Here is a 72,089-nt window from a genome sequence, read left to right on the forward strand (position 1 = left end):
AAATATAGAAAAAAAAAAGTTTTCCCCCCCAGAATGCCATGCCCAAATGCCACCGCAATTCAAGAACGACCCACATTCCCATTCTTGTTAGATCAGTCACACTACAATTACAGCTTTGATGTTTTTTCAATGCCAACTTCTGCACGCCATGTTTAGGCAATACTGTTGGTGTTTGTAGCCCTTACTAATCAAAAGCAAATATGATGCATTTTTTAAAATGATTATTTAGCTCAGGCTACTGTATTAGTGAGACACAAATACAAGAGACATAGGGATACTGATACAAGTCTACGTTTGTTTTGGCCAGTTCACACTAAATAGGGTGTATTGGTAAAATAGCCTACTGTAGCAAAATAAAATGATTAATTTCCCTTCTACGGTAGTGTATGTAGAAAGTGATATCAGTAGGCTCGAAGGGCTTCGATTTTACAGTAGAAACATGACGTTAAATAAATAAATAATGACAAGTTGACAGATCATTTCCATGCATCTCTCTTCACTACCACCTACAGTACAGTAAAGACAGTCTCGATTCTAAACTAATTCAATATAAATGTAATAAATATGAAATATGACAACAAATTAAATACTATAATGAATGTTGGATGATAGCTAGTATTTCTAATTAACATTTTGGAACAAACATGTAACGTTCGCCTACAACAAATTGTGTTTTTGTGACAGCGACCTTACAGACAAGTAGGCCAAGCTACAAAACTCAGCCTCTATGAAACGTATTCAATTTGTCAAAGTACTGTAGCAGGTGTTGACTTTATGGGGATAATGTGCATCATTAAATGTTATACAACATTTGCAATGAAAAAACGAAACGGTACAATCTTACATCCGTTTCCAAAGGTACAAATCGTAGCTTGCATTTCTCAGATATGATGAATCCTTTCGGCAAATCAATGTACTGTGCCCACTCGTCCGAATACAATTGAATCATGAATTTACGATGGAGGTCTATTTGGCGTCCGTAGATTGACAAAAACTTTTGAATGAGCACTTCATATCCAGAACCAACAGGCACAGAGGACGGCCGCGAGAACGCTGAAAATGAAAGTAAAACAGGGACATGATTGTTGTTGCTGTGACCATCCGCCATGATTCCAGTAGCTGTGTGTGTGCTGTGGATGCGTACAGAAGCGTGAGGCATTCAGGGAGGGCGCAATTGTACAGAATCTAGAAATGCGTTCGGTAGAACCGATAGGACTGTATAGTAGAGGGAAAGAGTAGCCTAGTGTTAGGCCTATACATTCGATTTCTATGGCTCAAACTTCTGAACATTAAACTATAGACTTACCGAATGTTTTTCCTTGAAATATAGTATTTTTTTTCCTTCTTCAAAATTAGGAGTTGAATTTGATCTCAATTTGCATGTGACATTATTGTTGGCTAAGAGTAATATCTAACTATTTCTCAAGAGTATAATTTCACTTAACACAATTAATTGTATTTTTAATCCAATGTTGTGTGGTCTATATCAGTTTTTCCCAAATCCAGTCCTTGTGTTACACCCTGACAAACTCACCTGATTCAGCTCATTGAGGGCTGATGATTAGTTGACAAGTTGAATCAAGTGTGCTTGTCCAGGGTTACAACAAACATGTGTAATGGAAGATGGAGGACTGGAGTTGGGAAACACTGTCCTACATAATGTGTGCTGTTGGGGTTACTGGAAGACTGGAGTTGGGAAACACTGCCCTACATAATGTGTGCTGTTTGGGTTACTGGAAGACTGGAGTTGGGAAACACTGTCCTACATAATGTGTGCTGTTGGGGTTACTGGAGGGCTGGAGTTGGGAAACACTGTCCTACATAATGTGTGCTGTTGGGGTTACTGGAGGGCTGGAGTTGGGAAACACTGTCCTACATAATGTGTGCTGTTGGGGTTACTGGAGGACTGGAGTTGGGAAACACTGGTCAATAGGATAAAGATTTACACTTTATGCAGTGTTCAAAAAAAAAAAACATCAAATGAAGAAGTGCCATTCTGTCTTCTATTACTGTGATAATAACTGACCGTTCCTAACTCTAATCTGGGTTGATGAAAGTGTATTGTCTGCATGCTTATCTGCTGTCTGTCTGCCACCTCTAATATCCAACCAATCAGTGAATAGACTAGCCCATATCAAGACGCTTCGGTAAAGATGGTCATACTTGAGAGCACTTGGTCATTTTCTATAGTCTGAGTGCCAGTCTGTTTGTGCTGTCATGCCAAACAATGACAGCAATGTAATCGGCAAGAGCACATCTGGGACCAGGCTACATTTAGTTAACTGTGTCTGGTTCAATGGAGACTAACAAACTGAAAAGAGATTAAATAGTTATTGTGAGCCCTCAAATTATGTAATCCGTTTCTAAATAAATTATGTGCTAACCAAAGTTCTATACAAATGAATTAAGAAGCGTTACTAATAACTAAGGTTGCAAAATTCCTGGAACTTTCAATACATTCGCTGGTTTTCCTGAAATCTTGGTTGGAGGAATGCAGGATTTCTGGAAAAACAGGGAATTTATTGAAAGTTCCTGGAATTTTGCAACCCTACTAATCACACAGTACAGGTAAAACCACACACTCATCACTTTTTTAAAACATTTAATCATTCTTCCATGTCATGTTCACAATGGCACAGACTATTCCCGTAATCAGCTAGGCTAAATATGTGTTCTAACACTGTTAATCAAGGCTTCAATGATGACAACGGAAAACACAAATACAGCATATGTTGGACCTCAATGGGTTAAAAACCCGGTGACAGCAGCTTGCAAGGTCCTCCCAGTGCACACAGTAAAAGTACCCTGAGAGAATCAACGCAACAGGTGGAATGGCTCGTAACACTTAAAGCAGCTATAACGCTTTATTACTTGTTTGTAGGCATGCATCAGTCTTGTTATAAGGCCTGTAATATGTCTCTCTATGTATCATGTTTTCAACTGACAAACATTTGAGATGATCATTATGAGATAAGACTTTATCACGGGGGGGTCATACATGCTTATAACATGTTTTACGATGCATTATAACCACATCGTAATGCATTATACTTAACTGTCGGCGTTAAGTAAAGTGATACTGAACAGCTTTTACACAGCGAGACGTTAACAGACTGTCAGATCCCTCTGTTTGACTATTTACTGTTGTGTCCCTAAGACCCTAGCTGTTAATGGAAAATGAGCCGTCATATTTTCCATTTTGGAAAGATGGGTTTCGGGTAAAAGCAAAGATGACAAATGACAATAATATGGAGTGATATTAGTGCCACCAGAAATTTAATCTGAATTGAATAATTTTGAATTCGTATAAGGAAATTGAATCTGAATTGAATCATTTTGAATTCGTATAAGGAAATTGAATCTGGTGGCACTAATATCACTCCATACTATTTATTAGTGACTATTAAGCCTAATCGCATGCTTCCCAGTCGAAAACAGTTTGCGCACATATTATGAGGACATTTGTTGACTTTTTTGTTAGTTTTGGTGTTCGGCATGGTTTCTTTTTTGGCTGTTTGCGCACACAAAATATTTTATCGAGGCATTTCAGTAGCCGAAGTCTTGCCCCTTTTGTCGGTGATTGGTCAACAGTAGGGGTGTGAACTATGGAGGGGATTCTTCAATGAAGCGTTTACTGCCTTGCAATGAGAGAGACGAGCGCGCTAAGCAGCTAGGCCCTACTGTCTCCAGTGCACTATTACGTTTCATGCAAATTTTTCCAATTCATACATATTAGATGTAAAATTGCGCAACTAAGAACTCCTCAGCAAAAAATGTCTAAATTAATGAAACATCTCTTGATTTATCTTCGATTAATTCAGACTATTTTGAGGAAGTGTTTCTGGCTATGTTGTTGCTACAGTGGCTCAAGAGGGACAAAAACAGCAGTAATATTGCCACTTTTTTTTTCTAATTTTTTAAGCAAAGGTCTCTAGGGAGTATGCGAGCACAGATGTTCGCTTCACCTAGCTGAGTTCTGCTAGAAGCAAACAGAACCTATGTATACGGACACCTTTAGTGTCTGAACGATGAGTTGAAAATTGTGGTCCACATAACTCTGAAATGTGTTTTTGAAATTGTATTGACGTATCTGACATACACATATCGGACACACATTCACCCAAATTAAATAGTATCAAATTAAATGATAAACATAAATGCTGTTAAAAACCATTTTACAAAATGTTTAACATTTGTAATAATCAAAGTGTAATTAAACGTTACAGGACAGTAAAACAAGAGATATTAGTGAAGCTAAAAAAATTTTTTGCCCAGCTTTCTGCACAATGTGCGAATTGACTTCATTGCTATCATTCAATGTGCTTAAATTATCTGGAAATTATATTATAATCCTAGCTAGACTAATCATAAGTAGTGTTGTCACGATACCAGTATCGCGATAATACACTGAACAAAAATATAAACGCAACATGTAAAGTGCTGGTCCCATGTTTCATGAGCTGAAATATAAGATGCCAGAAATGTTCCATACACACAAAAAGCTTATTTCTTAAAAATGTTGTGCACAAATGTGTTTACAGCCCTGTTAGTGAGCATTTCTCCTTTGCCAAGATAATCCATCCACCTGACAGGTGTGGCATATCAATAAACTGATTAAACAGCATGATCATTACACTGGTGCACCTTGTGCTGGGGACAATAAAAGGCCACTCTAAAATATGCAGTTTTGTCACACAACACAATGCCACAGTGTCTGAAGTGTTGAGGGAGCGTGCATTTGGCATGCTGACTGCAGGAATGTCCACCAGAGCTGTTGCCAGAGAATTTAATGTTATTTTCTCTACCATAAGCCACCTCAAACGTCGTTTTTGAGAACAACCGCAGAGCACGTGTATGGTGTCCTGTGGGTGAGCGGTTTGCTGATGTCAACGTTGTGAACAGAGTGCCCCATGGTGACGGTGGGGGTTATGGCATGGGCAGGCATAAGCTACGGACAACATACACAGTTGCATTTTATCGATGGCAATTTGAATGCACAGAAATAGCGTGACGAGATCCTGAGGCCCATTGTGAGGCCCATTTCTTTTAAGGTGTCTGTGACCAACAGATTAATATCTGTATTCCCAGTCATGTGAAATCAATAGATTAGGGCCTATCCATTCCAATTGACTGATTTCGTTGAACTAATATATGAACTCTAACTCAGTAAAATCTTTGACATTTTTGCATGTTGAGTTTATATTTTTGTTCAGTATATTTTTGTTCAGTATATTTTTCTTCAGTATAGGAAGTAAGAATGCAAAGGAAACAAAACATGAAGCAGACTAAATGTCTTGAGGAAAACAGTCCTAATGTTGGAAAAAACTGCCTTGTGTTGTCACCCAGTCACATTTGTTTATTTTGCAAGCTATAGCACACAATATCTTACAGAAGTAGGTTTTAAAGGATCATAGAGTTGAAATCTGCTTCGTGTTTTCTTTTTTTTCCAAGGAAAATCTGGTATCGTAGTATCGCGATGATGGTATCGTGACAACACTAATCATAAGGACTTGATATTCACAGTGAACGTCTGACATTGTAAACTATATTCTTCCTTACTTCCTCTGTAGCTCAGCTGGTAGAGCACGGCGCTTGTAACGCCAGGGTAGTGGGTTCGATCCCCGGCACCACCCATACGTAAAAATGTATGCGCACATGACTGTAAGTCGCTTTGGATAAAAGCGTCTGCTAAATGGCATATTATTACCAAACACATAACTGTCAGCGTTAAGTAAAGTGATACTGAACAGCTTTTACACAGCGAGACGTTAACAGACTGTCCGATCACTCTGTTTGACTATTTACTGTTGTATCCCTAAGACCCTAGCTGTTCATGGAAAATGAGCCGTCATATTTTCCATTTTGGAAAGATGGGTTTCGGGTAAAAGCAAAGATGACAATCTGTTGGCACTAATATCACTCCATACTACAAGTGTCTGAAGGAAAAGTTGAAAATGGTGGTCCATATAACTCTGAAATCTGCATTTGAAGTGTTGACATATCTGACATACACATATTGGACACAAATTCACCCAAATTAAATAGTATCAAATGAAATGAAAAACAAACAAATTCTGTTCAACACCATTTGACCAAGTATTCAACATTTTAAATAATCAAAGTGAAATAAATGTTTGGCTGTCCAAACAGGAAAGTAAAACAAGAGGTCAGTGAAGCTAAAAATCACTTAATTCAGCTTTCAGTTCATGATTTTCACACACTGCACAAATTAACTTAATTGCGATCATTCATTGTGCTTAAATTATCTTAAAATTATATTATAGTCCTAGCTGGACTAATCATAAGGACTTGATATTCACAATTAATTCAACATTTCGGACATTGTAAACTATATTCTTCTTCACCAAAACATAGTTCAAATAGCTGTACAAATTAACACTATTTATACTTAGAAAACTCTTAATATCAGTCCCCATTTTAAGTACGCAAAGGGCTGAATTCAGTCAAACCTGCCTTAGCCTCAAAACTGCCTTAGCCTCGTTTATGCAGTATCTCTATTTACCCAGATGCCTAATTACAAAGCTAGGAGCATCTACTTATAAGAGGGGGCCTGCCTGGTATTTTACTAGCCTGGTCCCAGATCTGTTTGTGCTCTTGCCAACTCCATTGCAAGTCAAATATGAGAAACATTGATAGCACAAACAGGATGGCACCCAGGATAGTATTTTACAGTACCAAAACCATGTTGTGTTGTTTGACTGAGGGGGATAAGGTATGTTGATAAGGCATTAACAGTGCAAGGTAGGTTTGACTGAATTGGACCCTTAATGAAGCTTCTCAGCAATCAGCTGACATAGTAAATATAATCACTTTGCGTCACATTCAGACCTGGGTTCAAATAGTATTTGTTTTCTTGAGCTGGGCTTACAATGGAACCACATGAACAGATCCCAAAAAGTTCCAAACCCCGCCCATCTGGCACTCCGGACAGGCTCAATCAGTGTGAGTAAAAAAAGAAAAAGACTACTTGGACCTGGGTTACATTTCAGAGTAACACAAGATGGTAAACACTAACTGGCAAACTGTTGAAGGAGCATGGTGCTTGCAACGCCATGGTTGTGGGTTAGATTCCCACGGGGGGCCAGTATGAAAAAAAAAAAAATAATAATAATAATAATGTATGCACTCACTAACTGTAAGTCGCTCTGGATAAGAGCATCTGCTAAATGACTAAAATGTAAATGTAAAATAATGCATGGTTCCCTTACTGAACTACTGCTGTGCCAGTGGACTGTACTCTCTCTAGTTACTGGAGGACACATAACAAACGTACTTTTGCGAAGCACACCTACTTTCGTTTCAATCATGAGCCTCAACTATTTGTATTTTTTTTTTAAAAACTCATAATTACTACTATTTCTAGCAAAGCATATGGACATTTTACTGATATTAAAACTTCGTATCTACGTTGGTTAGTGTAGTAGGTCGGAAGGAAGAATGTTGGGTGACCAGAGGCGTCAATGGCTATTGGAAACTGTGGGGTTAGTGCCTCCTGAATTTTATCCATTTGTTGTGTTTATACAAAATGACTTGAAAGTTATTGAATTTGGTCATCAGTGCCTCGAACACAAGCACATAACGCCTCTATTTGCTATTCGTCTTTATATCAAGGAGGAACTAGTGACACTTTAGGACACCCCATCCGCAAATTAAATGGCACAGACTGACAGTGGAAGGGCTGATTGTCGAGGTTCACTGGTCTCAAGTCAATTTAGCCTTCTCAGCTGAACCGTCTTGACAATAGATCTAGAAACCGAGGAGGAGCAGGGAGGGAAACCGACACCCCACAAGAACTCAGAGTTTTACCCCCCCCCCCCCATCAAGGTCAACAATATAACAGTGACCCTCCCTTTATTCATTATTAACCCGGATACTCATACCAGACAACATTATTCAATGAGGATTTGTTTTGGGGTTCTCAGTTCTTGGTTCCCATCAAATATATAACACTACAAAGGAGTGGACCCCAATTGACGGTCCCTCGGTCCCTCTTCGAAACAGCACAACTACGCTGCCGTCGTCTCGGTGAACCAAAACTATTGGTGGTTTTAGCTACGGTTAAGACCTATAGCTTCCGCTCGCCAGCCAAAATGCTGCTGTACAGCGTGTCTGTGAGGGGAACGTAGCTCTTCTCTGAGTAATCCAGGAAATAGAGCGGGTCGCAGATTGTTGAAGGGTTGAATCCGCTCTCCACCAGATTGAATTTCTGCTGCTTGAAGGTTCCCGTCATTTCCATTGATTCCTACAACGTACAAGAATAAGATGTGATGGTACTCTTTCATTATTCTGTATCCTGATCTGTATTCTCTGTGTGCATGGCTGTCTGATTATTTTTCAATGACACAAACAGAAGTTAACTTTCACAATCTATATTGTACCATAGAGAGAGAATTTGACACTTTAGGCTAAAATAATTAATTTGACAACTTGGCAAGCAATATTCAAACTCTTGACATATTAATCTGTTGATAATCAAATGCAGAATGTTCGAATAGATTACACAAACCAAATCGCTGCATAATATTTACATAAAAGCTTAACTATACAACCCGTCAAAACTTTGCTTTTCAATGACAAAACAATATGACTGTAATCAGAATTTCTGTTTACTTCCTGAATGGAAACGGAATTGACCCCGACCCTGGTAAGAACTGTATGGAATGTTCTCTACAATGACATTGACCTGTCAGTGCTGTAGTGTACACATGTGACCAGAAGAGGCCACCACCATGCCAAAGTATTTCTTAGAGCTGTTACAATCATTGACATCCCTTTGCAGGTAGGCAAATGATGACCTATTCATTCCTGTCTAATTACTGTCCTACCCTTTGTAAGAGAAGCTTAAGCAAACATTTTACAAACATTTTAAAAAGATAGTCCACAAATCAAAACACTGGCAAAAGTGAACATTAGAAAATTGCCTCTACTTTATCACAACATGTCAAGGAAGTCAGTATGTCAAATGTTCCTTACCTGAAGCCTTATGAAGAGAGGACGAGAATAGCCTGGTAGTTCATTGAGGACGTGGTCAAATAGCTTCTTCCCGCTAAACTCACATTCAGGCCTCACAATGATGGCGGCCATTCCGGCTCTTCCCTCATTTCCTGTGAATACAATGGTGCCCCATTAGTCACTTCGTGTTACTCCAGTTTCAACCCCTTTCATTACGGGTGGCTCATTAAAGATGGACGTGACAAAAGGCCTTTAACTTCAGTTCTAGGCAGGGAGCACAGTGAGACCCAAATGGCACCCTATTCCCTACATAGAGCATTACTTTACCCCTGGGCCCATAGGGCTTTGATCACATGCAGTGCACTATGTAGGGAATAGGGTGCCGTTTGGGACTCAGACCATGACATCTTCCACTGGGTGGTCTAATCGAAACATTACATCAATCATTCATCTCAAATGGGGACAATTACTCTGCAAACACTCCAAGGTCTTTCATGCCACCACAGTGTGTTTGCCAAAGCAGAAGCATAGCAATGGGATCGCAGTATTTTACTAAATGGAATCACACACAGACAGACACGTACACCACACATAGACACAAACACGTACACACACAGAGAGACAGACAGACAGACAGACAGACAGCTGTACCTGGAATTTCCACCCCATAGACATTGGCCTCCTGGATAAAGTCCACCATTCCAAGCACCTCTGTCACTTCTGTTGTTGCCACATTTTCACCCTTCCATCTGATATCATAAATAAGGACATCGAAGAGGCCATGAACTTTTGTCTCTAAGAGTGAGTGAAAACATGTCCCCTAAATGTGTCCCCTAAATTAACAGAAGTATTGTCCAAATTACCTCATTGGTCAGAAAGAGGCACACCCCCCCACACCCATATATTTGTATGTTGAAGAACTGAGCAGTCATGAGCTATGTTGAAGAACTGAGCAGTCATGAGCTATGTTGAAAAACTGAGCAGTCATGAGCTATGTTGAAGAACTGAGCAGTCATGTGCTACGTTGAAGAACTGCGCAGTCATGAGCTATGTTGAAGAACTGAGCAGTCATGAGCTATGTTGAAGAACTGAGCAGTCATGAGCTATGTTGAAGAACTGAGCAGTCATGAGCTATGTTGAAGAACTGAGCAGTCATGAGCTACGTTGAAGAACTGCGCAGTCATGAGCTATGTTGAAGAACTGAGCAGTCATGAGCTATGCCATGACAGTATGCAAATCCAGTCATTATGACATACAGTACTGTAATTCTGCAAAGAGTGACTTGATATCTTTACCATTTCCTTCATCACACGTGTCAGTTGACATGCCTGTCTTAACTCAATGTGAAAGATGACGTCAACCTTCCCAGTGGGCAAAACAGGTTGAAATGACATACTGTAATTTCAATAACAAAACTGTTTGAAATTACATCATTTCAACCTATTTTGCCCACTGGGTCACGAGGTGAGTTACTCATTACAATAACCCAGATAAACATTGTCATGTCAATTCAGATGATTCTCTACCTGAAAGTGTCCCCAACTCTGTCCTTGAAACAGATAAAGTCTTCAGCATCTTCAGCCATGAGATCTCCAGTGTTGAAGTACGCATCTCCCTTCACAAACACGTTCCTCATCAACTTCTTCTCGGTCAGCTGTTTGCTTCCTGCATAGCCAAAGAATGGACTGGAGGCGCTAACCTTGGACAAGAGAAGGCCCGTCTCACCTAGGGAGAAGACACACAAAGGGGAAAGTCTAAAAGTCTGAATCGTTTGATCAGAAACGTTTTCTGAACGTCTGCTTTCATTCCCAGATAAAGTTGTTCCTAACCATGTGACCTGACCATTAAAAAGTACTGGCCCTAATGCGTGTAATGTACAGTGAAAATAATATACCATTGAGTTGTAATATTAACCTATTAACGAAACAGAGCGATTTTAGAGAACGTAAACTAGAGTGGACAATGCAGTTCAACATTGGCCTATAGCACAGCATGAATGTTCTATAAACAATATCCTTCATCTTTAGAAAAGAGTGCTTGAGAAGGAGACTATTTGATCTGTTGACATATATTTTTCCATATGGGTGTAACTATCAAAATTACCAAAAAAGCAGCCAAGAGCCAAACCCAACGTCTTTCAATGACAGCAACGCATGGTGGAAATATCTATTGGTTTTGTTACATTTTTGCTGCGCAGTCAAACAGGAAAGTCAGAACATCCTGACAGGGTCCGTCAAACAATTTACTACTAAAAACAACATTTCTCCCGTCTCAGTTCCGTCCAATCTACCACCACACCCTAACCATTCTCTGGCAACAACAATGCCTTCACACATGCGTTTCATGCATTTTGGCCTGATGTGTTCCAATGTTGTTATGTTTGTCTTGTCTTTTTCTAAACTGCGGCAAACCAATTTCCCATTATGGGATAATAATCTACGATTGTAAAAAGTACAATTCGGTATACAACTGTGAACAACCAATAAACGGTACTACTACTACTACTACATAATAATAATAATAATAATAATAATAATAATAATAATAATAATAGTAATAATAATAATATTAAAGTGAACTACTACTACTTGAGTACTTACCCTTGTTAACGTGTTGACAGAAGCCCTGCTTGTTCCTGACAGGCTCATCTCGGACCATGTCATACCTTACCAGGTCATACTTGAAGAGGAGCTACAAGAAAGAAAAAACATGCGAAGGACTACATTATAATTCATTTGAGTGGTGGGTATAGGGCATTACTAAGATTATTTCAAAAAAACTTTTCAGCCATTGGTCTCTGGTCACATGACATAATGCATTCAAGCTATTCGGGTTTGCTCTAAGCAGGGGTTGGAACTGCAATTATTTTCCAATCATTTAGTTCTGAACAGAACCTTTATTTTTTTCATTCCGTTCCAGTGTTCCGACCAGCAAAATAAAGTTCTGAACTGGTTCGAACCCCCAAAAAAGTAATGATTTATATCATTTTTAAACCTACAGTTGAAGTCGGAAGTTTACATACACCTTAGCCAAATACATTTAAACTCAGTTTCTCACAAGTCCTGACATTTAATCCTAGTAAAAATTCCCTGTCTTAGGTCAGTTAGGATCACCACTTTATTTTAAGAATGTGAAATGTCAGAATAATTGTAGAGAGAATGATTTATTTAAGCTTTTATTTCTTTCATCGCATTCCCGGTGGGTCAGAAGTTTACATACACTCAATTAGTATTTGGTAGCATTGCCTTTAAATTAATTTAACTTTGGTCAAACGATTTGGGTAGCCTTCCACAAGCTTCCCACAATAAGTTGGGTGAATTTTGGCCCATTCCTCCTGACAGAGCTGGTGTAACTGAGTCAGGTTTGTATGCCTCCTTGCGCGCACACACTTTTTCAGTTCTGCCCACAAATGTTCTATAGGATTGAGGTCAGGGGCTTTGTGATGGCCACTCCAATACCTTGACTTTGTTGTCCTTAAGCCATTTTGCCACAACTTTGGAAGTATGCTTGGGGTAATTGTCCATTTGGAAGACCAATTTGCGATCAAGCTTTAACTTCCTGACTGATGTCTTGAGATGTTGCTTCAATATATCCACATAATTTCCCTTCCTCATGATGCCATCTATTTTGTGAAGTGCACCAGTCCCCCCTGCAGCAAAGCATCCCCACAGCATGATGCTGCCACCCCCGTGCTTCACGGTTTGGATGGTGTTCTTTGGCTTGCAAGCATCCCCCTTTTTCCTCCAAACATAACGATGGTCATTATGGCCAAACAGTTCTATTTTTGTTTCATCAGACCAGAGGACATTTCTCCAAAAAGTAAGATCTTTGTCCTCATGTGCAGTTGCAAACCATAGTCTGTCTTTTTTATGGCGGTTTTGGAGCAGTGGCTTCTTCCTTGCTGAGCGGCCTTTCAGGTTATGTCGATATAGGACTCGTTTTACTGTGAATATAGATACTTTTGTACCTGTTTCCTCCAGCATCTTCACAAGGTCCTTTGCTGTTGTTCTGGGATTGATTTGCACTTTTCGCACCAAAGTACGTTCATCTCTAGGAGACAGAACACGACTCCTTCCTGAGCGGTATGACGGCTGCGTGGTCCCATGGTGTTTATACTTGTGTACTATTGTTTGTACAGATGAACGTGGGACCTTCAGGTGTTTGGAAATTGCTCCCAAGGATGAACCAGACTTGTGGAGGTCTACCATTTTTTTCTGAGGTCTTGGCTGATTTCTTTTCATTTTCCCATGATGTCAAGCAAAGAGGCACTGAGTTTGAAGGTAGGCCTTGAAATACATCCACAGGTACACATCCAATTGACTCAAATGATGTCAATTAGCCTATCAGAAGCTTCTAAAGCCATGACATCATTTTCTGGAATTTTCCAAGCTGTTTAAAGGCACCGTCAACTTAGTGTATGTAAACTTCTGACCCACTGGAATTGTGATATTGTGAATTATAAGTTAAATAATCTGTCTGTAAACAATTGTTGGAAAAATGACTTGTGTCATGCACAAAGTAGATGTCCTAACCGACTTGCCAAAACTATAGTTTGTTAACAAGAAATTTGTGGAGTGGTTGAAAAACAAGTTTTAATGACTCCAACCTAAGTGTATGTAAACTTCCGACTTCAACTGTATGAAATCGACATTAAATTACTTCACCAATGGATAGAGCAGCTTGCTAGGGAGCGGGCAAGCTATGTACATGTATTGGACAGACAAGTGTCGTGTAGGGTGTGACATGCGACTGAAATTTTGCGGGTGAGGAGAGCGCTGGGCATCTTGTTGTTATGACATGCATTATCTGAATTAGGCCCACAGAATTATACCTATGGAGGAGCGGCTTCTATGAAGGAACTTTGAATGTCTTTGAACTTCAGAGAGTTGTCTTAACTAACATTGGACCAGAGCTAGCCGTTGATCATGACTCTCAGTTCCATTACATTACACATAATGCCGCCTAGAGTTTTCAAGAGCTAAACCAGAGAGTGTTCAGAGCGACAACAGAATTAAAATAAAAAACACGTCTTACCTTTTTGTAATTAATAACTCTAATGTGAAACGTGATAACTATAGTTTCCTTAACTAGCATTGAAAAGGTTAATCCATTGTTCTCCAATTAAAAATCTCTCTCCCTAGTTTCTGAATCATGCCTGTAACTTCAGTAGGCTACTAGTTATGTCAGTAGACTACTAGTAACGTCAGTAGGCTACTAGTTATGTCAGTAGACTACTAGTTATGTCAGTAGGCTACTGGTAATGTCAGTAGGCTACTGGTAACGTCAGTACGCTACTAGACTATGCTTCGGAGGGAGGGGGAGGGGCAGGTAGCCATACATACTGGTAAATATATGGTGCTTACAGTGGGGGAAAAAAGTATTTAGTCAGCCACCAATTGTGCAAGTTCTCCCACTTAAAAAGATGAGAGAGGCCTGTAATTTTCATCATAGGTACACGTCAACTATGACAGACAAAATGAGAAAAAAAATTCCAGAAAATCCCATTGTAGGATTTTTAATGAATTTATTTGCAAATTATGGTGGAAAATAAGTATTTGGTCACCTACAAACAAGCAAGATTTCTGGCTCTCACAGACCTGTAACTTCTTCTTTAAGAGGCTCCTCTGTCCTCCACTCGTTACCTGTATTAATGGCACCTGTTTGAACTTGTTATCAGTATAAAAGACACCTGTCCACAACCTCAAACAGTCACACTCCAAACTCCACAATGGCCAAGACCAAAGAGCTGTCAAAGGACACCAAAAACAAAATTGTAGACCTGCACCAGGCTGGGAAGACTGAATCTGCAATAGGTAAGCAGCTTGGTTTGAAGAAATCAACTGTGGGAGCAATTATTAGGAAATGGAAGACATACAAGACCACTGATAATCTCCCTCGATCTGGGGCTCCACGCAAGATCTCACCCCGTGGGGTCAAAGTTATCACAAGAACGGTGAGCAAAAATCCCAGAACCACACGGGGGGACCTAGTGAATGACCTGCAGAGAGCTGGGACCAAAGTAACAAAGCCTACCATCAGTAACACACTACGCCGCCAGGGACTCAAATCCTGCAGTGCGAGACGTGTCCCCCTGCTTAAACCAGTACATGTCCAGGCCCGTCTGAAGTGCATTTGGATGATCCAAAAGAGGATTGGGAGAATGTCATACGGTCAGATGAAACCAAAATATAACTTTTTGGTAAAAACTCAACTCGTCATGTTTGGAGGACAAATAATGCTGAGTTGCATCCAAAGAACACCATACCTACTGTGAAGCATGGGGTTGGAAACATCATGCTTTGGGGCTGTTTTTCTGCAAAGGGACCAGGACGACTAATCCGTGTAAAGGAAAGAATGAATGGGGCCATGTATCGTGAGATTTTGAGTGAAATCCTCCTTCCATCAGCAAGGGCATTGAAGATGAAACGTGGCTGGGTCTTTCAGCATGACAATGATCCCAAACACACCGCCCGGGCAACGAAGGAGTGGCTTCGTAAGAAGCATTTCAAGGTCCTGGAGTGGCCTAGCCAGTCTCCAGATCTCAACCCCATAGAAAATCTTTGGAGGGAGTTGAAAGTCTGTGTTGCCCAGCGACAGCCCCAAAACATCACTGCTCTAGAGGAGATCTGCATGGAGGAATGGGCCAAAATACCAGCAACAGTGTGTGAAAACCTTGTGAAGACTTACAGAAAACGTTTGACCTGTGTCATTGCCAACAAAGGGTATATAACAAAGTATTGAGAAACTTTTGTTATTGACCAAATACTTATTTTCCACCATCATATGCCAATAAATTCATAAAAAATCCTACAATGTGATTTTCTGGATTTTTTTTTCTCATTTTGTCTGTCATAGTTGACGTGTACCTATGATGAAAATTACAGGCCTCTCTCATCTTTTTAAGTGGGAGAACTTGCACAATTGGTGGCTGACTAAATACTTTTTTTCCCCACTGTATATGGTGTCGAGTAAAGCTTTGTAGTTAGGTATTGTAGGTAGTTTATCTAGGTAGTTATCGTTGGTTATTGTAGGTAATTATTGTAGGTAAGTATTGTATTCGGCTGAGCCCGGTGAAGCACGAGGCTAGCTAACCCACTACCTGGACTAGCTAGCGGGTAGCTACTGGTAACTATTAGCAACTGTGGATAGTTGTTTCCAATGTTATTTCACGCTTAAGAGTACCTGTAATTATGCCAGCTAGCTGCCTACCATTCAGCTATTTTTCTAACATCATTATCTGAAGCGTTAACGTTAGATAGTTAGTAGCTACTGTACTCGAAATGTAGCTTGCTTGTTGCTACCTGGATAGCTAACTAAACAATAGCTGGAACGACCTAGCGAACAGACGCGAACTGGCTGAATCGATTCAGTGGCTAGCTTTGCACTTAACTGGCTAACAGTAGCTACTAAGGGTAAGCTATAACCTACATTTGTGTTTTGTTTTTACATACTGGTAACCAGAGTCGTTCAAGGGAATTCGGGACATGGGTGACTAGTTAACGTTAGCTTGGCTCTCTCTGTGTGTTCGTACCGTGGAAGGAGGGGTTTTTCGTTGGCAGAGAGCAATGGCTAGCTAGTATGCTAGCAAGCTTGACGCCTTGATAAGTTCCTTTCCTGAGGATGGCTCACCCCTCACAGTTCTGGGTGACTTTAACCTCCCTACGTCTACCTTTGACTCATTTCTCTCTGCCTCCTTCTTTCCACTCCTCTCCTCTTTTGACCTCACCTTCTCACCGTCCCCCCCTACTCACAAGGCAGGCAATACGCTTGACCTCATCTTTACTAGATGCTGTTCTTCTACTAATCTCACTGCAACTCCCCTCCATGTCTCCGACCACTACTTTGTATCCTTTTCTCTCTCGCTCTCCTCCAACACTACTCACTCTGCCCCTACACAGATGGTAATGCGCCGTCGCAACCTTCGCTCTCTCTCTCCCGCTACTCTCTCCTCTTCCATCCTATCATCTCTTCCCATCCCCCCCATTCCTCCCTCCCTGTGGATGATGTCGTCAACCATTTTGAAAAGAAGGTTGACGACATCCGATCCTCGTTTGTTAAGTCAAATGACACCACTGGTCCTGCTCACACTGCCCTACCCTATGCTTTGACTTCTTTCTCCCCTCTCTCTCCAGATGAAATCTTGCGACTTGTGACGGCCGGCCGCCCAACAACCTGCCCGCTTGACCCTATCCCCTCCTCTCTTCTCCAGACCATTTCCGGAGACCTTCTCCCTTACCTCACCTCGCTCATCAACTCATCCTTGACCGCTGGCTACGTCCCTTCCGTCTTCAAGAGAGCGAGAGTTGCACCCCTTCTCAAAAAACCTACACTCGATCCCTCCGATGTCAACAACTACAGACCAGTATCCCTTCTTTCTTTTCTCTCCAAAACTCTTGAGCGTGCCGTCTTTAGCCAACTCTCTTGCTATCCCTCTCAGAATGACCTTCTTTGATCCAAACCAGTCAGGTTTCAAGACTGGTCATTCAACTGAGACTGCTCTTCTCTGTGTCACGGAGGCTCTCCGCACTGCTAAAGCTAACTCTCTCTCCTCTGCTCTCGTCCTTCTAGACCTATCTGCTGCCTTTGATACTGTGAACCATCAGATCCTCCTCTCCACCCTCTCCGAGTTGGGCATCTCCGGCGCGGCTCACTCTTGGATTGCGTCCTACCTGACAAGTCGCTCCTACCAGGTGGCGTGGCGAGAATCTGTCTCCGCACCACGTGCTCTCACAACTGGTGTTCCCCAGGGCTCAGTTCTAGGCCCTCTCCTATTCTCGCTATACACCAAGTCACTTGGCTCTGTCATATCCTCACATGGCCTCTCCTATCATTGCTACGCAGACGACACACAATTAATCTTCTCCTTTCCCCCTTCTGATTACCAGGTGGCGAATCGCATCTCTGCATGTCTGGCAGACATATCAGTGTGGATGACGGATCACCACCTCAAGCTGAACCTCGGCAAGACAGAGCTGCTCTTCCTCCCGGGGAAGGACTGCCCGTTCCATGATCTCACCATCACGGTTGACAACTCCGTTGTGTCCTCCTCCCAGAGTGCAAAGAGCCTTGGCGTGACCCTGGACAACACCCTGTCGTTCTCCGCTAACATCAAGGCGGTGACCCGATCCTGTAGGTTCATGCTCTACAACATTCGCAGAGTATGACCCTACCTTACACAGGAAGCAGCACAGGTCCTAATCCAGGCACTTGTCATCTCCCGTCTGGATTACTGCAACTCGCTGTTGGCTGGGCTCCCTGCCTGTGCCATTAAACCCCTACAACTCATCCAGAACGCCGCAGCCCGTCTGGTGTTCAACCTTCCCAAGTTCTCTCACGTCACCCCGCTCCTCCGCACACTCCACTGGCTTCCAGTTGAAGCTCGCATCTGCTACAAGACCATGGTGCTTGCCTACGGAGCTGTGAGGGGAACGGCACCTCCGTACCTTCAGGCTCTGATCAGTCCCTACACCCAAACGAGGGCATTGCGTTCATCCACCTCTGGCCTTCTGGCCCCACTACCTCTGCGGAAGGACTGGGAAAAAAATGCCCGGAACGTAAAATAACCTTATTAACCGGTTACAGAACCGTATAGATCACCTTCGTTCTCAGTTCTCAGTTCTGTTCCTCGAAAAAAAAACGGGTTATTTTCTGGTTTTCTGTTCTGTTCCCTGAGCCGGTTCCAACCCCTGGTTCAAAGCATTCCTTCCTTACATCTTTACTGTATGGGCCGTTGCACAAGGCCATTGCCATAGAAAGTCAGTATTCTTGAGAAATACTGTATGTGCTGTGGGAGCTTACGTTCCCATTAAACAGCTATATTGTTTCCCTTATGGAATTAAAAAGAAAGGTAGCAAATGCTTCATTTCTTTCGATATTCCATTTTTAGAACGTGTTCGTTTTTAAGTAGTTCCACAAATCTGATTTAATCAATTATCTTCCTGTTGTTGCATGCCCTCTGCAATACGGTACTTCTGTTTTCAAAGCACATATACACAAAAACACCCACACCATGAATACCTTTAATTCCAGGGAGTCTGTACACACACACACACACACACACACCACACACACACACACACACACACACACACACACACACACACCTTCACACACACACAAATCCAGACGTTAGTTTCTTAAGCATTGAAAACCACTCTCTCACACATACCTTCAAACAACTCCTTCACATCACCCCTTTTGCAGTGTGTAGCCTATGATATCAAATATGTGGATTAACCCGTAGCATAACCTCTCTCCTGACTCAAATCCAAAAGCTCCTTTGGTCAGAAAACCCCTCACTTTGGCAGTGTAACTAACGCAATGGATAATGCTAATTTCTGAGCTTTCCAAGAAATGTTTTCCAGTGCTATTAGTGCGCGCGCTAGGCACACAAAGCTCCTCTGTTTAGGGTTAGCAAAACAGGTTGGATTCTGCAACTTCCTTTTAGATAAAACTCAAACCAGACATTCATTCTTAGAGAAAGGCTTGCGTCTCAAATGGCACCCTATTCCCTACATAGTGCACTACTTTAGACCAGAGCCCACAGGGAAGTCTCTGAGGGATCAGTAACACATGAATAGTAATGGGATGAAGCAGAGTAAACATGAATACATGGGGTAATACTTTAAGGGTAACACTTTACGCTGATGTACTGTTTTATGAATGCATTATGTATTGGTTATGAATGCATTAAAGGCCCTATGTAGGTACCCTGTGTTACTAATAAAAGGTTATGCATTAAAAACTTCACTTAAAAAGGGGACATTCCACAGTCACACATTCTGTAGTCATATTCCACAGTCACACATTCTGTAGTCATATTCCACAGTCACACATTCTGTAGTCATATTCCACAGTCCCACATGCTGTAGTCATATTCCACAGTCACACATTCTGTAGTCATATTCCACAGTCACACATTCTGTAGTCACATTCCACAGTCACACATTCTGTAGTCACATTCCACAGTCACACATTCTGTAGTCACATTCCACAGTAAGGGAGGATAAACAAAACTTTCAGCAAAACTAACATCATTGTCTGTTTTGCAAATGGCACCCTTTCATTATATGGTCCACTCCTTTTGACCACTCCTTTTGACTAGGGCCTACAGCGCACTGGTCAACAGAAGTGCACTATATAGGGAATAGGGTGACATTTGGGACGCAAACCTTGTTTACATTTGTGCTTAACTGAATTTAGACAGACGGTACAAATGAATAAAAATTGAAAAGCTGAAATGTCTTGAGTCAATAAAGTATTCAACCACTTTGTTCTGGTAAGCCTGAATGAAACACAGATTCAACCACAAAGACCAGGGAGGTTTTCCAATGCCTCGCAAAGAAGGGCAACTATTGGTAAAAGGGTAAAAAAAAAAAGCAGACATCGAAAATTCCTTTGAGCATTGTGAAGTTATTAATTCCACTTTGGATGGTTTATCAATACACCCAGTCACTACAAAGATACTGGCATCCTTCCTAACTCAGTTGCCGGGGAGGGAGGAAACCGCTCAGGGATTTCACCATGAGGCCAACGGTGTCTTTAAAACAGTTACAGAGTTTAATGGCTGTGATGGGAGGATGGAGGACTGAGGATGGATCAACAACATTGTATTTACTCCACAATACTAACCTAATTGACAGAGAGAAAAGAAGGAACCCTGTACAGAAAATATTCCAAAACATGAATCCTGTTTGCAACAAGTCACTCAATACTGCAACAAATGTGACAAAGCAATTCACTTTTTGTCCTGAATACAAAGTGTTATGTTTGGGGCAAATTCAATACAACACATTACTGAGTACCACGCTCCATATTTTCAAGCATAGTGGTGGCTGCATCATGTTATGGGTATACATGTAATCGTTACGAACTGGGGAGTTTTTCAGGATAAAAAATAAACAGAATGGAGCTAAGCACAGGCAAAATCCTAGAGGAAAACCTGGTTCAGTCTGCTTTCCAACAGATCCTGGGAGATGAATTCACCTTTCAGCAGGACAATAACCTAAAACACAAGGCCAATCCTACACTTAACAAGAAGACAGTGAATGTTCCTGAGTGGCCGAGTTACAGTTTTGACTTAAATCTACTTGAAAATCTATGACAAGACCTGAAAATGGTTGTCTAGCAATTATTAATAACCAATTTGACAGAGCTTTGTGGTTGAATCTGTTTGAAATTCACTGCTCGACTGAGGGACCTTACAGATAATTGTATGTGTGGGGTACAGAGATAATGTAGTCATTTAAAAATCATGTTAAACACTATTATTGCACACAGAGTTGTAAACATTTGTAAAAACATATAATTCCATTTTGACATAATGGGGTATTGTGTGTAGGCCAGTGACACAAAAGCTCAATGTAATCTATTTTAAATTCTGGCTGTAACACAACAAAATGTGGAAAAAGCCAAGGGGTGTGAATACTTTCTGAAGGCACTGTACATCTGGCGAACAAGTCCACCGACTGGCTCATCAAATGACTTAATCATCATTTGGTCTTTATATGAAATTGTAATTTGTTCCTGAGAAATTCCCATCACCACAAACCACCCCAACTTTTCATAAGCCAGCCTGAACTCCCAATGCACTAGCTACACAAGCCGACGGGGATTTGGGGATTTTTTTAATACAATTTGTTCCAATAACTCTACTTTTCCAAGGCGAGATAGTTATTTATGGTCACAGCTACTCCCCGAACAAAGTAGCGTTCGGAAAACATTGTGCCGGATTGTGTTGCATTTTCATAGATGTAGGACAACAAGGACTTTTGTTAAACACTATTATTGCACACATGCAACTCACAACGTGACTTGTTAAGCACATTTCAGCTTTTCATCTTTAATACATTTGTAAAATTTTTGAAAAGCATAATTCCACTTTGACATTATGGATGACCAAAGGACCAGGGCAGTAACAACATCTAGTTTAGTTGTAAATGGAGGTCTATCAAATTCACTTCAACATCCACAAATTATAATCCAGACGAATGCCAAATACCCTGCAACAGAATTTCAGTTACTAGACTAACTAGAGCATTCACAAGCCGTTAGATAAATCACAATGTGTGCCACCAACTGATTTTTTACCTTGTTTTGTAAACTTAAAAAGGTTTTGTAAGTTGGTTTCTGGGTCAAGAGGCTTGAGTAGTGAGACCAGCCTAAGAATAGTTCATGTAAGATTAAGGTAAGATTAATCCTAAGTAACCTTACCCTTCTATACTAGTGCTTATAATGACAGATATACAGAGTATATATATATATATATATATATATATATATATATATATATATATATATATATATATATATATATATATATATATATATATATATATATATATATATATATATATATATATATACACACACACACACATATATATATATATATATATATATATATATATTTATATGTCTCAGTGATACTATATATAGCATTTTGTTGGCATACAGCCCTTACTATGTCGCTGTGCAGGAGGGCACTGTAGCTGCCATGTTGTTTAAATTAGCGTACGTCACAACGTATGTTCCCGATTCTGGTGGCGTAGTCGGTTGAGCGTTGGCCTGGTAAGCACAGGATTGTCGGGTTCAATCCCCGCTCTGGCCAGCAAACCCCCTCCTGACTTTGCTATAGATCACTTTAATAATAGGTTCCAGTTACACACGCACTGAGCATGTGCAAGGTGTGACATAAATATTCCAATTGAAAGAGCAAAAACCATGTAGGAGACTAGGAGTAAATATTTAATTGAAGTTATGTTTTTACAATGCTGAGGTACAATAGCTATACAGTACTGCTAAACTCAACTTGCACTGAATCTAAATGCGTATAGGAGATTCCTTTATTTACAGCTAGTCTCTGCACCAATACATTTACACTTTCAGTAATTTATTGTTTTTATGGACAGCGACAGTGGGACTGTAAAAGGGGGCAGACCGATACAGGAGACAGATACAGGAGACAGATACAGGAGACAGATACAGGAGACAGATACAGGAGACAGATACAGGAGACAACTACCACTAGTCCAAAACTCCAGCACTCTGCACCATTCATCTCCTCTCCCTATAGGTTCTCTTTGTCACCCCACATGCCCCCTGAGATGTAACAGTGATTACAATGCCTACCTAATACAGCATTACTTAACCTATTCTTTAAGTCTAAGAGCACTCAGGTGAAGTCAAGTAGCCATGTTTTTCCTTTTTAAGTCGTTTAAAGCTGCAATATGTCACTTTTTGTGCGACCCGACCAAATTCGCATAGAATCTGAGTTGTGTGAGTTATAGATCTGTTATTCTCATTGAAAGCAGGTCTAAGAAGCGGTAGATCTGTTCTACTTCTATGCTTCTATGTTCTTAATTTGAGTTTTTTTTAATTTTGGTTTTGTACACCAGCTTCAAACAGCTGAAAATACAATATTTGTGGTTATTGAAAATATATTTCACTGCGGTTTAGATGGTACAATGATTCTCTATACTATACATTGTTTGTTTTGTCACATAAACTGAAATTAGGCAAACTAATACAATTTTTGCAACCAGGAAATGGTGTAGCTATTTATGCACCTTTAAGTCCTTGTCTAACCAGAGTTCTGCGTTACGAGGAGTTCAGGGAACTCACTGACCAGTAAAGATGGGCAGTGCTAGGTAATCTATGTTATGTGCAGTAACCATTGTTATGTGATGTTTAATGGTTTAAAATAGTGGCACATAAGTCTATTCCTCGAGGGCTGCAGTGTCCCTTGTTTTCATGCTTTTGAATAAATCAAGTTACAGAAAGGCTTGAGAATCGATTTACCTGGTTTGGTTTGAAATAATTTAATTATTTGCGGACAGTGAAATAACAATGCCCTCAAATACCAGAGTGGTCCATCCTTCCTACCTTGAAGGAACCACTGATCCTCAGCTAAACTACATTGATTTTATTAATTCAATTCAGTTCAATTACATTAAATCACGTCTTCAGTGATTACCTTGAAGGAAGGAAGGTAGGACAGCTTTTCTTTTTGTATTTGAACTGAGCCCATGTTTCAGACAACACTGACTCTGCTGTTTCTCTCTCTCTCTCTACAGTGTGGAGGAGAGAGAGCATTAAGACCGCTTAGGGAGAAGTCAGGCATGTTTTAAACTAATATGGCTCACCTCATAGTAAACCCAGTAATCTTTGATCCTTGTTGGATGAGTGCCAGGAGCACAGCATACACAGACACAGATACAGACAGCACACCACAGACACACACACTGACACAGACAACACACCACAGACACACACACTGACACAGACAACAGACCACAGACACACACACTGACAACACACCACAGACACACACACTGACACAGACAACACACCACAGACACACACACTGACACAGACAACACACCACAGACACGCACACGCTGACAACACACCACAGACACACACACTGACACAGACAACACACTACAGACACACACACTGACACAGACAACACACCACAGACACGCACACACACTGACACAGACAGCACACAACAGACACACACACTGACACAGACAACACACCACAGACACACACTGACACAGACAACACACCACAGACACACACTGACACAGACAACAGACCACAGACACACACACACTGACAACACACCACAGACACGCACACACACTGACACAGACAACACACCACAGACACACACACTGACACAGACAACACACCACAGACACACACACACTGACACAGACAACACACCACAGACACACACACACACTGACACAAACAACACACCACAGACACACACACACACTGACACAAACAACACACCACAGACACACACACACACTGACACAAACAACACACCACAGACACACACACACTGACACAAACAACACACCACAGACACACACACTGGTACAGAGTGAAACAAGCACGACACAGATTCCTTTCCTACTAGTATTTCTAGTGATGTCCATGATGTCATAAACACTGAGGAGGAATAAAGACCATGTCTACGTCCCAAATGACACCCTATCCCCTATATAGTCCACTACTCTGGTCAAAAGTAGTGCACTATACAGGGAATAGTGTGTCATTTAAGACAGTGTTTCCCATCTCCAGTCCTCCAGTACCCCCAACAGTACACAGTTTTGTTGTAACCCTGGACAAGCAAACCTCATTGAGGGCTTGATGATTAGTTGAAAAGTTGAATCAGGTGTGCTTGTCCAGGGTTACAATAAAAAAGGTGTGCTGTTGAGGGTAATCGAGGACCAGGGTTGGGAAACACTGATTTAGGAGACAGCCCATTATTGAAATTGCGAAGGGACCAGAGTTGGGTTTATAAGGATAAATTAACTTTAAAAAATAACTTTCGGATTTAGAGACCATTCTAATATTCTGGATCCAATGTTCAGTCAAGGGCAGTAATCATTATTTAGAACAATTAAATAGTTCATGTTTTTGTATTATATTTCTTAATTAATTAATTAATTAGTTATATTATCTCTAGGTGTCTGAGTAAGTGAGTTCCTACTAGGATGAATTCCATTGCATCCAATGCCCTTGTTCTGTTCGGGGCCAGGTTTATTAGTACTATCATGTCAAGGGCTAAAGAGATTCTCCATCGAGTTTCTTTTTGTCAAGGGCTAGCCTTAATAGGTGTCTGGGAAACATGCCCCTAGTGGGGGCCGACGTTGGGCATGATACAATCAGTGTTTCCGCTAGGATATTTTTGAACAGCGGTGGCAGATATATATATTTTTATTATAATAAAAAAAATGTTTTGCAGTGGCAGCCACAATTTAGCATCGGTGGTGCGCCGCTGCAAAATGCATAAAGGGGAAACTCTGATAAAAAAAATACATAGTTATCTAGAATTAATTTGTTCAAACATAAGCCAGCTTTTGAATTTCCATACAATGGGTTGCCAGGTTGGAAAAACATATTGTAACCTCTCACCTTGTAGAAGAAGTTGGAGCGGCCCACAGCTCCGATCTTGCCGATGTGGTTCATGAAACACAGGTTGCCCTCTGTGGACCCGTAGAGCTCGCACATGCGGATCTCGCCAAAGCGCCGGTGGAACTCCCGCCACACGTCCTGCCGGAGCCCGTTCCCCACGGCCATGTGCACCTTGTGCTCCTTCTCCCCCTCAGCCTGATGGGAAATGGAGTCAATGGCATGTTAGATACAAGCAGAGCCTCTATTTATAACTAACACCGTAAATAATATAGCATGGTTGGCGATAATATACCGTTAATGGTTCAGTTGGTAGAGCATGGCGCTTGCAACGCCAGAGTTGTGGGTTCGACTTCCACGGGGGACCAGTTTGACAAAGTATGAAAAAATGTATGCACTCACTACTGTAAGTCGCTCTGGATAAGACCGTCTGCTAAATTACTTAAATGTGAAATAATACATATATGGATGCCGATCTACTCCTTTTTTGTAGAAATTGCCTGTGAATATAAAGAATAATTGGTAATAACGTTACAAAATGCTTCAGGAATATTCTCAATACTTGAAGTCATCATCAATGTTGGTTTTTATTTAACCGTGGTGTGTATTCCTTATACTGGCTCGGTTTTGTATTTCATGCCTTTTGGCCAAGTCTCCTCTGGGAAAAAGATAGTTCATCTCAATAAGACTTGTTTAAATAGAGGTTAAATATATAAAAGAATACTGTGGTAACAACTATTTAATTTATGAGCAGAAGGAGGTCGGTTTTGGTGGGAAGAGAGCATGACAGGAAATGGATGAAAAAGATAAATGGGTCCTGGGTGAAGTTTCCCCCTAGATACAGATCTAGGATCAACCTCCCCTCCCCCAATCCTAACCTTAACCATTAGTGGGAGAAATACAAAACTGACCCTAGATCAGTGTCCAGAGGCAACTTCAGCCTACACCAAAACCAATGCAATAAAACAACTAAACGCTCCACTAGTAAACTAGGACTTGTCTAAAGGGGAAGTTCAGTATTTTAAAACGTAACGTTAGATGGCTCCTCCCCCTTCACTACTTTCAGGGTGAGGAACCATAAAGAACAAGTAAAATACTGAACTTCCCGTTTAAGTTGTAAAGCACATGAATGGAGCATGTATTGGCTGATGTAAGGGGTTGTATCACCTTGCCTGAATAACCTGGTAGTCCTGTTTATGATGAGATGCAAAAACACCCATTTACCCACCCAGCATTGTTTGCGCTACAGTGTGTGTGCATGTGTGTGTGTGTGTGTGTGTGTGTGTGTGTGTGTGTGTGTGTGTGTGTGCGCGTGTGCGCGTGTGTGTGTACAGTGCATTCGGACAGTATTCAGACCCCTTGACTTTTTCCACATTTTGTTAAGATTACAGCCTTATTTTAAAATGGATTAAATATATATTTTTCTCATCAATCTACACACAATACCCCATAATGACAAAGCGAAAACAGGTTGTTCGATTTTTTTTGCAAAACATTAAGTAATAAAGAAATTCTCTTATTTACATAAGTATACAGACCCTTTGCTATGAGACTCGAAATTGAGCTCAAGTGCATCCTGTTTCCATTGATCATCTTTGAGATGTTTTTACAACTTGATTGGAGTCCACCTGTGGTAAATTCAATTGATTGGACATGATTTGGAAATGTACACACCTGTCTATATAAGGTCCCACAGTTTACATTGCATGTTAGAGCAAAAACCAAGCCATGATGTCGAAGGAATTATCCGTAGAGCTCAGAGACAAGATTGTGTCAAGGCACAGATCTGGGGAAGGGTACCAAAAAATATCTGCAGCATCGAAGGTCCCCAAGAACACAGTGAGCTGGCCACCCGGCCAAACTGAGAAATCAGGGGAGAAGGTCAGGGAGGTGAACAAGAACCCGATGGTCACTCTAACAGAGCTCCAGAATTCCTCTGTGGAGATGGGAGAACCTTCCAGAAGGACAACCATCTCTGCAGCACTCCACCAATCAGGCCTTTATGGTAGAGAAGCCACTCCTCAGTGAAAGGCACATGACAGACACCTAAAGGACTAAAAACCAAAAGGCACCTAAAGGACTCTCAGAACATGAGAAACAAGATTATCTGGTCTGATGAAACCAAGATTGAACTCTTTGGCCTGAATGCCAAGCGTCACGTCTGGAGGAAACCAGGCACCGTTCATCACCTGGCCAATACCATTCCTACAGTGAAGCATGGTGGTGGCAGCATCATGCTGTGGGGATGTTTTTCAGCGGCAGGGACTGGGAGACTAGTCAGGACAACAACCCTAAGCACACAGCCAAGACAACGCAGTAATGGCTTCGGGACAAGTCTCTGAATGTCCTTCAGTGGCCCAGCCAGAGCCTGGACTTGAACCCAATTGAACATCTCTGGAGAGAACTTAAAATAGCTGTGCAGCGACGCTCCCCATCCAATCTGACAGAGCTTGAGAGGATCTGCAGAGAAGAATGGGAGAAAATCCCCAAATACAGGTGTGCCAAGCTTGTAGCGTCACACCCAAGAAGACTCGAGGCTGTAATCGCTGCCAAAGGCGCTTCAACAAAGTACTGAGTAAAAGGTCTGAATACTTATGTAAATGTGATATTTGAGTTTTGTATTTCTTTATACATTTGTACACAAAAAACTCTTATTTTTTTTGCTTTGTCATTAAGGGGTATTGTGTGTAGATTGATGAGGGATTTTTTATAAATTTTTTAAATCCATTTTAGAATAAGACTGTAACGTAACAAAATGTGGAAAAAGTCAAGGGGTCTGAATACTTTCCGAATGCACTGTACACGTGTATTTATCCTACTGTTTCTACCAATAAAACCTCCACTTTGTCCATGACAACCAACAGAGGCTCATCATAACACACCCCTTCTTTCATGTGTCTCTTGGGGTCAATCTTCTCCAGGTGAACTGGTACCCCGTGTATATAGCCAAGTTAGAGTTACTCATTGTGTATTTTTTATTATGATTTATTATTACTTTTATTATTACCTGTTATTACTTTTCTATTACTCCTCCATTTTTCTTTCTCTCTGCATTGTTCGTAAGGGCCCATACGTTTCACTGTAAGTCTACACATATTGTTTACCAAGCAGGAGACGTATAGAAAATGATTTGGTTTTGGAAAGTGTGGCGACAACCTGACCCCAGAGCAGCTCTCTAATGCTAATTAATTCAGAGAAGAAGTAAAACATTGTCCATGGCGCTACCCTAGACGCTGATCGTTTGGAAAGTGTGGCGACAACCTGACCCCGGAGCAGCTCTCTAATAGTAATTAATTCAGAGAAGAAGTAAAACATTGTCCATGGCGCTACAGTGTTTAGGGTGAAGTTGCCCCCTAGACACTGATCCTGGATCAGTTTGGCATTTTCCCTACTAATGATTAAGGTTAGGATTGGGGCACCCCTTCAATCTCACTTCAATGGACACTTCTTCATCGTACAGCATCACTCGGATTAAAAGGGAACAACCGATAAAAGTGATAAAGTAGGAGACAGACAACACACCCCTTTTTCACTAATACAGGGGCTACGTCCCAAACTGCACCCTTTTTCACTAATACAGGGGCTACGTCCCAAACTGCACCCTTTTTCACTAATACAGGGGCTACGTCCCAAACTGCACCCCTTTTTTCACTAATACAGGGGCTACGTCCCAAACTGCACCCCTTTTTTCACTAATACAGGGGCTACGTCCCAAACTGCACCCTTTTTCACTAATACAGGGGCTACGTCCCAAACTGCACCCTTTTTCACTAATACAGGGGCTACGTCCCAAACTGCACCCTTTTTCACTAATACAGGGGCTACGTCCCAAACTGCACCCTTTTTCACTAATACAGGGGCTACGTCCCAAACTGCACCCTTTTTCACTAATACAGGGGCTACGTCCCAAACTGCACCCCTTTTTCACTAATACAGGGGCTACGTCCCAAACTGCACCCTTTTTCACTAATACAGGGGCTACGTCCCAAACGGCTCCCTTTTTCACTAATACAGGGGCTACGTCCCAAACTGCACCCCTTTTCACTAATACAGGGGCTACATCCCAAACTGCACCCTTTTTCACTAATACAGGGGCTACGTCCCAAACGGCACCCTTTTTCACTAATACAGGGGCTACGTCCCAAACTGCACCCTTTTTCACTAATACAGGGGCTACGTCCCAAACTGCACCCTTTTTCACTAATACAGGGGCTACGTCCCAAACTGCACCCTTTTCACTAATACAGGGGCTACGTCCCAAACTGCACCCTTTTTCACTAATACAGGGGCTACGTCCCAAACGGCACCCTTTTTCACTAATACAGGGGCTACGTCCCAAACGGCACCCTGTGCCCTACATAGTGCACTACTGGACAAAAGTTGTGCAATATTTAGGGGATTTGGGACGCATCTTGAGGCACAAGTTTGTTGAGCTCGCTCATAAGACCTTGTACAACTATCTCATCATGGGATTAATTGCTAATCAGGAATGTGTTCAGTTCGCTTGAACGTTTGCTATGTTGCGGAACAGTTTGTACTGAACGACACGTTTTCCCAAAACATTCTTGTACGTTCTTGAACAGACTTTGAGATACGTTTGCGCCGTTCGGTGGGTGTGTCGGGGAGTGGCTTGAAGCAACGAGTGACATATTTAAAGGGCAGTGGTGCATTTTGAACCCACAACCCCAAACCCCACAGTTTTTCAAAAACCACATGTTGAACCCCAACCCCACCCCGTTTTTCAACTGGTCGTTCAGTACAGCACCGTTTCCGCTCAATTTAACGTTCTATTACGTTTTTATGTACTGAACACAGCCTGGGTGATTTTCTGGGGTAAAGTACCACTGGCCATCAGCTGGGCATCGTTAAGTTTCAGATTGACTGTGTGGACACCAGACCTGGGTTCAAATACTATTTGAAATATTTCAAATACTTTGAGAGTTTGCTCTGGCCTGCCTGGAGTCCCAGATGAGCAGGACTTACAGTGTTGAGACTATTCAATTGTCCATTGAGTCAGGCAAGCTCAACCAAGCACAGATAAAGTATTTGAAATGATTTCAGATAGTATTTGAACCCAGGTCTGGTGGACACAGTTCTCCATTCAGCACATGACAGTAAAGTACGCCATCTCATGACTGTACACTTCTGGTCTTTCTGAATACTGTAATTCACCAAGCAACCAAAACTGTGACATTTTTGGAAAGATCACCTTCTTCTTTTCCAGACATGCAAAACTATAGCTACGCAGGGTATTGGTCCAGATATACACTGAGTGTACAAAACATTAAGAACACCTTCCTAATATTGAGTTGCACCCCTCTTTGCCCTCAGAACAGCCTCAATTCGTCGGGCGTGGACTCTACAAGGTGTCGAAAGCATTCCACAGGGATGCTGGCCCATGTTCACTCCAATGCTTCTCAGTTGTGTTAAATTGGCTGGATGCCCTTTGGGTGGTGGACCATTCTTGATACACACGTGAAACTGTTGAGCGTGGAAAAACCCAGCAGCGTTGCAGTTCTTGACACAAACCAATGCGCCTGGTACCTACTACCATACCCCATTCAAAGGCACTTAAATATTTTGTCTTGCCCATTCACACTCTGAATGGCACACATACATAATCCATGTCTCAATTGTCTCAAGGCTTAAAATCCTTCTTTAGGCCTCCCGAGTGGTGCAGCGGTCAGAGGCACTTGAGGTGTCACTACAGACCCAGGTTCGATCCCTGGCTGTGTCGCAGACGGCCGCGACCGGGAGACCTCAAAAAGGCGGCGCACAATTGGCCCAGCATCATGAGGGTTTGGCTGGCCGGGATGTCCTTGTCCAATCGCACTCTAGCGACTCCTGTGGCGGGCCCGGGCGCATGCACGCTGACGTGGTCGCCAGTTGTAGTGTTTTCTCCAACACATTGGTGTGGCTGGCTTCCGGGTTAAGCAAGCAGTGCGGCTTGGACCAATAGCCATGCGTCCTCCGTGTTTCGGCTCTCTTCTGAATAGGTATGGGAGTTGCAGCGATAGTACGAGACTGTAACTACCAATTGGATGTCATAAATGTGATATTTCCGTTTTTTATGTAATACATTTGCAAAAATCTCTAGAAACCTGTTTTACTTTGTCATTATGGGGTATTGTGTGTAGATTGATGAGGGGGAAAAAACAATTTCATTAATTTTTAAATAAGACTGTAACGTAACAAAATGTGGAAAAAGTGAAGGGGTCTGAATACTTTCCAAATGCACTGTATATCTCTCTCTGCGGAGGCTAACACAGAGAACCAGTCACACCAGCACATTCTGAAGCTGGCTGTGTCACAACGCTTTTCTATGAGAGACATCAACCCCACGTTTGAGACATCAACCCCACGTTTGAGACATCAACCCCACGTTTGAGACATCAACCCCACGTTTGAGACATCAACCCCACGTTTGAGACATCAACCCCACGTTTGAGACATCAACCCCACGTTTGAGACATCAACCCCAACGTTTGAGACATCAACCCCACGTTTGAGACATCAACCCCACGTTTGAGACATCAACCCCACGTTTGAGACATCAACCCCACGTTTGAGACATCAACCCCACGTTTGCTCATCCGTTCACGCGTTCTGTTTTCCAATAATTACTGCCAGACTGGAGAAGCACAAGGACAGACTGAATAATATCATCTTCATCCATTCATATCTGTTTGGACCCCTTACAGAATAATGAGGCCCGCTGTTGGCACATGATCACTACACCCTGCCGTTCCATGCTTGAGTGTGCGTGCCTTGTATTCTTTTTTGTTTGTGGTTAATTTTCCTCTGTGCTGTTGTGAGACAGTTGTGCTTTAGGTCACTATGGCCTCACGGCCTGTGTGTACAGCATATACGGCCTGTGTGTATGCACCAAGAGCACATGTAATGAATGTGACTGAGTGTGTGTGTGTGGGTGTTTGTGTGCGCATTATATGGGTCAACTTTTGTCCATCAGTGGAGAGGCCTGTGCCACTGCCAGCCTTCCACCCACGTGCATTAGGATGACAGAGACAGAGAGGCCGAGACAGAAACAGAGAGAGAGAGAGAGAGAGAGAGAGAGAGAAAGAGAGAGAGAGAGTGAGAGAGTGTGTGAGAGAGAGAGAGAGAGAGAGAGGTAAGGAGAAAGAGAGAGAGAAAGAGAGAGAGAGGTAAAGAGAGAGAGAGAGAGAGAGAGAGAGAGAGAGAGAGAGAGAGAGAGAGAGAGAGAGAAAGGGAGAGAGAGAGAGAGAGAGAAAGAGAGAGAGGGATAAAGAGAAAGAGATAGAAAGAGAGAGAGAGAGAAAGAGAGAGAAAGAGAGAGGACAAAGAGTTCTTTGAGCTCTCTGTACTCTTGTTCGGCCTGGTCAGCCACTGGAACTGTTCTGTCCTGATAGGGAGGAGAGGGGAAACAGATACAGATTTGGAACACGGACAACCTAACAAAAGTCCCGTTGTCCTACAGCCACGAAAATGCAACACAATCGGGCACAATGTTTTCCGAACACTACTTTGTTCGGGGAGTAGCTATGACCATAAATAACTATCTCGCCTTGGAAAAGTAGAGTTATTGGAACAAATTGTATTTAAAAAATCACCAAATCCCCGTCAGCTTGTGATGCTATTGCATTGGGAGTTCAGGATGGTTTTTGAAAAGTTGGGGGGGGTTTTGTGGTGATGGGAATTTCTCAGGAACAAATTAGAAAAAAGTAAAAGTTGTACACCTCTCTGAAAGAAAAATTAACTAGCATAAAGACTGTACTGAGCAAAAGGGGCAAACCAAGCTAAAATGAATAATTATTACCTTAGGCTGGTTGCACAGATATCGACAGAGCTCGCCGATATACTGGAAGATGGTCACGTCGTATTTTCTACAGTCATTCCAGAACTGTGAGGCCGAGAACTTCTTCTTCAAGACACAGGTAGCACCTGGGTGAGAGAAAACACAACAACACACACGTTTAATCACAAGAGAAATATAAAAAAATGTCCGAGTTAGAAAGCTGTCATGATCCATATCTGTGCTGAGTGAATATGGAGGGTGAAAGAATGGAGGGTGAAAACTCAGCTGACTATTCCCTAGTAGGAAAATGTTACGGATTTAGATTTACTATACACACATGAAGAAGTAGTTAGGTTGCCTCAAATACAGGTAAATCCTTCAATCTAATGCATCTTATTGCTTGTAAGCTGTAAATAAATGCTTGACAAATACTTTATAAATGCCTTTAAACGCTTTATACAGCGACATTAAGTTAAACTGCCCCTACCACTCCCATTGGGCAAAATAAGGCACCCACACAACCAACGCAGTGGCCTTGTGGTTAGGGTGTCTGCCCTGAGATTGAAAGGTTGTGTGTTCGATCCCCGACTTTAGTAAACCCTCACTATCCACATAGACTATATTAAACCCTCACTATCCACACAGACTATATTAAACCCTCACTATCCACATAGACTATAGTAAACCCTCACTATCCACATAGACTATATTAAACCCTCACTATCCACATAGACTATATTAAACCCTCACTATCCACACAGACCTTATTAAACCCTCACTCTCCACATAGACTATATTAAACCCTCACTCTCCACATAGACTATATTAAACCCTCACTCAGAACAACAAGCGGTGCCTATTCGAAGGTCCTTCAGAGATAGTCAGAGGTAACAAAGTACCAAGTGTTGTGTTCTTGTTGCCACTAAGTAAATATGCTACAAAAGTGGACTGAGTGTTATGGACTGAGGTCCTTGACCTGTCCAAGGTTTTCCAGGCAGCAAATGTGCGTTATGAGAAAGTTGTATTGTCAACTTTGCTGTTACTTGGAATAAATGTGCACCAATCATAAAGAAAAATAGGTCTGAAGCCACAGCTGCCGTGGTATAAAAAAAAAAAAACATTTTGTCTTTTGTGTTTGCATATTCTGCTTTAAGTTACCAAATTGTACTCCAAAATCAGGGAAATCATTCACATCTGACAAATCATTTCTAACCAGCAACACCGTAGCCTCAGCCTTGTACTGTCGGACTTCTTAGAACCGCAAAGGGCCCGGAACCTTCACTGAGTGGACGTTATCATAGTGACCGGCTACTCGGTAGCAACTTGCTAGTTTACACGACGTGCCTGTTTGCTCGTCCTGCTCCGAAAGCACTAATTGAGACGCTAATTGAGGAGAAATTAAGGATCAGCTGGGGTCGGCCAGCGATGGTTGGCCGGTGATTGCAGAGGCATTAGAAACACACAGAGACCGTATGAGTAGCAAATGGCACCCTATTCCCTATGTAGTGCACTACTTTTTAACAGGGGTTCATAGGGCTCTGGTCAAAAGTAGTGCACTATATAAGGAAAAGGGTGCCATTTTGGGACGCACCCAGGGAAGCACTCTTGAAAAACAGGACTAGGTAGAGTGACAACACTGACGCAGGAAAGACAAAATGATGGTTTCTACCTTATGTATGTAATCAGAATTCATAACGAATGTGGGAACAAAAGCCCACTTTGATCCAGACTGAACGGTTTCATGTTGCCCTGGCTGTTACTGTCTATATTTAAATATATTGACTGTGCACGTCTCTAGATAACACATCAGTTGAGTCGTTTAATGTAGTCAATGTACATCATTGTAGCCGTGTGTCCTAAAACTGCCTTAATTCAGACAACTTTTCCTTAAGAAACAAACCTACTGTATCATGTATTTGTTATGGAAGAATTGGACAGGAAAAAATGTAATGCCTAGTCTCAACACACCATTTTACACTGAGTGGACAAAACATTAAGGACACCTTCCTAATATTGACATTAGAACCAATAAAGCAGTCATTTTGACTGCTCATAATGATTTTTTATTTACATTTTAGTCATTGCTGGCCCATGTTGACTCCAATGCATCCCACAGTCGTGTCAAGTTGGCTGATACACACGGGAAACTGTTGAGCGTGAAAAACCCAGCAGCGTTGCAGTTCTTGACACAAACCGGTGTGCCTGGCACCTACTACCATACCCCGTTCAAAGGCACTTGTCTCAAGGCTTAACAATATTTCTTTAACCTGTCTCCTCCCCTTCATCTACACTGACTGAAGTGGATTTAACAAGTGACATCAATAAGATATCATAGCTTTCACCTGGATTCACCTGGTCAGTCTATGTCATGGAAAGAGCAGGTGTTCTTAATGTTTTGTACACTCAGTGTATATCTATTATACAGACCTGGGTTCAAATAGTATGTGTTCTTTCAAATACATAAGCTGAGTTTGATTAAGCTTGACTCGTACAAAGAAACCAATAGAATAGTCCTGAAAGTGCAAACATCACCCACTGAAAGGGGATGAATGAGCCAATTGGAAGCTGGGGATGATGGTATGAGGGCCAGATCGTGAATTTAGCCAGGACTCCAGGGTTAACACCCCTACTCTTACGATAAGAGCCATGGGGTCTTTAGTGACCACAGAGAGTCAGGAAACCCGTTTTAACGTCCCATCCGAAAGACGCACCCTATACAGGGCAATGTCCCCTTCAGTGCCCTGAGGCATTGGGATCTCCTTAGACCAGAGGGAAGAGGGCCCCCGACTGGCCCTCCAACACCACTTCCAGCTACAGCTGGTCCCCCATCCAGGGACCGACCAGGACTGACCCTGCTTAGCTTCAGCGGCAAGCCAGCAGTGGGATGCAGGGTTGTATGCTGCTGGCGGAAGGAAGGAAATATGAAAGGAAGGAAGGAAGGAAATATGAAAGGAAGGAAGGAAGGAAGGAAGGAAGGAAGGAAGGAAGGAAGGAAGGAAGGAAGGAAGGAAGGAAGGAAGGAAGGAAGGAAGGAAGGAAGGAAGGAAATATGAAAGGAAGGAAGGAAGGAAGGAAATATGAAAGGAAGGAAGGAAGGAAATATGAAATTAAGGAAGGAAGGAAGGAAGGAAGGAAGGAAATATGAAAGGAAGGAAGGAAGGAAGGAAGGATGCATCTTTAAAGTATTGGAACAGAGCCAATAGAGTGTTCTAAAGCCGTACTGCTGTCCTTACCCATCTCAATGGTTCCCCCGATGCCGATGAGAGAGGCTGCACTGTGGTAGAGAGGCAGGGGGATGTAGATCACGTCATCTTCCGACCCCCCATAGGCCCAGAACCCTGCTGCAGCCTTCAGGGCCTGGAGATGTGTGATTACAGCAGCCTTAGGCAGACCTGCAACAACACCGACACAACCATCAACCAACATTACGACAACCCACGGGAAAAAATGTTATTCAAACTGAATCAGGCAGTGTAGCGTAGTCCAGTACATTGTACGTTTTCACACAATGGCTTTCACTCTTAGCCTCTCTTAACTGTGTTACTGTAGGGTGAAGTTGCCCCTAGACACTGATCTAGGGTAGGTTTAGTATTTTCCCCTCTAATGGTTAAAGGTGAGGATTGGGGGAGAGGAGGCTGATCCTAGATCTGTACCTAGGGGGAAACTTCACCCCGGTGTGTGGTGGCTGTTCACGGCAAAATGGCTCCTGTGTGCAACACATTTCAATATGAAAGCTCAAAGCGGAGTTCGATCGTCCTCTTGGGAACATGCCATAACATAGACCTACACGTCATGTAAAAATACCTACCCCGACCTATTTGATTTATAAATGTCATGCAGACTGCAATATCCATATCCAACTTTGAAAATGTACCATTGTATCGTTCCACTGTGGTAAAGGATGGTCAGATATCATTGTATCGTTCCACTGTGGTAAAAGATGGACAGATATAATTGTATCATTCCACTGTGGTAAAGGACGGTCAGCCCCCATCTAAACACCATGTTAGTTGAGGACGGTCAGCCCCCATCTAAACACCATGTTAGTTGAGGACGGTCAGCCCCCATCTAAACACCATGTTAGTTGAGGACGGTCAGCCCCCATCTAAACACCATGTTAGTTGAGGACGGTCAGCCCCCATCTAAACACCATGTTAGTTGAGGACGGTCAGCCCCCATCTAAACACCATGTTAGTTGAGGACGGTCAGCCCCCATCTAAACACCATGTTAGTTGAGGACGGTCAGCCCCCATCTAAACACCATGTTAGTTGAGGACGGTCAGCCCCCATCTAAACACCATGTTAGTTGAGGACGGTCAGCCCCCATCTAAACACCATGTTAGTTGAGGACGGTCAGCCCCCATCTAAACACCATGTTAGTTGAGGACGGTCAGCCCCCATCTAAACACCATGTTAGTTGAGTCCATCCAACCTTTTTGTTCAGTGAAGTACATGTTGGAGAAAAAATGTCACAACAGGCCTGATGAAAACAGCAAATTTGTCGGTAAACTTTCCAAATGTCAACATAACAAAACACGCTAGACAAGGTGGGATCTTTTTGTGTCTGTAAAATAAACGTTTTTATGCGCAAATATTGATATAATAACCATCATATCGAAGCAAACTTGGAGTCACGCAATGATACGTTGCGTGGTCCTCCCACTACGACTCGGGAAACCGTGCAGTTTATTGGGCTACAGATGAAATAAGTTATATTCTTCACAGGGTGGTGAAAGTGCAAGGTGATGAGCTTGATGCTCCTTTCCAATAAATATCGAGGGTCTTATTCTGGTGACGTGATCATCGATGCTTGGCTGCCATTTGACAAATACAAATAATCTCGCTCTTTTGTCCATAATGATCTCATCATGAAGGCTCTACCTCCTGTATTTGTGAGCTGTTGGCTAGAGAGCACTTGCCAAGACCAGTGGGCACATTCGCTATATAACGCAATAATTTTTAGTGACCAAGATATCAGTGGAATACATTTTTTATGGAAACCCAGTTAACTTGTATTTTTTATTCGGTACATTGGAATTGAACCACAAAACACATTTTTATGTGCACAACATCATCAAGCACAGCCTTTTATCCGCAACAAGTCAATTTGATAGAAACACATATCTGATGGGGAAATGCGCGTATAATTTTTATGTGGATTTTTCAATATTTGAATCAAAGTCTGTCGCCAATTGGATGGAAACCTGACTGAGAAACTAATTCAGTCACGAGAGTTGAGTCTGACCTCCCTCGAGGACAATCAGCTGTTTAGCAGGGGTGAAAAGTTGGTTTTCCACCAAAAAACTAAAACAACTCAACATGATTTAGGGTGAAGGCATACTAACAATCATGTACTTAACCAGGTGGCGAATCGCATCTCTGCATGTCTGGCAGACATATCAGTATGGATGACGGATCACCACCTCAAGCTGAACCCTGGCAAGACGGAGCTGCTCTTCCTCCCGGGGAAGGACTGCCCGTTCCATGATCTCGCCATCACGGTTGACAACTCCGCTGTGTCCTCCTCCCAGAGTGCGAAGAGCCTAGGCGTGACCCTGGACAACACCCTGTCGTTCTCTGCCAACATCAAGGCGGTGACCCGCTCCTGCAGGTTCATGCTCTACAACATTCGGAGAGTACGACCCTGCCTTACACAGGAAGCGGCACAGGTCCTAATCCAGGCACTTGTCATCTCCCGTCTGGACTACTGCAACTCGCTGTTGGCTGGCCTCCCTGCCTGTGCCATTAAACCCCTACAACTCATCCAGAATGCCGCAGCCCGTCTGGTGTTCAACCTTCCCAAGTTCTCTCACGTCACCCCCCTCCTCCGCACACTCCACTGGCTTCCAGTTGAAGCTCGCATCCGCTACAAGACCATGGTGCTTGCCTATGGAGCAGTGAGGGGAACGGCACCTCTGTACCTTCAGGCTCTGATCAGTCCCTACACCCAAACGAGGGCATTGCGCTCATCCACCTCTGGCCTGCTGGCTCCCCTTCCTCTGCGGAAGCATAGTTCCCGCTCAGCCCAGTCAAAACTGTTCGCTGCTCTGGCACCCCAATGGTGGAACAAGCTCCCTCACGACGCCAGGACAGCGGAGTCACTCACCAACTTCCGGAGACATTTGAAACCCCACCTCTTTAAGGAATACCTGGGATAGGATAAAGGAATCCTTCTACCCCCCCCCCCCCCCCACCCCACCCCACCACCCCCCCAATTGTAAAGTGGTTATCCCACTGGCTATAGGGTGAACGCACCAATTTGTGAGTCGCTCTGGCTAAGAGCGTCTGCTAAATGACGTTAATGTGCCCTTGAGCAAGGCACTTAACCCTAATTGCTCCTGTAAGTCGCTCTGGATAAGAGCGTCTGCTAAATGACTAAAATGTAAATGTCTAAAATGTAATGTACTTACTAATGGGCCTCCTCGGATGAAAACACTCATATTAAGTGCTAACTAATGAGTCATTAATTCAATTAACATGCAACTAATAAATAATTAACATGGAACTAATGAGTAATTAAAGGGGAAGTTCAGCTTGAAATTAAAGGTGATTTTGCCACCATCACTTCCATTGATTGTTAGCTAGTGGTGGCTAAAGATAGCTGAAGTTTGTAGTGGCTGTTTAGAAAACCAAACCATGATTTACAGTTTCTCCTGGCCCATAGCCTACCTTCGGGGTGAGGAACCGTCTAACATCAAGTTGTAAAATCCCGAACTTCCCCTTTAACGTGTAACTAATGAGAAATGAACATGTAATAGACGTACCAGTGGTTCCTGAGGTAAAGATGTAGAGGGTGGCGGCCTTGAGGGAGGTGGCAGCCCTCAGGGCAGGCGGGGCGGGCTTGTCCGAGGCCTGGTGCATCTTATCCAGTAGAGTGTGGACCTCCGTGTGGCTGCTCTCGTTCTTCATGGCCCACACCGAGATGCCGTCCTCCTGGAGTCCGGGCAAGATGTCCTCCAAGGAGTCCAACAGGTCTGAGAGGAATAATTGTAAGTGAATGAGTGATTCAATAAGGCAAATCACTCAATAATTGCCTTGTCCATGCACCAAATAGATCTGGGACTGGGACCAGGTTCAATAAATGGGAAGGGTTTGCTTGTGCACACTGATAACGCTGTACCAGTATATTCAAAGCATATTGTCTCCTCCATTGACATCAATCCATTATCTTGTGTGTGAAATGCATGACAATCTCAAATGAGGATCGTATACTGTCAAAGTACGTTAAATGACATATTGTCACTGATGATGAAGGACATCAACTGTATCAGCATAGGCCTCTGAGTAAACCCAGAGGCATTGGAAACAGTAGTACAGGGAGGGAGAGATATTCCCAGCAGGTTTAGGATGTTGTCATCCTAATATGGTCATTTGGTCTTTAGCCAAGGGGATTTACACTTAACACATTTCTAATGAGTGGCCCATGAGGTATCAAACCCACAACCTGAGCCGTCAACACCATGACCAACCACAATTACCTGAGTCCATCAGAGCAGAGCAGCAACAACTCAGTGGCCTAGCGGGTAGATTGTCTGCCCTGAGATTTGAAGGTTGGGAGATTGATTCCCCGGCCAATTCATAACAAAGACTCTTAAAATTGGACCGGGCACTCAAGCAAGTGTCCAGGGAGTGTACTTGTGCATCAAAGCTGCCTCACGCCCTAGGCTATGAAGTACTGCTGCCTCACACCCTAGGCTATGAAGTACTGCTGCCTCACACCGTAGGCTATGATGTACTGCTGCCTCACACCCTAGGCTATGAAGTACTGCTGCCTCACACCCTAGGCTATGAAGTACTGCTGCCTCACACCCTAGGCTATGAAGTACTGCTGCCTCACACCCTAGGCTATGAAGTACTGCTGCCTCACACCCTAGGCTATGGGCTGTTCTAGTTCAGACAAGGCTCCTTACTACTATCAGCAGGGGCACATCTCCGTAACACTTTATTTAAAGCCTGCCAGTAATAATGCTTTAAGACTAATGTCTGAGCCTTTATAATGCCTTAAAGTAAGGCTCGTTATGCCTCTTGGGGCTCCCGAGTGGTGCAGTGGTCTAAGGCACTGCATCTCAGTGCTAGAGGTGTCACTACAGACCCTGGTTCCATTCCAGGCTGTACCACAATCCAGGCTGTGATTTGGAGTCCCATAGAGCGGCGGACAAATGGCCCAGCGTCGTCCGGGGTAGGCCGTCACCGTAAGTAAGAATTTGTTCTTAACTGACTTGCCTAGTTAAATAAAGATCAAATAAAAAAATATTGAACTCGCTTGACAATCGCTGGACCTTGGATCGAGTCCCGGTCAGGGCTACACCCCCCAATTTTGCTAAAACATACTTCCATGGTTGGTTTCATTGTATTGACCCATTTTTAGCTACAACTTCTGAGTCTGTTGGAGAGGATCAGCTGGCGCAAAGTGAGGTGTAGCGTCACTGATCTAAAAATAGTATTCCCTGCCAAATAATAGGCTTTGTGCAATTAAGATTAATATAGCTCCACCTCCCCTGGCTTAGGCCACCCCAAACCAAACACTCACAACCACACATTGATTGATTGATTGTCAGTTAAATAAAATATTCCTAGGATTTTCTACCTGCAGCATACCTAGTGGATAATGCTGGAAATACCAACAACAAAAAAACACCCCTACACATCACTCTACATGACAGTTTGATTAAACTTATGAGTGTACTGCAATTTCCCAAACGGATCATCAACTACCGCTGAATTTGGGAAGTGAACAGCTTCAAGCAGTTACATTAATACATCTTTAAGACAGAGCATTGTGCCTGATGTCCGATGTTCAAATTTAGCTGATAGTGATCAACTTTACACAACTCATTTAATATTTTCTGATACAAAAAAAAAAACGTCTTAATAGGCTTCATTTTCGACTTAATTCCTTCCAGGATTCTGGTGTGTCTTTCACAGTAAACTGTGTCTTTCACAGTTTTCACAGTTTTAACCAATATCCAAGCTGAGACATGACTTGTCTCCATAGCAACCGTGCTGTATACCAGCCAGAAAAAAAACGACCACACATTCACCTGTGGGAAATTCACTATCAATGTCCCAAATGAGATGCTGAATTGGTATCCAAACAGTTAGCAGATACTGGAAACTACTAAGGAAGATTTGAGGAGACTGAGACAGAGTCGAGTGACAGGCAACAGCAGCACCATAGATACGTTGGAAAAAGTCAATACTCTGCTATATTACTAAACCCTATCTGAATTATGGTCCTGTGTGGATCAGTTGGTAGAGGATGACGCTTGCAACGTCAGGGGTTGTGGGTTCAATTCCCACGTGGGACCAGTACAAAAATGTATGCAACAGATAAGAGCGTCTACTAAAATGTTCGGCGTCTATGATGAAGACATTAATTGCTGATCAAACAAAGTGTATGGGGCCATTTAGAATTATAGCACACATGGTAATACCATTATTATGAACCGGACTGCTTTACACATGGTTCGATGAGACCACAAAGTCCTGGACTAAAAATATTGCTCAATGGAGAATCTCCAATGAAGTGCTTTTTGTTCCATAATTTTTTTTGTGTGTGTCTGGGAAACCGGCCCATAACGTATAGGAATAATTTACAGTGACTGTGCATTTGACCCAGTCAACTTAATAAGCTTCATCCTTGGTGACATGGCCATATGGCATATGGACTTAACAAGCTCACTCATGTCGGGTATGTCTGGTGGTCAATGGTGGCAAAATTCGCATCACCAACTGGACTTCGTAGAATTGGACTTCAGTTCATGACTATCCATCATGATTTTGGGGGGAGTAAACACAAGGATATTTGATAGAGCATCCCTGTTTTACAACACTCGGGAGGCTACCGTATGGAATGACAGATGGGTGGAGCATTCCAGGCGTTCAAAACATATTGGGTCTGGCCTACAACTATTGGGAACAATTGTTGCTTTTCCATTCAATTTCTAACTGACACATTTAATAAATAAATACATCTAAAACAATACGGCGGTCGTGTGGTAGGCTAATAGCATGCATTATCTAATTATTATGTCACACTACCGATTGGCCGAAACAGCGTAAGCGACACTCATCGACTGCATGTAGACTATATAATGTTTACCTGCACCAACAACAAGAGTCTTGGCCCCACAGCAGTTGAAACAATGTAGCAACGATCTTGACTTAATGTTCGTGTTTAGAAAAGCCACTGAACATCCGAGTTTGATCAATCCGAACCAAACACAAATGAAGTCGGGCTCATTGTTCATCAGAAGCGCAACGGAGTCCCCTTTCTTCAACTTGCCCTGTTCGAGGAAGATATTGGCCAATTTGTTGCTCCGCTCGTTAATGTCTTGATAGGTGTACGTTATTCCCTCGTATATAAGGAAAGGTTTTGTGGGAATTCGCTCTGCCTGTTGGACGAATCTGTCAATGATAGTGTCAACTTTTGAAGTAATTTTGAATATCTCCAGACGTGCGCCGTATCGGATGACTTTCACTAAATAAAAAACATCTTTCCAAAAGTAAGGGAAACACAGTTTCTGTACAAAGTGCAGGGAGAAAATGCCAGCCACTAGAGCTGTCACCCATCCCAACGAGAAAAACATCGCGCCAGCTCCAAGACAATTATTTTTAAAATTCTAAAAAAAATACGATGAAGGACGGTCGCGAGCTGTGCATTGTCACAAAATGCTGTAGAGGAGAGCAGCGGACTCACTTCAAGTCGTCGCTGGCTCTCCGACCTTATGAAACGCACATGGAATCATGTGACTCTTGTTGTACAACTAACCCCTAAAGGGGGAGTGTCCTAACAAGAGTACGTAATGCAGTCTGACAGAGTGTAGCAAAATGTATATAGACCTACATCAACATTCTTGCCTTCGCCGTTGTCAAGAATATCAACCACGCCTTGGATATTGTTTATGCAAAACCGAGATAGGTCCATAGAGATAGATAGAGGACTCATCTTTGTTTCTGCGCCTGTGACAGTAAGGGCATCGCCATTGAGGCTATCTCAGTGGCGATCCGTCATTCCGAGCAGGTGCCACCTTGTTTTGAGCCCCACATTTTTGCAAATAAATAAATAAATGGGGGTTGCCTGTTTTGCATCTTGTTTTGGCATTAATACGTGTCACATATCAGTTTGCAAACAATGTTAAAAAAAAATATATATATATATATACAGTGGGGAGAACAAGTATTTGATACACTGCCGATTTTGCAGGTTTTCCTACTTACAAAGCATGTAGAGGTCTGTAATTTTTCATAGGTACACTTCAACTGTGAGAGACGGAATCTAAAACAAAAATCCAGAAAATCACATTGTATGATTTTTAAGTAATGAATTTGAATTTTATTGCATGACATAAGTATTTGATACATCAGAAAAGCAGAACTTAATATTTGGTATAGAAACCTTTGTTTGCAATTACATAAATCATACGTTTCCTGTAGGTCTTGACCAGGTTTGCACACACTGCAGCAGGGATTTTGGCCCACTCCTCCATACAGACCTTCTCCAGATCCTTCAGGTTTCGGGGCTGTCGCTGGGCAATACGGACTTTCAGCTCCCTCTAAAGATTTTCTATTGGGTTCAGGTCTGGAGACTGGCTAGGCCATTCCAGGACCTTGAGATGCTTCTTACGGAGCCACTCCTTAGTTGCCCTGGCTGTGTGTTTCGGGTCGTTGTCATACTGGAAGACCCAGCCACGACCCATCTTCAATGCTCTTACTGAGGGAAGGAGGTTGTTGGCCAAGATCTCGCGATACATGGCCCCATCCATCCTCCCCTCAATACGGTGCAGTCGTCCTGTCCCCTTTGCAGAAAAGCATCCCCAAAGAATGATGTTTCCACCTTCATGCTTCACGGTTGGGATGGTGTTCTTGGGGTTGTACTCATCCTTCTTCTTCCTCCAAACATGGCGAGTGGAGTTTAGACCAAAAAGCTCTATTTTTGTCTCATCAGACCACATGACCTTCTCCCATTCCTCCTCTGGATCATCCAGATGGTCATTGGCAAACTTCAGACGGGCCTGGACATGTGCTGGCTTGAGCAGAGGGACCTGCAGGATTTTAATCCATGACGCCGTAGTGTGTTACTAATGGTTTTCTTTGAGACTGTGGTCCCAGCTCTCTTCAGGTCATTGACCAGGTCCTGCCGTGTAGTTCTGGGCTGATCCCTCACCTTCCTCATGATCATTGATGCCCCACGAGGTGAGATCTTGCATGGAGCCCCAGACCGAGGGTGATTGACCATCATCTTGAACTTCTTCCATTTTCTAATAATTGCGCCAACAGTTGTTGCCTTCTCACCAAGCTGCTTGCCCATTGTCCTGTAGCCCATCCCAGCCTTGTGCAGGTCTACAATTTTATCCCTGATGTCCTTACACAGGTCTCTGGTCTTGGCCATTGTGGAGAGATTGGAGTCTGTTTGATTGAGTGTGTGGACAGGTGTCTTTTATACAGGTAACGAGTTCAAACAGGTGCAGTTAATAAAGGTAATGAGTGGAGAACAGGAGGGCTTCTTAAAGAAAAATTAACAGGTCTGTGAGAGCCGGAATTCTTACTGGTTGGTAGGTGATCAAATACTTATGTCATGCAATAAAATGCAAATTAATTACTTAAAAATCATACAATGTGATTTTCTGGATTTTTGTTTTAGATTCCGTCTCTCACAGTTGAAGTGTACCTATGATAAAAATTACAGACCTCTACATGCTTTGTAAGTAGGAAAACCTGCAAAATCGGCAGTGTATCAAATACTTGTTCTCCCCACTGTATCTTTGAGTTAATAAAGCCTCCATACAAACATGGTCTTTTTTTTGCTTTCTTGAGTAAGGCAGCTCCAAAATGCAGGTGTTTCAGCCTAGCTCAGTGCTTTCTGTGGTGGTGGGGCAGCCAGCGGAAAAATAAGGAGGGTAGGGTTTGGTAATGTTCTCTAGTAGAGCGGTGATTGGCTCAGTGTTCTGTCACTCATGGGGACACTAGGTCACTGCCAAATCTAAGGGTAGAGCTCGAAAATTCAAGCCCCTTGGGTGCTGCCATAGAGTTACATTAGAAGTGCCCATCCAAGAAGCCTCAAGGTCATTGGCCACAGATAAAATGACGACAAATCTCATTATATCTACATTAGCTTTGATTGGACTGATCATGTCAACATCATACTTTCAAAATCTTAGCTAGCAGTCATCATCATGAATCAAGTCGACAATCTACTAGCAAATCATTTTTAATCCTTGTCATATGAAGAGAAATTATAGATAAAACGTATTGGTGCGCATCGGCCATTGGACATAAACATTACACAACAAGTTGGAAATCGCAAATTCAACAATGAGTGGTTTGGAAGGAATCAGTGGCTAACTGCAAGCATTGCAAAGCAATCACTAGCCTGCTATTCAGTGGAATGGGTGTGTGGTCCCAATTCTCGGTTTAAGGGTCTCTTTTCCAAGCTTAAAATAATAAACATTAAACATTGGCCATGCTGTCAATCCAGCATGATTTCTGCCGCACTCAAAACAACTGTTAACTCAGAACTGGGAAATCTGACTTCAGTGAGTTCAAGACAACTGGGAACTCAGGAAGAAATTAGCTCCGACTGGGAAAATACGTTTTGAACGGTCATCCAACTCGGAATTGTAAGTCGGGAACTCTGGCCTCTTTCTAGAGCTACGACCGACGTCATCATGATTCTACCCTGTTTTTTCCAGAGTTCCCAGTTGTCCTGAAAGCACCATAAATCCAGAGGATTTCAGACTTTGATGACAAAGTTTGATGACAAAATTTGCCAACGAAAGGACCGCCGCGCCACCTTCCTATTCAAGTGAGCACAGCACAACAAGGTGTCACGATTTAACTAGATATGAACCCAAATGCAGACAACTACACCGAGCCAGAGAAGGTTTAACAGGTTTATTTACAATGTGCAATTGTCCAGGTTTCCAAAAATAGGGGAAGAGCAAGTCCCGGTTTACAGGGAGGGTAACAGATCCAGGTTCTGAGCAGGAGTGGTACCGTAACGTCCTAGTGTCCGTGGTGAGTCCAAAAGGGAGGTCCGGTAGTGGAAAGCAGGATGGTGGTGGCAGGAGTGAAGCGGAGGCAGGAGTCAGGTTCCAATAATCTGTGGCACAGGAGAAAATTAAATAGAACAGGCCAAAAACACAAAGAGCGAAAACAAGCAGGTTGAGTCAACAGCGAGACTAACATGGTCGTCTTGACTATGATCTGACGATGAGTGGCAAGTTTGACCGGGTCTTTAAGGCTGAGGTGATTATGGTGAATGAGCTGCAGCTGGAACCCTGACTCCCACACACCAGACTTCACTCCTGCAATCAAACAGACAGAGGGGAGGGAGAGAGCGCTACCTAGCAGCTGTAGGCCTAACAGTACCCCCCCCTCTACGGACGCCACCCGGCGGCCGACAGGGTTTATCCGGATGTAACGTATGAAAATCCCGGACCAGAGCAGGATCCACAATGAAGCTCCTGGGAACCCAGGAACATTCCTCAGGACCATAACCCTCCCAATCCACCAGGTACTGGAAACCACGACCCCGGCAGCGAACATCCAGAAGTCGCCGGACAGTGTAGACAGGACCCCCACCCACGATCCTGGGCGGAGGAGGGGGACGAGAGGGCGGGCACAGAGGGCTAACCGACACAGGCTTGATCTGGGAAACATGAAAAGTGGAATGAACCCATAGGGAGGCAGGAAGCTGTAGTTTAACCGCGCAGGGGTTAACAATAGACAGTATCTTGAACGGTCCTATAAAACGCAGCGCCATCTTCTTAGACTCCACTTTCAATGGAAGATCACGTGACTTAAGCCATACCTCTTGACCAGGAGAGTAACCGGGAGCCTGGGACCGGTGACGGTTGGCTTGCCTCTGCAAGTACGACGAAGCTCGGGACAGAGCTACCCTGGCCTTCCTCCAGACCTTGAAGCAGCGGTGCATGTGGGACTGCACCGAGGGTACCGCCAGTTCCCTCTCTTGAGAAGGGAACAGGGGAGGTTGATAACCCAGAGCACACAGAAAGGGAGACAAACCAGAGGAAGCGTTAGTCAAGGTGTTATGAGCATATTCCACCCAGGGGAGCATGGAGCTCCATGACCCAGGGTTAGACCCTGTGACACAGCGGAGAGCGGTCTCCATCTCCTGGTTCGCTCTCTCGGCTTGACCGTTGGTCTGGGGGTGATATCCAGAGGGCAGGCTGGATGTGATGCCCAAAGCTTTACAGAAAGCTTTCCATACCTGGGAGACAAACTGGGGACCCCTGTCAGAGACAATATCAGTGGGTAGACCATGAGAGCGGAACACATGTTCAACCAAAATATCAGCCGTCTCTCTGGCAGTGGGCAGTTTAGGTAGGGCCAAAAAATGAGCAAACTTAGAAAAACGATCAATCACAGTAAGAATGACAGTCTTTCCAGACGAGGGGGGAAGTCCAGTGACAACATCCAATGCAATGTGGGACCAGGGCCGGCTGGGTATTGGCAGAGGTCGTAGATGACCAGCGCTGGCCTGGGTGGAGTTCTTACTTCGTGCACATACCGTACAAGCAGCAATGAAGGCTTGAGTGTCCGCCTCAATCCTGGGCCACCAGAACATCCGTCGCACAAAGTCCAGGGTCCGAGTAACTCCAGGGTGACAGGTAAGGGGAGACGAGTGAGCCCACTGAAGTACCTGGGAGCGAACAGACTCAGGGACAAACAACCGATTAGGAGGACCGCTCCCAGGGTCAGCTTGATGATGTTGAGCCTGTCTAACAATTCCTTCGATGTCACATGTAATGGCCGCAATACTGCAGGTAGGAGGCAAGATGGGTTCAGGGTTACTACCAGTATCAACAGCAGAATGAACACGAGACAGGGCGTCAGGCTTGACGTTGCGTGATCCAGGACGGTAAGACAGAGAAAAATTGAATCTACCAAAAAAAAAAAAATAGTGCCCACCTGGCTTTACGGGGATTGAGCTGCTTCGCTGACTGGATGTATGCCAGATTTTTATGAACCGTCCAAACGATGAAGGGTTGTTCCGCCCCCTCCAACCAATGCCGCCACTCCTCGAGAGCCAGCTTAACGGCGAGCAGTTCACGATTGCCAACATCATAATTCCTCTCTGCCTGAGAAAGTTTCCGTGAAAGAAAAGCACAGGGATGCAGTTTGTTATCTTCAGGAGAACGTTGTGACAACACCGCACCTACCCCAGTGTCGGATGCATCCACTTCCACGACAAACTGGCGGTCGGGGTCCGGCTGCATCAGAATGGGAGCCGAGGCGAAGCGATGTTTCAGTTCTTCGAACGCTGATTCAGCCCCTTCATTCCAAGCGAACAGTAGTGAGATGGAGGTGAGAGCGGTGAGTGGCGCCGCAATGCGGCTGTAGTCCTTGATGAACCTCCTGTAGAAGTTCGCAAACCCCAGGAATCGTTGAAGTTGTTTGCGGGTAGAGGGGGCTGGCCAGTCCGTGACAGCAGAGATCTTAGCTGGGTCCATCCGCAACTCCCCCTGAGCTATGATGTAACCCAAAAAAGAGGTCTCAGACACATGAAATTCACATTTCTCCATCTTCACAAACAGTTTGTTCTCCAACAACCTTTGCAACACCTGGCGCACATGCAGTTCATGTTCCTGGGAGGACTCTGAGAAAATCAGGATATCATCCAGATAGACAAAAACAAAACGATTCAACATGTCCCGAAGGACATCGTTCACTAGTGCCTGAAAAACAGCAGGAGCATTAGACAAACCAAAAGGCATAACCAGAGACTCAAAATGTCCCAAGGGTGTGTTGAAGGCAGTCTTCCATTCATCACCTTTACGAATGCGCACCAGGCGATATGCATTTCGTAGATCCAGTTTGGTAAAGATAGTTGCACCATGAAGGAGGGGAAAAGCAGAATTAATTAAAGGCAGAGAATATTTGTTCTTAATGGTGATGTTAAGTCCACGAAAATCAATACAGGGTCTGAGGGTCTTATCCTTCTTTCCAACAAAAAAGAATCCCGCTCCTACAGGTGACGAGGAAGGACGAATAATACCTGCCGCCAAGGAGTCCCGAATGTAGTTCTCCATAGCCTCCGTCTCCGGGCGGGAGAGATTGTACAGGCGACTGCTAGGGAGAGGGGCTCCTGGCTGGAGGTCAATGGCGCAGTCGTAAGGCCGGTGAGGAGGAAGAGAAGTAGCTCTGTGTTTGCAGAAAACGGATGCCAGGTCATGATACACGTCAGGGACAGCAGAGAGAGCCATGGACTCCAGTGGAGGTTGAGGCACAGTGCTGGCAGGGGTCTGAGCAGAACACAAACAATTCACATGACAAAATGTGCTCCATGAAACAATTTTACCTGTCACCCAATCAATGTGTGGATTGTGTCGTATGAGCCAGGGGATACCAAGGACCAGGGGGGTCTGTGGGCAGTCAATTATGTGAAACTGAATGTTCTCCTGATGATTACCCGACACTCTGAGACAAACAGGCACAGTCTGATGAGTAATACGGGTCAACAATTGTCCATTTAGACCCTTAGCCTGCAGCGGACGGTCCATAGGTACAGTCTCTAACTCCATTTGTTGAGCCAACTCTCGATCCAAAAAGCTTTCATCGGCACCAGAGTCAACCAGCGCACTAACAGGGAAATTCTGGGGCTGCCACTGGAGGGATGCCTGGAGCAGAATGCGGGGAGAAGAGGAAGAATCCGCTGCTCGGTTCACCAAAACTTCTCCCATTAATGATGAGCCGACCCTTTTCCCGGACGAACTGGGCAGGAAGGAACGAAATCACCAGCCTCTCCACAATACAGGCAGGCCCGAGCCTGAATACGACATGCACGCTCCTCTGAGGACAACCGTGCACAACCCACCTCCATGGCGTCGGGTTCAGTGCTCCTAGTATCGACTCGGGAAGACTCGGCCTTCTCCGTAGGGAAGAGGCGGGGAGGAGTTGGTTGACGACAGACAGGTTGCTTGGAACTACCACTCCTCTCCCGGCGGCGCTCCCGAATCCGATTATCCAACCTGATGGTGAGTGAAATAAGATTATCCAGCGTAGGCGATTCATCATATGACACCAATTCATCCTTCAAGGTCTCAGCCAAAGCATTAATGAACACTCCTTGTAATGCCTCGTCATTCTAACCACTCACTGCCGCTAAAGTTCGAAACTCCACTGCCATCTCCGCCACACTGCGAGACCCCTGCCGAAGAGAAAACAAACGTTTAGCAGCCTCCTTGCCCCGTACGGGGTGGTCGAAAACCTTCCTCATCTCAGTGGTGAAGGCTACGTAAGCGTTGCAAATGTCCGACTGGCTCTCCCAGACCGCGGATCCCCAGGAACGAGCGGAACCGCTAGTAGAGTTGATAAGGTAGGCAATACGGGCTCTTTCGGAGGCGTAGGTGAGGGGCTGTTGTTCAAACACCAACGAGCATTGAGTCAAAAAAATCACAGGTTCCCATGTTCCCGTCATAGCGCTCTGGAGCAGGAACAAAAGGCTCTCTGATCTGGGCTGGAGGGGCAGGAAAAACAGGCGGAGCAGGAGAAGGAGCAGTTTGTATGCCATGCACGAGGGGTGCATTATTAACTTGAGTAGTAAGGGCAGACACTTGATTGGTGAGTAATTTAACCTGATTAAGCAGCACCTGACTGTTCTCAGAAATAGTCTTAAACAAAGTATCATGTTGGCCAAGTAAAATGCCCTGATTGGCTATGGCAGTCCGAATCTGAGTGCACTCTGGGGTGGTATCCGAGCTACCGTCTGCTGGGTTCATGTTGGTCAGATCATACTGTCACGATTTAACTAGATATGAACCCAAATGCAGACAACTACACCGAGCCAGAGAAGGTTTAACAGGTTTATTTACAACGTGCAATTGTCCAGGTTTCCAAAAATAGGGGAAGAGCAAGTCCTGGTTTACAGGGAGGGTAACAGATCCAGGTTCTGAGCAGGAGTGGTACCGTAACGTCCTAGTGTCCGTGGTGAGTCCAAAAGGGAGGTCCGGTAGTGGAAAGCAGGATGGTGGTGGCAGGAGTGAAGCGGAGGCAGGAGTCAGGTTCCAATAATCTGTGGCACAGGAGAAAAGTAAATAGAACAGGCCAAAAACACAAAGAGCGAAAACAAGCAGGTTGAGTCAACAGTGAGACTAACATGGTCGTCTTGACTATGATCTGATGATGAGTGGCAAGTTTGACCGGGTCTTAAAGGCTGAGGTGATTATGGTGAATGAGCTGCAGCTGGAACCCTGACTCCCGCACACCAGACTTCACTCCTGCAATCAAGGACAGACAGAGGGGAGGGAGAGAGCAGAGAGAGAGCTACCTAGCAGCAGTAGGCCTAACACAAGGTCCAAAAAGGTATTGTATGCGGCTGCATAAATTATGTAATATGCCAGGGAGATATGTATACTGTAGCTAAGAAAGTAATACTAAATGTATGTTGTGTAGTAAGCTGTTAGTAACCCATGTGCCTCACCCTAATAATTTGGTCTATTTTCCCTCTTAATTTCGCCTACTGTTCTGACTTGGTGGTGCACATGTAGCCTATAACCTGTTTTAGAGAAATGTATTCATCGAATGTTGTAAGAGCTTTCATTGTCTGCTTATATGCCCCCTTTATTTATCCTAGGGTTCTGACTTGGTGTACAGGGAGAACACTGTAAGAACGGCCCATGTTTTGAATTCTGTCGCTGTACATTTCAAAAGTTCTGGACAAATAGTTATATTGACTACGTCCGTCCTAGCTTGCTCATTAATGTCTTAACCCCTTATGCCATAGTTTGTACATCTCAATTGTCAGTAGAAACCACATTTGTTTAAGCAAGTCAGCCATATCAGCTATGTTTTTTTTAAAGGCAGTAAATGAGGCTGAATGATCTGTTTCTCTGCCAGACAAGGCTCCGCTGATAGCCAGGTGTAGCAGTGGTAAGGTGTTGGGACTCTGCTGTTGGGACTCTGCTGTTGGGACAGCTTTATGGAGGCCCTAACAGTGTGTGGGAACCGTTTGTCACCGTTATAGTGCAATGAATCTATTGTTTAGTGTTGTGTTGTGTAGTGGCTTTGCTGGCATGCTTCCCCCCCAATTTGTTTTTGTTTGCCCCACCAAGATTTACATACTAAAATCGCCATTGGGCTATCTCCATTTTAAAGTAGTCACTTTTGTTCTTCACAATTGGCTGATCCCTCCCGTTGACCCGGTTGGACATGACTCCAACTGGGTCAGCAGGAAGGATCAGCCAATGAAGTTGGAAGTCCCACCCAGTTGACTACATTAAAATGGTGGAAGCCCTCAATGCCACTGCCCGTGCTAATATTGGCATTTTGGTCCCTCTATGGATAGGTCAAGATTTTCTTTTGACACCTATTGCTACCCTATCTTTCATAAAATGCGGTCAGGAGGACATTGTTTCAGGCCAGGGACAGTAGGCTATACCTGACTCAGAATTAATATTGTGAAATCTTTTATTCACAATTTCATTTGCAGAAATTTTCTGTTTCATTTTAAAGGTCCAATGCAGACGTTGTTTTTTATTTCAATTTCAAATCATTTCTGGGTAACAATTAAGTACCTTACGGTGATTGTTGTCAATTAAAAATGGTTAAAAAAAATAAACAAAAATAGCTTCTTAGCAAAGAGCAATTTCTCAAGCAAAAATGCAGCTAGGACTGTCTGGGAGTGGTCTGAGTGGAGACCACTCTTTTCAAAAAAGCTCTTACACTAAAAGGGCATTATCATAATTTTCACAATTTCACAGTATTATTCCAACCTCCTAGTGTGGAAATATTTATAACACACAGGACTGCCCTGGGCCTTTAACAATATAATATTTCTGAATGTAACGTCATTCATCAATGTAACATCATCAAGGTTATCATCATCAGTTTTGCCACAGAAAATACTGCCAGAGCTACTTCGCAAACCTTCTCCTGCGTGATCGACAAGGACTGGTTTAAAAGCGAGGCCTGTTGTTTCAGCAACAACACATGTGCTAGTCACATTGCATCAGTTGCAAATGATGTATCAATACCAGCTATTTATGCAACTCTTCCCAGCCGGCAGTCTGAAATTGAATTTACCGGCTCACAGAATGAAAACACAGACGCTGATTGTTTTGAAAAAGTTTGAGGTCACTGACTTACTGACCGTAATATGCCCTAGACGGTCAGTCAGTGCCCTGAACCTTTGGACCTTTTATGGATGTTAGCCTACGTATGTCTTTGACAATGCTCTACCACGAATCAACATTTTCATGAATTATTACGTAGACACCAGTGTTTATTCATTGTAACTTTTTAGTAGGCTACGAGGAACATTCATATAAAGGCATCAATGGACTTTGGATGGGCTCAGAATTATTCTCAGTTCATATGAGCATTTTGGTTCTTTCAAAACAGTCATTAGGATTCTGGTGAAGAAACTGTACCCCTCCCTGGAGGAAGGTCTCTGGGTCTTTTTAGTTGAACCTTTATCAATCCAGGAAGTCCTATAGAGGGTCAGGACACATCTTTTACGAGGAAGACCTGTCTCATGTCCTGAGAAACTTCACTTCTATGTACTTTTAGTCCTTATCATTATTCCAACACAAGGGCTTTGTCAAGAACATCAGAGATAAGCAGTTTTGGGTTACTTCACTTCTATTTAGGCAAAACCCCACTGGGCCCAGGCAAGAACTGTTGATTGTCAAGGTGTGTTATTTTGTCAGTGAGAACTGGAGCATTCTAGTCCTATTTCCAATTCAAAGTAATTCAGTGATTCATGTAATCTGGGAACCTAGCAAATGTTGATTTTGGAGTCAACTATCACTGTAACTGTCAGTTGCTTTGAATAAAGCGTTTGATGAATCACATTGTGAGGGGTAAATTGTGATTCATCAAACGGCAGGTAGTCTAGAGGTTAAGAGTGTTGGGCCAGTAACCGAAAGGTTGCTGGTTCCAATCCCTGAGCTAACTAGGTGAAAAATATGTCGATGTGCCCTTGAGCAAGGCACGTAAACCTAATTGCTCCTATAAATCGCTCTGGATAAGATTGTCTGTCAAATGTAATCTCATGGTTTTACTCATCGGGTTAGGGTATATATGAAGCAAGAGCCAAGTCCACCTGAGGAACCAGTAAAAGAGGTCTGAGAATAAAAGGTTGTTTGCCTTCCCCTTTCTCTGAATGAAACTCAGACGACACTCTGCAACTGGATTTCCAGACAGATTATCTTGTACAATAGCACCACCACCTGGTGAAACAGATTCTCCTGTACTATAGCACCACCACCTGGTGAAACAGAGGGACTTCTGAAACTAGAGTTCCCATCAATGACCTCTGATGATGGGCCGGTAACTGAAGGGTTGCCAGTTCAGACATCTGATGACGCCCGTAATTTAAGGGTTGCCAGTTCGGATCCCAGGGCTGAGGGGAAAATCTGGCGGGAGTGAGCTGGCAACCAGAAGGTTGCTAGCAGAAGAATCTCAGGTGCCACCTACTGCTGTTGTGCACTTGACCCATGGGGGGGTATTGTATTGGTATTAGTTTTGTAAATACATGAAATCCTGCAAGTCACTGCCATAATCATAAAACTGCAATTTAATAATTATTGAACTCCAAAAATGTTTGGAATCTGTCCTATGTTTTAAAGGAAAGCTTATGGTTAATAACATATATAGCGAAGTGAACTTTGGATCTGTAATTTCCTGCATCACAGACAGATGGCATGGTTGCCCGCTTGTTAACATTTCAGCATTGAAACCTTATGGTTGCCAGTAAAATACAGGAAATTCGAAATTTGACATTTGTTAGGATCACAACCCTAAACTTGACCTTTGCCCTAAAAAGGTTAATTAAAAGAGAGTAAGTGTTTAACAAGTGCCTGACAGAAAATCCTGCTCTATCTATTGGTTTAAAGTCCACAACTCAGTTTAACGCGCCTCGTCAAATGTGGACTTCATTTTCCTTTCAGCAGATAATCATTTATAAAGCATTTATAAGCATTTAGAAACATTTATAAGAATTTACAAAGGGTTATTCATTAAAGTTATTATACAGTGTTACCCAAAAAAGAACCTCTCCACTCCAGATTGTTCTTGTTGTTTTGTAGTGGACCGTTAACCTTTTGATGAATGTAAACCCATCTTTGATTTGTTGATCAGCCATTTTTTGAAAGCAATAATTATGAGGTTACATTGGTTTGGAAAAATAAATTGAGAAATAGTTATCCATGTGTCACTGATGGAATAATTGATTTAACGATTTCAACATATTCCTCAATGGGATATCGTAATTCACTCAAAAAGGATTAAAATGTAATTTTTGTGGCGCTAATGCCAAACCACTGTACGATCTGACGCAAATGAAAGATTTCTATTTCACAGTGAAAAGGATCACTATACTTGGGCTATCCTTGGGGGTTGGTGTGCCGAATGGCACCATGTTGTGGATTCTACAGTGTACAGAAGGACTGCCCAACCCTGTTCCCGGAGAGCTACCACCCTGTAGGTTTTTGCTGCAACCCTAATCTAGCACACCTGATTCTAATAATTAGCAGGTTGATAAGATGAATCAGGTTAGTAACACCTGGGATTGGAGCGAAAACCTACAGGAGGGTAGCTCTCCAGGAACAGGGTTGGAGCGAAAACCTACAGGAGGGTAGCTCTCCAGGAACAGGGTTGGAGCGAAAACCTACAGGAGGGTAGCTCTCCAGGAACAGGGTTGGAGCGAAAACCTACAGGAGGGTAGCTCTCCAGGAACAGGGTTGGAGCGAAAACCTACAGGAGGGTAGCTCTCCAGGAACAGGTTTGGGCAAACCTGGGGTACAGTATAGCTATATTAGTAGCTGTAGTAACAGTTTAATGTATAGCACCAGTATAGCCTTGACATGAAAACTGCATAATATGACTACAAGCATTAATATGTTCATGTGCATAGTATACACATGTTCGGAAGCACAAATAAAATATTGTTGACGTTTGCAGTCATTCAAGCTGATTACAATGTTTTGTTTCACCCCAAAAAAGGTATCAGCCTCTGCTTTGTACATTATCACTAAGTTTAGTGCATTTTTTAAAGAGAAAGGGCACCAAAAAATTACATGTTGAGTAATTACATGCATTGAGGGGATGGACATTGATTCAATGTTAAAACACACTACATTAATGTCTAACAACTCAATGCTGTCAACTTGATCTTTGACACGGGAACCTGCGAAGCGTAGTGTAGGTACATTGTGTATTGATTTTGTGTCATCCAATCTTTTATGACGTGGGGATGTATAGATAGACTTCTTTGTCTTTCAAGTTATAGATTGACAAAGCAGTTGTTGTTGTCTGCCTTGCTGAAGGGCAGATTTTCCCACTTTGCCGGCTTGAACCAGCGACCTTTCGGTTACTGGCCCAACACTCTTAAGCACCAGGGCCAACTGCCTTATCCCTATAGGTCCTGGATCAGTATTAACTGTTCTTATCTACAATTTGGATATCTACAATTACCCCATGTTTCCCTGACATACTGTCCCTGACTTGTATTGTATTTATAAGAGCTATAACACATACAATATGCATATAATAAACCTTGCCATAACCAATTTAGAAAACCAAAACGTGCACCCAGGGGGGGGGGGGCCCAGGACCGAGTTTGGGAAACCCTGTTGTCGGCTACATGTTTTGCGCAATGGGGAATGTGATTTCCTTGGGCATGCGCGGTAGCATGTGAATACTAGAGGCATTTAAATCTTAGGGTAAACATCTCCGAACGTTTACAAGCTGACATTCTTTGGAGATGATGGTATGGATAACATGGACGTTTACTACAGTCGCCGCAGGACTTTTTGCAATTCTGGTATTCCAAAGGATGACTTACCCATTCTTTTGGGAGGATTTTATTTATTACCTAAACCTTCGGAAGGTTGGAAAGGCGTTGAAGTCTCGTATGCAGAGAGGAGTCATCACTTACCTCGACAGCTTTCTTTATCAGGCAAAGAAGACGCCTGACAAGGCTTTCATAGTGTTTGACAGTCAAACGCTCACTTACCAGGACGTTGATAAAAGAAGCAACCAATTCGCGAAAGTATTCAGAACAGAAGGTGGCTTGAAGAAGGGTGATATTGTAGCGCTACTGATGAGCAACGAGCCTGATTTTATTTGTGTGTGGTTTGGACTCAGTAAACTGGGCTGCGAGGTCGCCTTCCTTAATTTCAATATCAAATCCAAATCGCTCCTATATTGTTTTGAAAGTTGTGGAGCGAAATCACTCGTCGTAGGCGCAGGTATTTATTGCTGTCAATTAAGAATGTTACGTATTTGACTTTGTCTTCTTGCATATTCAGAATATGTAACAAGCTCAAACCTGTGCACGACTTTGACATGTTGAATCACGTTCACATTTGAGTGCCATAACTTCATATTAGGAGAGGAAACGTTGTAATAAAGCTGCATGGTTTTATGTAGGGTACATTTCGCAACTGCGTTGTCACTGGTGGTTGTAAATAGATTGTTTTATAATAATGAGGGTGATACTGGATTCCGATGGTCAACGTAGGCTGTTATCAAACACCTGTAGACATGTAGGGACACCGTTAGTATACATACCCCCATCTCCTGAATGTGAAACGGATCTAAATAGCATTTAATGGACAATGATTTATATTGAATAAAACCTTTATTCCCAATTGAGCACATAGTAACTTAAAATATTATTATTTTACTCCGACAAATTTAGATGTACAGATTTACAGTTAGTTAATTGCGAGAGGCCAAAGTTCTTCTGAGCATTGCAAAGGATAGCTAGGTTAAGAAGAAACGCATGCCTCTTCTATGCACGTGTTTCTACTCACAGAATCAAAACACTTACAAGTGTAAACTGTGCTTAAAAAATCAGCCACCATAGCATGATGTCATGCACGTTATTGCGCAAATAAGAGATTGAGAAATTTATCCTTACTCTCTCAGCTTTGCTTAAATGTACTATAGTCAATATTCTAGTCTTCTTGTTCAATGGAGGCTTTTCACATCGTGCACATTACATTGTAGAGGACAGTCTCTCTGTGTACAATAGTCTCACGGTCGGAATGAAATATTTCAAGTGCATGCACAACTAAGGCCCTTACTCAATTAAACAGGCTTTAAATTTGGTTTTCATAATGTCTTATGTGAAAGAGCTTAGGTCTTTGTTTTAGTTGTAACGCCTTATGTGAACGAGGGTAGGTCTCTGTATCTTACTTTTGAGTTCATATGTTTTTGATTGTAGCAGCAGGGGATGTACTGTATATTTCCAAATAGTGCCTTACATACAAGTAATCCCCAGCTAGGGGGTTGCAACATTTTGGTAACATTCCCAGGCTCTCCAGAAATCCTGGTTGGAGGATTCTGGATTTTCCTGCTTATTCCCTCTGATTCCGGGAACCTTCTGACCAGGATTTCTGAAAACATGGGAATTTTGGTAAACGTTACTGGTATTTTGCAACCCTACCCCCCAAACATTCACTATTTATTTTCTCTCTCTCACACACAGATTTGGTGAGTTCACTGGGCGAGGTGTTACCCTCCCTTAAGGAGAATGCCATTGAGGTGTGGGTCACGGACATTGGCTGCCCTCACGAAGGGGTCAAGACGTTACTGGACAAGGTGGAGCAGGCCTCAGACCTGGCCTTACCTGACTCTCCTAGAGCTGACCTCATGTCCAACTTCCTGTTCATCTTCACATCAGGAACAACCGGTAGTACTCTATTCTTACATTTAAAAAATATATATTTTTTAAAGGTATTTGTTGATTTTATTGAACCGATAGAGAGAGGATGTGTCAAAGGGCAGTAGGCCGGATTCAAACCTATGCTGAAACGGTAGCCGCATTACCACAAGACCAACCAGGCCCACAGTAGTACGGTCAACTTCATATCAGGAAGAACAGGTATACAGTCAACTCCAAAATATGCTGTCAATGCTTACACTAAACTATAGCGCTGGCAGACTAAAAATGATGTAGAGAATGTATTTCATTTATATAGCTTGGAGTTGGCATCCAGAGGTGACAGTAACCATTATTTTTTTTTAAATAACGGGAATCTGAACACTCTATTTGCTATCGCATTGTAGAATTTGCTATTGTTTTGAGGTCAACTTGACTTGAATATGCTGCGAGGTCATTACTCCATATCTAAAACATTGGTCTCAAGGCAAAAGGTGAATGGATAGGGATTTGCATAGATACGGAAACATAGTATCTAAACCAAAATCATTTGCGTGGATATCAATGCAACCGTTTGCATAAAGACGGAAACTAGCCTACAAATATTGTCAGAGAACATAAGGTGAGATAACCTAAATGTCTATCTGCCAGTACCCTCCAAAAGAGAACTGAGAAGAGAAAATAGCTACCCTATTGCACTAGGTTGAAAACACAGTTCTTCCACACTCAAGTCAGCAGCACATCCATTAGGCCGGACGGATTTCTCTCATTTATTCCAAGCTGGCACCACACGCTCACTTTTAACAGCTCTGTTCAACACCAATATAAGGAGGGGTTTTCCTAGCCAACCGGGTTCCCAAGGAGAGTTGTAATTCACAGTGTCTGAAACAACTTCATTTTACTGAGAAGGAAATGTGTTTCAGATTGATATCAAGCTAGCTGTTTCTTCGGCGTCTAGTCCTGATGAATTTGTGCTAAATGTGTATAAATGGCTGCCAATGCCCCTCCTTTACCAGGGCTTTACCATTACCAGGGCTCTGTGCAGTAGTAAAACAAGACCCACACCCTGTTAAAAGAGACGTTGCTGAACCTTGACCTTTACTGTAGACTTCATAAAAGAGACATCATAGTCCTTAAGGTAAATTGTATTTTGGTGTGGACCTAGAAGTCCGAGCGGGACTACCTGGACTTGTACAATAAGAAATGCTCATTTTAGTTTTCCGTTGCAAAAAGCTTTTTTTGTTTTTTTTTAAACACGACAGTTTTTTTGCAGCTTGCAGCTTTGCCACATTGGATGAAGCCAATCTCTTCTGTTACTGTCCAGATCATTATCATTTCAGTGTGCTATAACTGATTGAGCTACAGTGTGCACGGCAGCTAGCATAGAGGGCATGCAGCTAGCATAGTGGGCCTGCAGCTAGCATAGTGGGCCTGCAGCTAGCATAGAGGGCCTGCAGCTAGCATAGAGGGCCTGCAGCTAGCATAGAGGACCTGCAGCTAGCATAGAGGGCCTGCAGCTAGCATAGAGGGCCTGCAGCTAGCATAGAGGGCCTGCAGCTAGCATAGAGGGCCTGCAGCTAGCATAGAGGGCCTGCAGCTAGCATAGAGGGCCTGCAGCTAGCATAGAGGGCCTGCAGCTAGCATAGAGGGCCAGCAGCTAGCATAGTGGGCCAGCAGCTAGCATAGTGGTTAGAGCGTTGGGCCTGTAACCGAAAGGTTGCTATGTCAAATCCCTGAGCCGAAAGGTGAACAACGCACTTAACTCTAATTGCTCCAGGGTTGCTGTCAATAATGGCTGATCCCTGGCTGTGACCCCCACTCTCTGAGTGTCTCAGGGGGACTTGGGATATGCAGTCAAACAGGACAGACATATAAGCACCTCCTATTTGACCTTTGTTCAACCAATGCTGCACTCTATTCTCATACTTTCAGTCAAGTTTTGTTCATGCAGATACAATAAAAATAGCTGTTGGTGCTGTGTGCCTCTGGCAGTTAATAATAATAATAATAATATGCCATTTAGCAGACGCTTTTATCCAAAGCAACTTACAGTCATGTGTGCATACATTTTTATGTATGGGTGGTCCCGGGGATCGAACCCACTACCCTGGCGTTACAAGCGCCATGCTCTACCGATTGAGCTACAGAGGACCACAGTTCGAGGGAAAGCTTTACAACTCTTTAGTAGTAATCAGTGACAATGTTTAATGTCACGTGGCTTATGAGTGATGTAGTTTCCCATTGGTACAGATCTAGGATCAACTTCCCCTCCCTCAATCCTATCCTTAACCATTATTGGGGAGAATGCAAAACTGACCCGAGATCAGCGTCTAGGAGGCACCTTCACTGTACTCTGTCTTCCAGGACTTCCTAAGGCAGCCCGGGTGGGACATCTCAAAGCCGTCATGTGCATGGCCTTCCTTGGGCTATGCGGAGCCCGTTCGGATGACAACATTTACATCACTCTGCCCCTATACCACATGACCGCCTCTCTGCTGGGTATTGGTGGATGCATACAGCTTGGTGAGGCATGCTTTTCAATACGTTATTTCTCCTGATACAGGATGCGACAAGCTTGGGGTTGTCGTGACAATTCACACTAAACAGGACTGAAAATAATTGAATTGAATTGAGACCGGGAAACTGTACTGCACTTAAATAGAGGTCCCTTAGCAGAGGTTGTCTGTACTCGTAGCAGAGGTTGACTGTACTCGTAGCAGGGGTTGACTGTACTCGTAGCAGAGGTTGACTGTACTCGTAGCAGAGGTTGACTGTACTCGTAGCAGAGGTTGACTGTACTCGTAGCAGAGGTTGACTGTACTCGTAGCAGAGGTTGACTGTACTCGTAGCAGAGGTTGACTGTACCCGAAGCAGAGGTTGACTGTACTCATAGCAGAGGTTGACTGTACCCGAAGCAGAGGTTGACTGTACTCATAGCAGAGGTTGACTGTACCCGAAGCAGAGGTTGTGTCACTAATTCAGTAGACTACAGTGCATACGCAGAGTAACAAACTGCACCTATTATAGCTTCCATAACAGACATGGGTTCAGATACTGAACTTTTTCAACTGTTTGCTTTAGCCTGCCTGAATTGCCAGGTGGGTGGGGTTTGTACTTTTGAGTCTTTTCTATTGGTTCCATTGCAGTCGACAAGTTCAATCAGTCACATATATATATATTTTTAAATAGTATTTTAACCCAGGTCGGCTCCCCATATCTGTTGCCACATACACATTAGCGTACAGAGCAGTGGCTACCAAATTACAGGCCTCTTCCTGCTGTTCCTTCCTACTGTTTTGATGGGTTGCCTGCTAGCTCCTCCCATGTCATGACTTCAAAACAATGTTTTCTGTTTTGTCAGGAGGGTCACAAGAGAGCGCAGTCCAAAAAAGTTCTGAGTTCTAGAACCAAAGGAAGTCAGGAACTACCCCGGTCAAGGTTTCCAATGTGTTACTGGATTCCTATTTTTTTTCAACGGGATTCGTTCGACTGGTTCCCAGCTAGCTAACTAGATTCCCCACAGTGTCATTTTAGCATGGAGGGAAAAGATGTGGCAGTGGGAGAATCTGACTAAAGTCTCACAATTCCTGGAAGTGCAACCATACATACCCATGTGCTGTAGATTCCGGGGTTAGGATGTGGTAGCAGGAAACCAAAAGGATCATGGGTGTCCGTATTGTTAGGATTAGGCATTTCAACATAATGTCATAGTCTCATTTCAACAATACGAGATGCAGTGTAGGAATACTATATGTACCATCCAACTGCCCACCCAAAACAAAGGTCCTATCAAAGGTAAAGAGATTTAATATGTTAAAACACATGATTTAAGATGTTAAAACACATGATTTAAGATGTTAAAACACATGATTTAAGATGTTAAAACACATGATTTAAGATGTTAAAACACAGTCAATCAGTGTTAGTGGGGAGGTAATGTAATCTAATGTACAAAACTTAAAGTTAAATAAATCAACTTTTATTTTATTTGTGTTGTCATAGTGACTGTGATGTTACTCTAACGGGTATTTTCTTGGGGTTCTAGGGGCAACGTGCATATTGAAAAATAAGTTTTCTGCCAGTCAATTTTGGAAAGACTGCGTGAAATATAATGTGACCGTATTTCAATACGTCGGCGAGCTCTGTCGCTACCTGGTCAACCAGCCTGTGGTAAGACCTTGTATTCATCACTCTGGTTCGTCTTGGGGGTTTTTTCGGGTCACTTTTCAGAAGTTATTCAGTTAAATGAGTCTCTTGAGTAGGGCCCGAGTGACAATGGAATTGACTCTAGCCGTGAACACCACCATCTGCTAGCCCAGTGCTCTTCAATCCTGGTCATGGAGACACCGCTGTGTTTAGTGCTGGGCTAGGACAAAAGCCTGCACACCTTGTGGGTCTCCAGGACAATGATTAAAGAACGCCTCAGATAAAGAGACTACCACTATAATATCACAGTGCACTACTAGTATATTGTAGGTCCTACAGGGTAAAACCTCAAGTTGCCTTTACATTTAAGTAACTACACAGGAATAACCCGTGTAAAAACATTTTGTAGTTGCATAACAGCTTTGTAATTACTCAGTAATAGATTGTATGTTTGCGTAATAATATGTTTTCTGTAGGTCCCTGAGGAAAGGGTCCACAAAGTGCGTGTTGCAGCAGGGAGTGGTCTGAGGGCAGATGTCTGGAGGGAGTTTGCCAGACGCTTTGGGAAGATCAATGTCCGGGAGGCCTACGGTTTAACTGAGGCCAGCATTGGCTTTGTCAACTACACCAATGAAATAGGACCTATCGGAAGGGCGGGCTATTTCAACAAGGTCAGGCATGGTGCACTTTGCTTTGTAGTTAACTGTGTGAAGTTCACAAGGATAGAAACTATAAAACTTCCCAGGCCTGCTACACTAGACGCAGAACTTTTGCAGCGCGTGAGATGCTCCTATTCATGTAGCCCTTTCCTGCAGTCAATGACCGAAAGCACCCTCTTTGGCCTCATGAGTGGAATGTTATTCATATTTTTCAAAATGTCATCATAACAAAATATTATTTAAAAAAATACGACAAATCCGGTGTTTCTATGTCAAACAGTTCTGTTATATTTCAGTCTTCTGTGATGTATATAAAGTGTAATATTGGGATGCAAACTCAAAATTGAATACATTTCAACTCTATATCTGACATGGTACAGGTGTCTTCTTTTTTTTAAGCCCATAACCATGTGTGTGAGGTGTACACTTCTGTTTCAAAGTCGATTTGTTTTAGACTACCAATAATCCCTCTGTGTGACCCTGATTTAGCCCACTGCAGTAAAAGGTTAAATTAAACCTGGGCGTAAGCAGCAGCTCTATGAGAGCTGCAGGCTACTCTGTGTAAAATTACTCTGGTTATATATATTTTTTCATCTACGTGGCTTGCGCACTGCTCTCGCCGGAGAAAAGCTCTGCGGGCAGTTTTGCAGCTAAAAACCTACCCCAGGGTCCTACTGTTTACCCCGGGGCCCTACACAGACCTTTTGGGGGACAGGTGCTCAAACTAAAAAAAGGGCACAAACTCATTCAGCAATTATAATTTAGATTATTTAGTTACATAAAAGCAATAGATGGCCCCATGTTAATTAAATTACACATATTACAGTGGGTTCAGAACAATGACAAAAACGATATAGTTCAGCGAATGGAAGGGCAAAGGGGCATGTGCTCTGCCCCGGGGGCCTGGTTTTCCACACGCCCCAGTGTAGCTCCCCTGTCATTCTGTCTGAAAGGTCATATCTGACCAGATGTCGACCCCAAGTAGATGTGTCTTTGTGTTTCCATAAAAGGCAGGGCCAAAGTATTGTAAAGTATATTAATCCAGAATGTCTTGTTGGTTTTTAGTTGTAGAGACACCAAGAGAGCAGTTGAAGGAACAGCTTCAATTATTGATTTAAGTGCTGCTAAATGGAACAGAAGCATGACACACATAGAGATCGATACGCTGTTGATTCATGTCCTCTCTTCATGTTTCTCCAACTAAAAACCAACAACATAATCTGGATTATCAACAGTGTATCGGTCTCTGTGTGTATAGGTCTCTGTGTGTGTGTGTGTGTATAGGTCTCTGTGTGTGTGTATAGGTCTCTGTGTGTGTGTGTGTGTGTGTGTGTGTGTGTGTGTGTGTGTGTGTCGGTCTCTGTGTGTTTATAGGTCTCTGTGTGTGTGTGTATAGGTCTCTGTGTGTGTGTGTTTATAGGTCTCTGTGTGTGTGTGTATAGGTCTCTGTGTGTGTGTGTGTGTATAGGTCTCTGTGTGTGTGTGTATATGTCTCTGTCTGTGTGTGTATAGGTCTCTGTGTGTGTATATAGGTCTCTCTGTGTGTGTGTGTGTGTATAGGTCTCTCTGTGTGTGTGTTTATAGGTCTCTGTGTGTGTGTGTTTATAGGTCTGTGTGTGTGTGTGTGTGTGTATAGGTCTCTGTGTGTGTGTTTATAGGTCTCTGTGTGTGTGTGTGTGTGTATAGGTCTCTGTGTGTGTGTGTGTGTATAGGTCTCTGTGTGTGTGTAGGTCTCTGTGTGTGTGTGTATAGGTCTCTGTGTGTGTGTTTATAGGTCTCTGTGTGTGTGTGTGTGTGTGTGTGTATAGGTCTCTGTGTGTGTGTGTGTGTGTGTGTGTATAGGTCTCTGTGTGTGTGTGTGTGTGTGTGTGTGTATCTCTGTGTCTGTGTGTGTGTAGGTCTCTGTGTGTGTGTAGGTCTCTGTGTGTGTGTAGGTCTCTGTGTGTATCGGTCTCCTATTCTATTTAGCTGCACTTCAATCAAAAAATTAAGCCTTTCTTTTATTTAACTGAAATGGATTCTTTCTATCTCCATCTTCTCCACTTTGTCTCATTGTCCTGCAGCTTAATATGCCCTTTGAGTTCTTGAGTTGTGATCCCCAAACATATGAGCCCATACGGACCGCCGCAGGACGATGTGTCAAAGCAAATAAAGGTAAGCAAAGGTTTATAAAATAGGATAATTTCTGATGATGGCTGTCATGCACTATTTGACTTACAGCGTCATAGAATTGCATTGATGTTTGTGTGTGTGTGTGTCTGCATAAATGCATGTCTGATTGACTGGGGTTTGAACCAAGATCTCCTGCACTCCGCTATACTGTGTTATCCCACTGAGCTAAAGGCTCGGGATGAGTTCGGGGAGTCTTCAGATCTTAGGCAGGCTTACTCATTCACCAACCAAACCACCTACATAAAGTGCATTCCATTTCTAAACGGTAAAACAGATATGTATGAAAATACCCTCAAATAAAAGGTAACGTTCTGTACTGTCGCCTCATATAAAACCTGCCTGTTTGTGTCTGCAGGAGAGACAGGCATCCTGGTGGCCCCGGTGTCGGCCATGAATCCTTTCCTGGGGTACGCTGGGAATAAGATTCAGTCAGAGAAGAAGCTCCTCAGGGACGTGTTCAAGGAGGAAGACGTGTACTTTAACACAGGAGACCTCATGCTCCAGGACCACAGAGACTTTGTCTACTTCCGTGACCGTATCGGAGATACCTTCAGGTAAAGTGGAAGTAGCCTATGCAGTATTTCTCAACTGATTTTAAAGGGATAGTTCAGTGCTTATCAGACCTGGATTCAAAGTACTTGTTTTCTTTCAAATATTTTGAATGTTGGATTGACCTTTTGGTAATATTATTATGATTTATTGCATTAATTCCATTGCGCCAGTATTTGAAAGAAAACAAAACTGTTTGATTGCTGGTGCATACACTCCCCTTATGTACACTGTGTGAACAATTATTAGGCAAGTCAATATTTCGACCATATCATCATTATTATGTATATTTCCCAACTCCAAGCTGTATAAACTGGAACGCTTATTGGATTTAAGCATATCAGGTGATGTGTATTTGTGTAATGAGGGAGGGTGTGGCCTAAGGAGATCAACACCCTATATCAAGGTGTGCATAATTATTAGGCAGCTTCTTTTCCTCAAGCAAAATGTGCCAAAAAAGAGATTTAACTGACTCTGAAAAGTCAAAAATTTTAAAAAGTATTTCAGAGGGATGCAGCACTCTTGAAATTGCTAGGATATTGGGGCGTGATCACAGAACCATCAAACGTTTTGTTGCAAATAGTCAACAGGGTCACAAGAACCGTGTTGAGAAAAAAAATATGCAAATTAACTGCCAAAGATTTGAGAAGAATCAAACGTGAAGCAACCAGGAACCCATTATCCTCCAGTGCTGTCATATTCCAGAACTGCAACCTACCTGGAGTGCCCAGAAGTACAAGGTGTTCAGTGCTCAGAGACAGGGCCAAGGTAAGGAAGGCTGAAACCCGACCACCACTGAACAAGACACATAAGTTGAAACGTCAAGACTGGGCCAAGAAATATCTGAAGACAGATTTTTCAAAGGTTTTATGGACTGATGAGATGAGAGTGACTCTTAACGGACCAGATGGATGGGCCCGTGGCTGGATCAGTAACAGGCACGGAGCTCCACTTTGACTCAGACGCCAGCAAGATGGAGGTGGGGTACTGGTATGGGCTGGTATTATTAAAGATGAGCTAGTTGGACCTTTTCGGGTTGAAGATGGACTCAAACTCAACTCCCAAACCTACTGCCAGTTTTTAGAAGACACTTTCTTCAGGCAGTGGTACAGGAAAAAGTCTGCGTCTTTCAAGAAGACCATGATTTTTATGCAGGACAATGCTCCATCGCATGCATCTAAGTACTCCACTGCGTGGCTAGCCAGTAAAGGCCTTAAAGATGAAAGAATAATGACATGGCCCCCTTCCTCACCTGACCTAAACCCTATTGAGAACTTGTGGTCCCTTCTTAAACGGTCAATTTACGGTGAAGGAAAACATTACACCTCTCTGACCAGTGTCTGGGAGGCTGTGTTTGCTGCTGCATAAAAAGTTGATCGTCAACAGATCCATGGATGGAAGGCTTATGACTGTTATTGAAAAGAAGGGTGGCTATATTGGTCACTGATTCTTTTTTGAAATGTCAGAAATGTTTATTTGTAAATTTTGAGTTGTTTATTATTCTCACTTTAACAGATGAAAATAAACATGTGAGATGGGGGAACTTTTCGTTTTTCATTTAGTTGCATAATAATTCTGCACACTAATAGTTGCCCAATAATTGTGCACACATAGATATTCTCCAAAGAAAGCCAAAACCTCGCATTTACTTTCTTAAATATTCAGGTTTGAGGTTTATTAACATTTTGGATTGACTGAGAGCACTGCAGTTGTTCAATAATACAATTAATCCTCAAACATACAACTTGCCTAATAATTGTGCGCACAGTGTATTTATTTGGTTAGTGAAGCTAAAACTTTTAATTTGGCTCTATACTCCAGCATTTTGGATTTGAGATCAAATGTTTTATATGAGGCGACAGTACAGAATGTCACCTTTTTATTTGAGGGTATTTTCATATACATCAGTTTGTTTTGGTTGTATTTCAGATTATTTTGTGCCCAATCGAAATGAATGGTAAGTAATGTCATGTGTAACTTTCTCACTCATCATTATTCACGATTCATTCGTGATTATCCGTAATCATGGTAGCATCCACATTAATGTAGAAGTGTTTAGAAAGATATTCTATTCTTATTTACAACAAAAGTGACTCCAAAATGACACACTACATTATTTACCATTCATTTCTATTGGACACAATATAATCTGAAACACAACCAAAACAAACAGCAAATGCATCCAACATATTTGTGACTAGATACATCAAGTGCATTCATTTCTAAACGGTAAAACAGGTGACAGCACAGAAGGTGACATTCTGTGCTGTCACCTCATATGAAACATTTTATCTAAAATCCGAAATGCTGGAGTATAGAGCCAAATTAAAAGTTGTAGCTTCACTGTCCAAATAAATACGTGGGGGGACTGTGTATCTTCTCAATACATTTTGGGGTTGAGGTGTAAACAGTATATCTAGGCAACCAATGGTGTGGGATGTAGCCACATCTCCAACATAAGATCATGTACGAGTTTCCAAAAAAATTTTGGGGGACAAACATTACTTTAAACATTTTGTTTGCAAATCATTTACTGAACTCTGTCTACCAGTAGTCATACTGCATAATCAACAGGTAATATTGTATCTCTTTGTAGGACCCCTTTGCATTAGGAATACAGAAGTTGTTGCAGATTGCCAGGAGTTTTAATGAGTAGTTAGGATATTTGCCTTGAATGATGAAGGAATCTAGCCCGGGTATCAGACTGTTCAACAAGGCTACATTGTTGCTATGGCAAGACATTGACTCGTTCGCTAAAGCAGAAACAGACTGGTAACCAGGGGGCCTCCCTAGTGACGCAGCGGTCTAAGGCACTGCATCGCAGTGCTTGAGGCGTCACTACAGACCCAGGTTCGATCCCAGGCTGTGTCGCAGCCGGCCGCGACCGGGAGACACATGAGGCGGTGGACAATTGGCCCAACGTCGTCCAGGTTAGGGGAGGGTTTGGCCGGCCGGGACGTCCTTGTCCCATCACGTTCTAGCGACTCCTGTGGCGGGCCGGGCGCATGCACGCTGACTTCGGTCGCCAGTTGTACAGTGTTTCCTCCGACACATTGGTGCGGCTGGCTTCCGGGTTAAGCGAGCAGTGTGGCTTGGCAGGGTCGTGTTTCGGAGGACGCATGGCTCTCGACCTTCTCCTCTCCCTAGTCCATACTGGAGTTGCAGCGATGGGACAAGACTGTAACTACCAAATTGGATATCACGAAAAAGGGGTAAAAAAAATGCAAGTAACCCGGCTTAAAAGAGTCCGACTATTACAGTATCTGTCATTTACCTTTTTACATATGTGACATCCCCATGAGTCATTCCTCATTTCGTTTTCCTTTCCCATGCGGTCAGCACGGGCCATCCCCCTCTGCTGTTTCTCTCCATTTAAGCCTTCAATTGCTCAGGCATTCATCACAATGGCAGCACGGTGTCCCTGTTGTTCCTAGCAGCAGTCGTGAGCTCCTGAAGAGAACCAGGCACCCTTTCTCCCCTCCCTACTTTCCAGACTGGGTTCAAATACTATTTGAAATCATTTAAAATACGAAAGCCAGGCTTAATTGAGCTTGCCTGACCCAATGGAACCAATAGACTAACCGCAAAGTGCAAACTCCGATCATCTGGCTCTCAAGGCAGTCGAAGGCAAACGCTTCAAAGTATTTTTAAAGATTCCTAATGGTTTTTGAACCCAGGTCTGTCCCTCTACTCCTACGCTTTAACTCTTTGCCATTTTGGCGGACGCTCCGGCTTGACCCTAATCCAAGTTGGCAGAACAGTGGCCAAGGGAAAGGAACAGAACAGTGGCCCCCTCTTCCCCCATTCCACGTCCAACTACCCCTACCATTCCACGGTCCATTCACAAAATCTAGCAGAGTGACGCAAGGCCCTCCTCCAAGAGCGGACGAGGGGGAATGCCTTTCAACCAGACCTGGATTCAAATGCTATTTGAAATCTTTCAAATATTTTGAGCATTTGCTTTAGCCTGCCTGGAGGGCCAGGTGGGAGGGGTTTGCAGTTTGGGGGAATTTTCTATTGATTCCATTGCAGTCTGCAAGCTCAATCAAGCACATATACAGTATTTAAAATTATTTCAAATAGTCTTTGAACCCCGGTCTGCTGTAAAGTTCAGAGTGCTACACTCCACTTAAAATCAAGCGCCCCCACCTCCCTCATCCCCCATTCCTGATGCCACATTTCCCGGAAGGGGTCCGACCCAGGGGCTTCATGGGTAGTGGTTACCATGGTTAGAGGGACAAGAGGCTTGTTA

At 43.1% G+C, this 72,089-nt stretch overlaps 3 protein-coding genes across 3 annotated transcripts in view; 1 reads left to right on the plus strand and 2 right to left on the minus strand.

Annotated features, from left to right (window-relative positions):
- The window catches only part of isoc1 (isochorismatase domain containing 1), a gene marked incomplete at its 3' end in the record, with an annotated part of 4,987 nt that extends 3,691 nt beyond the window's left edge, over positions 1 to 1,296 (minus strand). Inside the window, exon 1 of the mRNA XM_084159357.1 lies at positions 845 to 1,296. Coding sequence (XP_084015483.1) covers positions 845 to 1,159 — 315 coding nt within the window. The 5' untranslated portion in view covers positions 1,160 to 1,296. The remainder of the gene's footprint in view (positions 1 to 844) is intronic.
- A 6,532-nt stretch (positions 1,297 to 7,828) lies between these two features.
- Positions 7,829 to 44,404, minus strand: slc27a6 (solute carrier family 27 member 6). The gene is made up of 10 exons (XM_084158993.1): positions 43,782 to 44,404; positions 40,444 to 40,653; positions 36,913 to 37,071; positions 33,701 to 33,825; positions 25,909 to 26,103; positions 11,574 to 11,664; positions 10,500 to 10,698; positions 9,625 to 9,722; positions 8,995 to 9,125; positions 7,829 to 8,263 (listed from the first exon to the last, which is right to left on the minus strand). Exons 1-10 carry the CDS (start codon positions 44,266 to 44,268, stop codon positions 8,087 to 8,089), a joined length of 1,872 nt encoding a protein of 623 aa, XP_084015119.1. The 5' UTR covers positions 44,269 to 44,404; the 3' UTR covers positions 7,829 to 8,086.
- A 13,934-nt stretch (positions 44,405 to 58,338) lies between these two features.
- The window catches only part of LOC311128004 (long-chain fatty acid transport protein 6), a 19,986-nt gene continuing 6,235 nt past the window's right edge, over positions 58,339 to 72,089 (plus strand). Inside the window, exons 1-7 of the mRNA XM_084159931.1 lie at positions 58,339 to 58,893; positions 60,138 to 60,341; positions 62,676 to 62,834; positions 64,357 to 64,481; positions 64,934 to 65,128; positions 67,180 to 67,270; positions 67,644 to 67,842. Of these exons, the coding sequence (XP_084016057.1) occupies positions 58,407 to 58,893; positions 60,138 to 60,341; positions 62,676 to 62,834; positions 64,357 to 64,481; positions 64,934 to 65,128; positions 67,180 to 67,270; positions 67,644 to 67,842 (1,460 nt within the window). The 5' untranslated portion in view covers positions 58,339 to 58,406. The remainder of the gene's footprint in view (positions 58,894 to 60,137; positions 60,342 to 62,675; positions 62,835 to 64,356; positions 64,482 to 64,933; positions 65,129 to 67,179; positions 67,271 to 67,643; positions 67,843 to 72,089) is intronic.

The sequence above is a fragment of the Coregonus lavaretus genome (assembly GCF_964263955.1).
Source record: "Coregonus lavaretus genome assembly, chromosome: 4".
NCBI classification, from domain to species: domain Eukaryota; kingdom Metazoa; phylum Chordata; class Actinopteri; order Salmoniformes; family Salmonidae; genus Coregonus; species Coregonus lavaretus.

Excerpts from the sequence above, each read along its gene's own strand:
- slc27a6 (XM_084158993.1), bottom strand. The coding sequence starts at position 44,268 with ATGTTTTTCTCGTTGGGATGGGTGACAGCTCTAGTGGCTGGCATTTTC. Across the intron at positions 37,072-40,443 it reads CTTTACCTCAGGAACCACTG|GTCTGCCTAAGGCTGCTGTA; the intron begins GTACGTCTATTA and ends GTGTTGTTGCAG. Across the intron at positions 33,826-36,912 it reads CGGGGGAACCATTGAGATGG|GTGCTACCTGTGTCTTGAAG; the intron begins GTAAGGACAGCA and ends TCTCTCACCCAG.